This window comes from Lactuca saligna, chromosome 2 (genome assembly GCF_052625555.1).
Source record: "Lactuca saligna cultivar CGN05327 chromosome 2, ASM5262555v1, whole genome shotgun sequence".
NCBI lineage: Eukaryota > Viridiplantae > Streptophyta > Magnoliopsida > Asterales > Asteraceae > Lactuca > Lactuca saligna.
The window spans coordinates 114,252,852-114,324,940 of record NC_136418.1 but is presented as its reverse complement, the minus strand read 5'-3'; the positions used below and the strand labels follow the sequence as shown (position 1 = coordinate 114,324,940).

At 35.4% G+C, this 72,089-nt stretch overlaps 1 protein-coding gene, 2 non-coding genes and 1 pseudogene across 3 annotated transcripts; 2 read left to right on the top strand and 2 right to left on the bottom strand.

Annotated features, from left to right (window-relative positions):
- Positions 1–19,902: 19,902 nt before the first annotated feature.
- Positions 19,903–22,415, top strand: LOC145029998 (uncharacterized). Its single transcript, XM_078978439.1, has one exon. The coding sequence runs from the start codon at positions 19,903–19,905 to the stop codon at positions 21,796–21,798; it is 1,896 nt and encodes a 631-aa protein (XP_078834565.1). The 3' UTR covers positions 21,799–22,415.
- A 10,169-nt stretch (positions 22,416–32,584) lies between these two features.
- On the bottom strand, positions 32,585–32,667 carry TRNAS-UGA (transfer RNA serine (anticodon UGA)). The gene has a single exon. It is a non-coding gene; the product is annotated as a tRNA-Ser (tRNA).
- A 7,201-nt stretch (positions 32,668–39,868) lies between these two features.
- On the bottom strand, positions 39,869–39,975 carry LOC145033131 (small nucleolar RNA R71). Its single transcript, XR_013677370.1, has one exon. It is a non-coding gene; the product is annotated as a small nucleolar RNA R71 (small nucleolar RNA).
- A 4,196-nt stretch (positions 39,976–44,171) lies between these two features.
- On the top strand, positions 44,172–55,887 carry LOC145029997 (putative LRR receptor-like serine/threonine-protein kinase At3g47570; annotated as a pseudogene).
- The last annotated feature ends 16,202 nt before the right edge of the window (positions 55,888–72,089 follow it).

The following is a 72,089-nucleotide window of genomic DNA, read 5'->3' as shown; positions in this document are numbered from 1 at the left end:
GTAGGGTACTTTAAAATGTGAATTTTTTATCCTTAACAATTTTCCCATAATCACCAATCAATCTAGTATTTTATTGTGGAACTAACTTATTTTTCCCAAAAAAGAAGTCTGATACTGTTGTGGAGAAGAACAAAACAGCACAATGCAGGTTTTCCACCTAACGAATCTTCAAAAGGTTTGGTCGCATAGCTACACAACTCGTTCGGTGAATATGACATCATTTGATGAATTAGACAATACCCTAGTATTTTATTTTACATTAGAAATTTCAAACTCACAAAGTTTTAGTACTTTCACGAAAAAACAGTCGAATCGCTGCAATCGGGAATCGCTCGATAGTTCACTTCAAATAATTGTTGAAAATAGCTAAGATATTTATTAGGTGAATATCTTTGCATATTCAAAACTTTAATTACATAGATATCAAATTAGTGTTTTCGAAAAAAACATGAGATGTGGTTTTCATCGGGCTACGACACACGAATCGGGACACGGACAGTTGTCATGTTTTGGGTGGTCCACATCTCAAAAAATATCCTATTGAGGAAATAAGCGTATATCCTATCTCAAATATAATTTCTCTCTCTAAAACACTATCCCTTTCTCTTTCCTCTTCTCGGTCGATCACCACCACCGCTTATTGGCGTCGCCGCCTACGGCCACTGAGGACCCTCCTTTATGTGGTTGACTACCTACCGTCGGCCATCTAGCTCCGACACAGCCATTGACTAGGCCATATCCATTGCTAAGTGAAAGGTTTTAGTATACTACAACATCATCTGGTGCACATACAACCCTAAATGCTTTGGATCTATTTTTTCTCTATTTATACATGCAATATTGTTTCCAAAGGATTAAGCCTACAACTAGCATGCAATTGACATATACAACACAAAATACTAGTTAGGAGTTTACCTCTTTATGTAGCATGTAGAACTTGTTGTATTTGGCCTTTTAGAACTTAGTGCCCCAAGTGTGACACCTCAAATGGTTCATAACACACCTTAGACAAAGGATGACTTGTAAGAGAGTTTAAGCATGCTAAAATCGGTTATGGTCTTCCAAAGATCACTAGGGTGTTGATTTTAGTAGCTTAGGGTCTTCTTATATTGTGTGGCTAGGATTAGGGTTACATCCATGTAAACCCTAATGTAAATGACTTTTCATCTTACTTAAGGTCCATGGGTAGATACCTCCATGGACTACCATATTGGTTTAGCCCATTCTAAATAACCATAAGCACACACCATAAGAATGATTGATTTAACCAATCAATCCCCTTACATTAATTAGTCTCTTCTGATCACTAAATTAATTCCAAATTAATTCTTGATCAATACTAATTAAATAATATGATTTCATATTACTATATTAGAACTTAAATATATTAATAAATCATAAATAACCTCTTTTCAAAAGCCCGTCCAATCAAATTGTCGTGGTGATATAGAACCTAAATGGACCATGCTATTCTTGGGTTAAGTACATACCAATTATAGTCATGGGATTAGACACCTAATCCAACAGTCTCCTAGTTGGATAAGTCTAACTATTATTGCAAGTATGACTCCAAAATCCCGACTAACAATTGTAGCTCTTAAAAGCTGCTGTCGAACTCTGAACTAGTCAATGATGCGTCCATTAGATAAGGGGTCATATATTCCTCCATTCCAGATATCATATAGATTGATACATGGATTGTAATCATTCTCTCTGTCCATCTGTTGTTTCCCGATTTCCGATTTATGACAACCGACTAATTAAACAAATCAAATCAATCCAGGCTTGTCAAAGCACTTAGGGTTTGTCATCACTAAATCATCGAGGGGCCGCACATATATCTCTTTTATCCACATGGGGTAAAAGGAATGCATAAAATTTGACTCAAATTCTTGCTTTTACTTACTCATCAAATCACGCACAACAATATGTTTTATAACACCAAGTCATTGGTGCGTTTACATATGTCAATGTGCAACCGACTTGTAAATTACAACTCACATGTCTTGGTTTCAAGAATATAAGATATTATTGTCATCACAATCACTCGTGATAAAATCCATGAAGTGATTCAGATGAGCGTGAGTTGAATCCAATACTCGAATCTTATTCCAGGAGTACTCCTGAACATTACAAAAAACTTGTGCTATGTCTAAAACACCTAGACATACTACAGACCCATTCATGATAGTCTTGCCTCATTACCTCCTTCCAAAGTATGATCGACTTTGGATGGTTTGAATAACCTAGTTATTCGGGAAGTCAAAACATGTAAAGTGAAACATAAGAATAATACTAATCCTATATGGCCCCAAAACCTTTGAGTGCCATATTGATTACTCATTATTCATTGTATAATGTTTCGTATAATCAACTTAATACTTGAATTAAAACAATAGTAGTCCCATGCTCCAAGCATGCACATTGTGTCTATATATGATCCTTACTTTGTGAAATAGATCAGGTGACAACAATTCAATGATGCTCATTTCACAATTCCCAATCCTTACCGTAAATGTAAGAATATTGAATTCTTGCCATTTACTGTAATCTATTAGATTCTAAACTTATATGCAATGATCTTCTTGTAGTCACTATGCACAAAAGTCAAAAAGACTTGACAACAGACATTACAAAGTATTCCAATGGAGAGCAATTCCATGGAAATGAAGTATCAAACTCAAAGTACAATCCTTTGAACATCCTTCTTGCATTAAGTTTCCTAATCTTACATAGATTTAAAGAAAAACTTCCACTTATGGAAACATTTCCATGTTCCCATTTTGACTATCACTTCTGAGCAAGAGTTACCTCTTCTCAGAGTGTGTCAATATGGTTCATCCATTTTTATACTTCCAACTACAAGCAACCAATCCTTGGCGAACCTTAGATTGTCCTTAACAGATTTTAACCAATTTAGTCATATCCGATTATAGTCCTTTTTCCCTCTTAATGCCCTAGGCATTTGGAAAATTTAGAACTGATAAATATTATAACACATGTAATCGATACTATACCTGAAGCATATTGGACACGATTCATAAAGACATGATACTTGACCAGTATTTTGCTACAATATTTCTAATTGCCATGTTCTCATAATTCGAATTATGAAGAGGGATGCCTTAATCAGAATCAAATTTTGAGAACGCAATTACCATTTCCATATATATAATTTTCTTATGTTGAACCATTCCAACATAAAATTCATATATATTTGACTAAATATGATTAAAAACTCAATCTAAGCTTTTAGATTTTGAAATGAAGTATAATTTTCTCTCCCTTAATTATAACAAAACAACTTTTCAAACCCTACAACTTTGTGATTTGAAACCTTTTGTTTTTTTATAATTAAAATTGCTAACTTGCAACACTTTCCATAATAATTATGCTCCAACTTGCATAATAATTATTTTCTTACTAGCATAACAATTATGCTCCCACTAGCTTTGACATGTATTCATAAATCAGCTGAACTTCTAGAAATCAATACTTATTAACTTCCTTTCCAAAGTTCAGATTTATGATACGAGATGCTTCGATAAGACTTTATATAGGCTTCTCAAACTCATACACGTTTCTTTAGATAGCTCACATGTGTGTCTAAACAATTTTAGAACTTACAACAATAAGTCTCAAATGTTTAGACCTTTGTCATTTCTCACAATTTGAACTATGAAGAGGGATGCCATAGTCATAATCAAATTTGAGAATTCAAATATCACAATTGCTAACTATTAAAATCTACTTAGTGAAAGTGTTTCCTCACAATCATTTTCATGAATTGGAGAGAAACCTTATGATACTTAGATTTTATGGTGTATGTTTCCTATCCATGTGAATTCTTCATAACCATAATCACAAGACAAGGTTAGTGACAAAACCCATATGGACTGAACTGTTTAATCTTAATTTCTTGCCATCTGGCAACACAAGGGCCTACCATTGCTTCCTAGGTTGTTATGCAAACAACTAAGAACGTATAGAACTCACATGCATAGTCAACTTTAACTGGAATGGGCATAGAAACAAGAATATGTCAGCACGATAGATTATAAACCTCAAGTCGTGTGCTAGTGATAAAGAATCAGTTTACTCTTTATTAGTTCTTGAAACTCTTCAAGGTCTTTAAGACTCCCACTGACCTCTTGACATATAAGATTCACTTTGTCAAGGAGCATTACTTGACAAACAAATATTCAAGAGTTAGTACCGTTTCTTATCAAGAAGGACACCTCACACAATTGGTCTTAGTTGGTATTTGTCCTTACCAAGACATAACAATTTACCAATTTCATGTGTACAAGAGTAAGAAACATGTTACTCTACATTCGGTGAATGTAATAAACCTTCTTAATTTAGTGTCACTCAAGACAAAAGCTTAGAGAATGACTCTAAGACTTGTTTTTGGAATGAAGTATGACTCATCTTCTTGATTTAACCATTTCAACAATTCACAATTCCTCTTGTTAGCCATACAAATGCACCAAGATATCCTTAGAGGATCAATTGTGACATGGTTTTTCATATCATTCAGATGATCATAAAACACGATAATCAAGTACTCTCCCATCTTTTTAGATTGGAGAAACTTCTATCTTTTTGCCTAATTTGATTCTTCTCATTCGTTCTGCCATACATTGAACTTTTCTAATGATTCAGAATTATACTTAAACTTGTAAGCATAACCATATTCGTCTCTGAACATAGTGGTGAACCTCTCCCAGGTCACCGCTGAGATCTCCGCAGAAGTAAGATGCGCCGTCACAAATTTCCACCAATCCTTCGGTCCCAAGCGAAGCTGGTTCAGTGCAAACCGAACCCTCAGATGCTTTGGACACGAACATGTGTAGAAGCATCCCTCAATATCAGATATCCATCTCATCGCAGCAATCGGATCCTGTGTCCCATCAAACTCTGGTGGCTTCATGTTGCTGAACTCCCAATACATCAACGAGTCACCCCCCTGTGGCCTGGCAGCAGCGACGGCTGCGGTGGCCGCTGCAACAACAACGTTAGTAAGAGCGGCGTACCTCTCATCAAAAGTCTCAATCAGTATGGTGTTGATAGGCTCGAACATCTCTGGTATCTCAGCTCGGATAGTCGCAGCCACCTCATCATGAATCATCTGGCGGAGCTCCTCATCGCTCACACCCCCTCGCTAGTCCCTGGTCTGTGGCGTGTCCCAACCATGATGCCTCTGAAATACAACGTAAAAATATCAGAGACTTGCTCGAGTATAGTTGCACTTGATAACTCAACCCTACTTGCTCCCTAGTACCCTAAGGATTCTTACTTGGACTGCGTACTGATCCGGTGTCTTCGGTAGTACGAGCCCAATACTACCGTCCACACCGCATCAACATTCACCCCAAGTCCTCCTCCTAGGATCCCAGCTCACAAATATTCTACATCTCGCTAGCATAGGCTACCCTTCGGTAAGCGTCTCATAAGCTCCTCACTGCTACCTACTCGCTCTCAATCATCTCTTAGCAACATAAATCTCCTAGGCTAAGGCATCACAAAGCAGGCCATTCTAGTCCTATCATGAATATGTAGCCTACTCTAGCATGCATAACATATCATATCATATCTTGTAACGCATAATGTATGGGTATTTTGAGAAATCACCGTTCGGTGCTAGCTGATCGTACACACTGCTTCTTTTTGCTTTCCTCGATTTCTTTTACTTTTTGGAAAAATTGTTTCTTTTATGAAAATGTTTCTCAAATCCTCAGTTTGAGTTCAAATACACTCGAAGGTGAATCCGAATCCCTCAAACCAAGGCTCTGATACCAACTTGTAACACCGTGAAATTTCAAAGTAATTTTTTTTTTCATAAAAATATCCCAATCACAATTCTCAAAAACGTGTATCAATCGTTTTTACATAACATAAGTACAAATCAAAAACTCGAGAATCTCAAAACATCTCCACCATAACTATGTACTGATCATGCCAACGCCTTCCCGCAATCATCACTGGTACTTGAAACACATAACACGCAAACGGTAAGCAATAATGCTTAGTGAGTTCCCCAAAATACCACGTACAACACATAGGTGTCTCAGGGGATTTCCGTCCCATAACTTTGTTGACCTTCCAGTCCATATCATCATACTCATATCATAACATATAACATATACAACATACATCACATTTTCATCATACACAGAAGACCTTCTGGTCACACATAATCACCCCATCGGGTAAGGCATAATGAGAAGACTCACCTCGAAGATGTCGGATAATCACTCACGTTTAATCCTCCAACCTAGCTTCCTCCTATAGCATAAATACATCTCTGCTTAATACCTTCCTGACTTAATTTGACTAATGCCCTTAAGTCAACACAAGTCAACTCTGGTCAATGTTGGTCAATGGCCACCCCCTTGACCCAACTCGTCGAGTCAGGCACTAACTCGGCGAGTTCAGATGTGAACTCAAGTCCCCTAAATTCCCCATCTGATGCACTGAGTCTCTCTTCTAAATCGACGAGTCATTAGTTGAGTGATTCACGAGACAAATCGGTCCGACTCGTCGAGTGTGCTCATGGACTCTGCGAGTTCATTCCATGCTCGAACTCAAATGGGCTTCTGAGGTCAGATCTGCTTCTCTAATCTATAGATCTGACCTTTCCAAACATGATAATCACGTAAAGGTCACATCTTAGCACTCATGCAATGCCTACAAGGCTTCTTTTGGTGAAATGACCTCTAAAAGGGTAACCTAAGTCCACAACTCAAAAGGAAAGGCATAAAGCAGAGCATTTAGGACTCTCTGGACCTTCTAAAGTCCAGATCTAGGTACCAATTCCCCATGGGATCTCTTACACTCCAAATACAAGTTAATCAAGGCATGAAGAAACCCTAGATTTGACTGTATCAACAAAAACACTAGAATAAGCTTTGAATAATACCTCAAATAGCTTCCTCTGCCCAAATGAAAGTAGATCCAAGCTCTCCAACTCTCCTAGCTTGAACTTCCTCTTCTCTTCTTGCTAAAACACACAAGGATGATGAACAATGGCCTCTTTTCTCACTCAAAAGGACTCTGAAATGCTCTAGTGCTCTCAAGGACGAATGTAGTCGCAATGGAGGGTTATAAGACTCAGACCCGGGAAATTAGTGTTTTAGTCGCCAGCACGGACTCTTCGAGTCCCCTCACCGACTCGTCGAGTCCACTCATTAATCCAGTCATCACCATGCGACGCTACTCGACGATTCTATGCATCAACTCGTCGAGTCTCTCTCTCTCTCTCTCTCTCTCTCTTAGACTCCAAAAATAAATGATAAAAATAATACCTGAAATCCTGGATGTTACAGTTTAGTTACTTGGTATTTTCATTATACTTTTAATGAGAGTTAATGTCCTATCCTACCCGTTCGGTTAACGACCCTCCATCTCCATTTTATAGGTAGTAACCTTATACCCTCCCTTATATACCGACTTCGTGAATGAGGCCTATTAACAGTAAGACCGAATTTTTACTTATACATATAATATATTAACTTTTAATATTATAATAGTATAAGGGTTGAATTTTAACTTTTAAAACTCTAGGGTTTGGAGTTAAAGTATTCAAAAGTGAGACTTTACAAATTCCAAAACTTGAGGGTAAGTTCTGAAACTTTCCAAAATTCTTGGTTTCCATCACTTATGAGTTAATGTGGTTTTTATGAAAAGACTCTAGAAATTCCATAACTTGAGGACAAGTTATGGAGTTCATAAAAACATTTATGTAAAAGACTCTTCATGTTCCATAACTTGAGGACAAGTTATGGAAGACTATAACAATATTTAAGATCAATTTTTCCAAACAAAATTAACACATAATTTTTATGATCTAAATTAATTCATAAGACAAGATAATTCATATCAACAATTTACAAAAAATTTAGTTTATCATTATCAACTCACAATTCTCTTAAAATTTTGACAATTATCTTTTCATTAGATGAGAATCTTCATTACCATATCAACAAAATCAAATTTTATGAACTAAAACATTTTGTGGTAATGATTCTAATCCGAAATAGGCCAAAAAAACTCAAAAATTTGTTGAATCACATACTTGAACCACATACTTGAACCACATACTTGAATCACTATTCCATGAAGTGATACAAGTGATCGTGGGTTGAATCACATACTTGAATCACTATTCCAGGAGTACTCATGAACACTACAGCCCCTTTATCCCAGACAAACTGCATACCCTTCATGATAGTCTTGCCTCATTACCTACTTCCAAAGTATGATTGACTATGGATGATTTGAATAATATGATATACCATAACATAATTATTATGGAAGTCAAAACATGCAAAAATTGAAATGATAGTAAACGATTGACAGAAGATAGCAACACTTTACTTATAAATAAATAACAACTTTTATTTATTATCAAATTTGAATTACACTTTACAAATTTCAAAGGCTATCTAATTTCTAAAACTAATATCATCCTTTAGCCTGATGCACCTCGTATGCTAAAGATGCTTAACCCTACCCAATCCCTTCATGAGGGGATCAGCTGGGTTCTCATATGATGATACCCTCTTTGCTACGAGGAGTCCTTCTTCGATTCGATGTCTAATGAAATGGTATTTTCTGTCGATGTGTCTGGATCTCCCGTGATCCCTTGGTTCCTTGGTTAAGGCAACTGCACTTTCACTATCACAGAAAATCTCCACAGGCTCCTTTATAGCTGGTACTACTCCAAGGTCTCCAATGAATTTCTTCAGCCATATCGCCTCCTTTGCTGCCTCGCTTGCTGCTATATACTCTGATCAGCAAGTTGAATCTGCTACTGTCTCCTGCTTGGAACTTTTCCAAGTAATTGCTCCTCCATTTAAGGTAAAGACCCAGCCTGACTGAGAGCAGAAATTATCCATATAAGTTTGGAAGTTAGCATCACTATAACCTACTACTCTCAAGTCATCACTCCCACCGAGGGTAAGGACCCAATCCTTAGTCCTCCACAGGTACTTGAGAATGTTGTTTACCGCAGTCCAGTAAGCCTTGTCAGGGTTCCCCTGATATCTGCTTACCATGCTCAAAGCAAAGGCCACATCAGGACGAGTAAAAGTCATAGCATACATGATTGAGCCTACAGTGGAAGCATACGGTAATCGACTCATCTCAGCTATCTCAACCTCTGTACTCGGGCTCTGAGTCTTACTCAGTCTAGCATTACTTTGGATCGGTAACTCTCTTTTCTTGGAATCCTGCACGCTGAACTTATTCAGCACCTTATCTAAGTAGGTACTTTGACTAAGTCCAATTAGTCTCTTAATTCTCTCTCTTAAAATCCTTATCCCTAGGATATAAGCAACTTCTCCAAGGTCCTTCATAGCGAAACACTTACCAAGCCAGGACCTCACTTCCTGCATAGTTGGGATGTCATTTCCTATGAGTAGTATGTCATCCACATACAGTACCAAAAAGCTAACTATACTCCCACTAGCCTTGACATATACACAGGACTCATCTTCGCTCCTCAAAAAACCAAACTCTTTGACTTTCTTATCGAAACAAAGATTCCATTTGTGAGGTGCTTGTTTTAATCCATAAATGGATTTATCAAGATTACACACTCTATTAGGGTGCTCTATACTAACAAAACCATCTGGCTGACTCATGTAAACATCCTCAGCTAACTTTCCATTATGGAAAGCGGTTTTGACATCCATTTTCCATATTTCATAATCATGAAATGCAACAATGGCTAGCATAACCCTAATAGACTTAATCTTTGCTACTGGTGAAAAGGTCTCGTCATAGTCAAGTCCCAGAGTTTGAGAAAGGCCCTTTGCAACCAGTCGTGCCTTATAAGTGTGTACATTCCCATCCATGTCGGTCTTCTTCTTGTAGATCCATTTTCACCTTACTATCTTACAACCTGGTACATTGTCAACCAAGTTCCAAACATGATTGTCATACATGGACTGTGTCTCGCTGTCCATAGCCTCTTTCCATTTAGCAGTCTTGAGGCCTGCCATGGCTTCCGTGTAGCTGTTAGGTTCATCCAAACTTAATAGTGTACTATCACTGATAAGTGTATCACCTTCCACAGTAATATGGAAACCATAGTAGTGCTCATGTGCGTTCCTAACTCTCGTGGAATGCCTCAGAGGTACAGACTCGTCAGTTGGATCAACAAGAGTTTCCTCCTCAGGTTGATTGCATGGGTTTGAGGTTCGTTCACCACTTGAATCTTGAATTTCTTCAAGGTCAATTTTTCCTCCCACCTTTTCCTTGGCTCATGAACTCTCTCTCTCTCTCTCACACTCTCTTTCTCTCTCTCTCTCTCTCTCTCTCTCTTTCTCTCTCTTTCTCTCTCTCTCTCTCTCTCTCTCTCTCTCTCTCTCTCTCTCTCTTTCTTTCTCTTTCTCTCTCTCTGTCTCTCAAGAGTCCTCTCTTTTCCACAAAGACCACATTATCATTGGATCTATAGAAGAGGTAACCAAAGGATTTCTGTATGTAGCCGATGAAAATACACCGCTTACTTTGAGGTTCAAGCTTAACGTGAGTCTCGAGCCTCACAAAATCCTCGTAACCCCAAATATTAATGTAGTCCAAATTGGGAACTTTCCCAGTCCACATCTCATGAGGTGTTTTGGAAACCTTTGGGTCGGGAGTATATTAAGGATATGGGTGGAAGTCTCTAAGGCATACCCCCAAAATGAGATTGCTAGCGAGGCTCAACTCATCATGGAATGAACCATGTCCAATAAGGTTCGATTACGCCTTTCAGCTACACCATTAAGCTGTGGTGTTCTGGGAGGTGTCAATTGTGAGACAATCCCACATTCCTTAAGATAGTTAAGGAACTCTATACTAAGATACTCACCACCTCGATAGGATTGAATCATCTTAATGTTCTTGCCCAGCTAATTCCGCACTTCCTGTTTAAACCCCATGAACTTTTCAAAGGTTTTTGACTTATGATTGATTAAGTAGACATAGCCATATCTACTATAATCATCAGTAAAAGTCACATAGAAGCAGTTAGCATCCCTTGTGGCGGTTCTGAAGGGTCCATACACATCTTTGTGTACGAGATCCAACAAACCTTCACCCCTAGCATAAGTACCAGTGAAGGGTGACTGTCATTTTTCCAAGTAAACAAGATTCTCAACTATCATCCGACATTAGGTCAAATGACTCCAAGACTCCATCCTTTTGGAGTTGGCCTACGTGTTTCTTGCTCATATTTCCAAGATGACAATGCCATAATGATGCTTTATCCAAGCTAGTGGAAGAATCGATACACAACACATTATTTCCTAGGTTATCTACAACCAACACAGTTTCATATGCACCATCACAAGGTAATGCTTTAAAATAAAGAACATTATTATAGAAAGCATTGATATCAGCACATTCATTATCAAATGAAAAAGTAAATCCTTGTTTGTACAAACCATGAAACAAAATAATATTTCTTTCAATTTCAGACGACTAACAAAATTTATTCAAATCTAATCTTAACCCACTACTTAGCAACAAAGAATAAACTCCAATCTTGGTGACAGGTGAAGCTTTTCTATTCCCAATGATCAAGTTTATCTTCCCATGATCCACATTATCACTTCTTCTTAGTCCCTGCTTGGTTGGGTTTCACTTACCCATCCTTAACATCTTGCAAGTACTTTGCGCAGTTCCGCTTCCAGTGCGGCTTTTCATGGAAATAGAAGTATTCAACCTCTTTAGGGTTGGCAGAAGGAGTGACAGAACTACCTTTGGTTCTACTTGAAGAGGATCCATCAAGAGACTTTCCCTTGGTACCCTTCGAAGGGCTCTTCCTCTTCTTCCCTTTACTTTGACCGAAAGCCAGAACAGGGGCGGTGGTAGGAGTAGTAGTGGTAACAACCGATTTACTTTTAAGACCACTTTCGGCGGTCTTCAAAAGTCCTTGAAGTTTGCTGAGTGTGACGTCCTCCTTGTTCATGTGATAGGTTATTTGGAATTAATCATAACAAGAAGGTAAGGAGTGCAATATGATGTCAATTGCCAACTCCTCGGGGAAGTTCACATTTAACTTCATTAGACAGTCCACAACCCTTTTCATTTTTTGCATTTGGCCCGTGTTGGGTTTACCATCCTTCATTCGGGTTGTTATCATGGAGGAGATTATTTCATATCGCTCTTGTGAGCACTCTGATGGTATCTTTCCATCAGATCCTGGAGCATCTTAAAGGGATAAAATTCCTCATAGGATTTTTGGAGCTCGACTGTCATCGTGGCCAACATGATACATGCCACTTTAGTGGCATCTCTCTCATGAGTCCTAAAGTCAGCAATCTCCTCGGGAGTAGCAGAAGACTCATCAAGTTCCTTTAGCTCCTTGTCAAGGACATACTCCTTATCCTCAAAGCTAGTGACCAACCTTATGTTCCTAATCCAATCATTGAAATTAGTCCCATCAAAGATGACTCTCCCACAAAGGTTCATGAGAGAGAAGGAGCTAGTAGGGTTTGAGCTAGAAGCAACATTGTTGGAAGACATCAGAAAAAGAAGAAAGACAAGTTTTAGATTAGATATAAAGATAGTCCTTAATAAGACACCCAAATGTAATATTAAGGCTAGGACCCAACAAAATATTTTATAACTTAGAAGAGGGATGCCGTAATCCAAGCTATAAAATATTTGAAGGTAGGTGAATGACGATTCACCAATTTCCACCATAAAAAACAAAATGTATTATTAGGTTTTAATTGGTTTTGAAACTTCTAGATTCTTTTGAGATTCATTGAACTTTTCAATGGCATGTTTCAATCTCGATTGTGCCCTTTAAGTTTTGTGATTGGGATGCCGAGGATCACAAAACAAGGTGTGAATAACCATGCAAATTTACTTGGTACTCTTAATGGTTATCACCTAATCGATGTGCCGGTTAACCACACGCGCTCCACCGATCTATGATAAACCTTAAGCCACCCTTTGCCAACCTTGTTAAATCCAAGTTAGTGTGCTGGTTAACCACATGTGCTCCACTAACAACTTAAGCAAGGTGAAAAGTGTAATTTCATGGGTTAGCACCAAATTTACATTTTCCTAAAGTAACCAAGATTGGGAATTTATAAAAACATTTAGTTACTTTATAATAATCATTATACTTCTAAGGAGAATTAAAGTCATTTTACTACCCGTTCGGCTAACGACCCTCCACCAGTCAAGGAAGCGGTGGGTGAGAGTGGACACCCATTAAGCTGCCATTTTATAGGCAACAACCTTATACCCCCTTATAGATCGGCTTCGTGTATGAGGCCTACTAACGGTGAAACGACTTGATCTTATACATATATATATATATATATATATATATATATATATATATATAATTAACTTATAATACTATAAAGTATAAGGGTTGAATTTTAACTTTAAAATTGTAGGGTTGGAACTAAAGTTTTCTAAAGTGATTTTACATGTTCCAAAACTTGAGGTCAAAATTTGTAATTATTCAAATCTTTTCAACTTTATAACTTATGAATTAATGGTTTATTAAAATGAATACTCTTCATTTTATGTAACCTATGTGTTCTTTAATGGACTTTAAAAGAAAGACTTTTAGTAATCCATAACTTGAGGACAAATTATGGATTCCATTAAAAACATTTAGATCTAGAATTAAACTAACAAACAATTTTCAAATTATTCATATGATCTACCAAACTCAATTAAGTGTATGAATATTCATATCAACAATTTCACGAATCATATAAACACATATAAAACTTTAAATTTTTATAATAAACATTGAAAATGGATTAGCATAATCAATACCACATCAAAAACGGGTTTTATAAGTCGAAAATAGTTTAGGGCCAGCAGCAAAACTCAAAAAAATGCACTCTGGGCCTCCTACTCGTCGAGTGCACGAACCTACTCGACGAGTAAGATAAATATATGCATGGAATCGTCGAGTCCCCCCATGGACTCGGCAAGTTCACTCAGCAGAATGCAGAAATTTTGATTTTCTTCAATAATTTGCATCATGTATCAAGAAAACAAGCCTAGGCTCTGATACTACTGAAGGGTTTTGAGCATTCTAACACTCTTATGATATACATGCAACCCTAGAAACCTTGAATCTATGTTTTACTAAGATACATTGAAATTTTATTTTTCCAAGGTTCTTAACATAACTAGCATGGCATGGGGAACTTGAAACATAAAAGCTAGTAGAAGAACATACCTTTCTTGTTGCTTGGATTCCTTAAGAACTTTGTGAGCCTAGCACCCCAAATGTGATGCCTCTAATGTTTCACACAACACCACAACTCTTGGAATAACTTTGAGAGAAGTACACTATCACTCAAAATTAGCTAGCCCTCTTGTTCTTATCTTAGTGCTGTTTTTGGTAGCCTATGGGGTCTTTATATAGTGTGTCACTAGTAGGGTTACACCATGTAAACCCTAATTGACATGATTTTTCATTTCCTCCATGATCCATGGGTTTTAACCTCCATGGACCATCCATGGAGAACCCTATGGGTTTTATCCCAATTCAATAAACCATGGATCATTAGCCCACTATATAAGAATGGATGATTTACATAATAAACCCCATATATTTAATTAGTCTCTTTTTGATCACAAATTTATTTCCAAATTAACTCTTGATCGATAGTACTTAAATAATATTATTAATATATTAGAACTTATAATATACTAATAAACCATAAAATTCCTTTTCTCATTTTGTCTATCCAAGTGTTATGATGCCATGCAACCTAAATGGACCATGCCAACCGGGTGAAGTACCTACTAAAAATAGTTATGGACTTGACACCTTATCCAACACATAAATGGAGCTCTCAAACTTCCACACTCTGTACAAAACCTTCTGGTTGTGCCATATACACATATGTAATAAGTTTTTCATTAATGAAAACGATTTTGACATCAATTTTTAAAATTTTCTAATTATGAAATGCGACAATGGCAGTAGTATTTATACAGATTTTATCATTGATATTGGCGAGAAAGTTTCCTCATAATCAATTCTTTGAGTTGGAGTGTAACCTTTCTCAACCAACCGAGCTTTGAATGTGTGTAAATTCCCATCCATGTCAGTCTTATTTTTGATGACCCATTTACATCCAACAGTTTTAATGTCAGATGTAAGATCAACTAAATTACAAACTTAGCTATCATACATGGACCGAATCTTGATCTCCCTCACCTATTTCCATTTTGAAACCTCTGGGCTCCCCATGGCTTCCTGATAGATGTGTGCCTTATCATCATCAAACCAATTATCATTTTCCATAATTATATGCAAACCATAGAACTCTAATTGACGATACTCTCTATCAAATTGTCATTTTCCTCAGTTACATGTAAATCATAAAATGAGGAGGAGGTGGAAGTTTGTCAAATTCGTCATAGGTATATCAACCTTTGGTCGAGTGCTAGGGCCAACTTCAGGTTATTTATTGGTTGACCCTTGAATCTCATCAAGATAAATTCGGTTCCCACTATCTCCTTAAGATATCAGCTCCCACTCTTGGAGGACTGCCGTCGAGCAACAAACATTTTGTTCAAAGAAAGTTTGTAGAACAAATATCCAAATGAGTATTTAGGATAACCAGTGAAGATACACCTTTCAGATTTGGGTTCAAATTTTTTGAGTGCTTCATGATGAACGAAAGCCTCACAACCTCAGACTTGGATATATGCTAGGGAGGGACAAACCCCTTTCTACATATCAAACAGTGTCTATGATACCTTCTTAGTTGGTACAAGGTTAAGAACATATGAATCTGTCTTTAAGGCATGACCCTAAAAACTGATTGGAACTATATAAGACTCACCATAGATCAAATCATATCACTTAAGTTCCAATGCTCTTTTTAGACATACCATTGTGTTGTAGTGTTCCCAAAGGAGATAGATGTGAAAGAATTTTGTAGTCTTTAAGATGATTGTAAAATTCATGACTAAGATACTCTCCACCTCTATTAGATCAAAGAGACTTAACTTGCCCACTTAATTCTTTACTTCTCTTTGATCACCTTGAAGTTTGTTTGACTTATGTGTAATCAAATAAATATATCCATATCTACTAAAATCATCAATAAATATAACAAAGTATCTCTCACTATGTCTTGTGGTAGATCTAAACAGTCCACATACGTCAGTGTGTATGATGTGCAACAAATCATTGCGTCTTTCACAATTACGTGTGAATGGATCTTTTGTCATCTTTGAAAGAAACAAGACTCACATACATCATTTGACTCTAAGTTAAATGAATCAAAGATTCCATCCAACTGTATCTTGGTGATAAGTTTTTTGTTTGTATGACCATGCCAACAATGTTATACACATGATTTATCAAAAGTATCCTTGGGTGAATAAACACTTAATAATAAGCCCCTAATATTTATTAAACATATAATGGTTTCATAAAATCCATTGCATGGATTTTCTTTAAATTAGAGATTATCATTTTTGAAAACTAAGATACTTCTATTGTCAAACCCAAACTAAAAACCATCTCGATACAATGAATGAAAAGAAATAATGATTGTTTCCATATAAGGTGAATAATAACAATATAATCAAATGACTAAAAAACCACTAGATAAAACAAACTCATAGTCGCCAATCTCGGTAACGCCAACCTTGCTCTTCTTTCCCTTGATCAAGTCGAGCTCACTGTGCCTTATCTTCTTACTTCTCTTTAGTCACTGCACATCAGAAAATGTGAGTACCACATGTTGTGTCAAGGATCCACGAATTAGAAGTTGAAGCACAATGGTGTTTGATTATAAATATAACCGAGGTGCCAATGCCATTGGCCTTGTTCTTCTTGATGTCCTCCATGTACTTTAGGTATCTATGTTTCATTGTCCCTTTTGTTGGAGGTAGAAGTATATGGTCTCACTGGAGTCCAAGTCGGTGCTATGTCATAATTAACCTTCTTAGGCTTTGGTTTGGACAATCCAACATTAGTCTTTCATTTCCTTTGGAATGAGAGATGTTTTTCCTCTTGAAACCACCTTCCAAATTATTCATATTATAGTTCAATATGAACTTATAATACAAACTACTCTATGAGTTGAGCACAATATCATTGGCTAACTCTCAACGAAATGGAACGCCTAGATATTCAATTCTGTCAATGATCCCTTTCATTTTTAGAACATGGGTACTAACATATTCTCCTTCTTCTAGCTTGTAACCCAATAGACACTTCACAACTTCAAATCGATCATTTCTAGCTTGATCTTGGAACATTTTCTTGAGTTGCTCATTTTTTTAGTGCCTCAAGGTTCTTAAGACTCTTTTGGAGTTCTGGAACCATGGTCGCCAATTACACATGTCATAATTGGTTTTCTCTATAAGAGTAGCATCTTCTTGAGGCTCTTCAAGGACTACCTCATCTAGAACATACTTTTTTCTAGTGACTAATGGTGATCCTTAGCGAACAAATCCAATCGAGATAGTAGCTTCCAATGAGTTTTTCCTTTGAAAGGAGTTGGTGTATTGAGAAGTTTGACGAAGAGGTAGGTGGAGAGGAAAAATCACACTTGTACTAGTAGACATCGATAAACGAGGTTTCAAATTAGTTTGCTTAATTCATTTTTAAAATAATCGCCCAGCTGCAAAATTATTTAAGAAAAAGGCTAGGAACCATATTTCACTTCAAGATAAAAACTAGATTAGCCAAAATCACACCATGAAGTTATTTAGGCGGGCAAATTGTTTGCTAGTTTCAATTTCCACAAACTCCTAGATATGTCTAGATTTATTGATTTATGTCAATAGCATTTTAATCTCTTACATGCTCATCTAGCATTCATGACTAAATAAATCGAGGATCATGAATCTAAATGGTATATCAACCCAGCAAAACCTCGTGAAATTCAGCTCAAGTAGTGCTTGAGAATCGTAAGTATCACATCACCCCTACCATAATGAAACCAATGTGTTGGATCCAGGCACTACCTCACATTAGCCAATTATAAGAATGTGTGTGGGTTTCATGGGTTACATGAGATTTATGTTTTTATTAAAACTTGAAATTTGTTTTTATTTTAGTTAAAACATTTTAACCTTTTTGAAATCATTAATTTCATATTTAAATATACTTAAAATAAGAAAAATGAAATCACACACATATCAAGTACAAATAATAACACTACCAACATCGATCTTATGTGTCCCCTAATGAGAAATCAATGTAGAGACAAGTCATACTAAAGACATAAAGGGACTCTTCAAATCTTGTAAATGACCAACCACCAAATCTTGAGGCCACCTCAAATACCTTAGAACTCCAAGCTCCCAAATCCTTCACATGGTCTTGGGTATTCACATTATTACACTTTTTCTATTATAACTTATAAAATCCTAACTAAAATTTTACATTTAAAAAAATATTACAAATAAAAACTAGAAAACTAATGTGGCAACAAAGACCAAAAGTACAAACAACACATATGTCATTCAAAGCACAGTGTATCAGATATATCCAATCCAAACAAACAATTATTTGAACTTGTATTACATCTTTTAGACTAAATGAATAATCACAAAGTTTAAAGAAAGTGGACTTACAGTTTTTTTTAATGATCACATATACAAGAAATCATTAAAACAACAAATTCATAATACTTGACTTTTAATTAATAATTTCCAATTAAATAATTAAAATAATAAAAACAAGAAATTGGAATTTATCTTTTATAAACTCTCTCATTTGTATAGGTTCGCTCCTAAATCGTTTTTGTTTTGTAAAATGTTTAAAATTTTAAAAATGATTATAGTGAACATATCAGGTACAAATATAATTACAAAATGATAGAAGTCACATGTGCAAAGACGTGATGAAGATGTCTCTGATACCACTGTGGGGTTATGAGGATCTTTCACCACAAAGGTGCAAACAACGAAAACAGTATACAACAAAAAACTAGTAACACACAATACCGTAGTCGAATCTCTTAATAATCCAATCAATTCAACACAGCTAACTAAAAGAGGGTTCTAGGGTTACATATATCCGTAGCCTTTAATTTCCATATTCTATCTAGTTAGTTGGATGAAATAGAATCCAAACCAAGATTCCTGTTTTTTTATCACACCCACGGAAGTTAGGACACCGATATAGACACTTATGGATCTAGAATGCTAAAGAACCACCAAATTGTTCTTCGGGTACACCGTGTAAAGAAGGAGGGCATCGTGATCATTAGTGTTTTTTTTTTACGAAGAGAGTGCTAGGTTTTGGGAGTGCTATCTCTTAAAAGGCATCATTTAAAATTTACATGCTACCCTGTATTTGTAGGGTTGGATTGGATTTTTTTATTGGATAATTACTTGTCCACTAAGTAATTATTTATAAGACATGTGTATATCCACAAGATTTAACTTTCAAATATTTACACTTTTATCCCTATAGTTCTACATGTTTCCATTAATTAATTACACACATAATTAATTAACAAACTAGATCCCTATAATTCTATTGTCTCATTAATCGTTCAATTTTGTCGTTGGTTGAAACTTTAAAGTAGATTACCATTAATAGTAACATTACCAACCATTGTGATGGTGTGCATTATTTCCAACATAACTTATGATATGAACTTATCAACATGTTGAGTACTATGTCAGTAGCCAAATACAAAGAGAATGGAACACCTAGATGCTATCGTCTATCAATATGTGACTTATTTTTAGAATGCATGTACTAGCAAAAGCTCTCAATTAAAGCTTATATCCTAGAAGAGATTTGACAACATCAAATCGCTTTTGTCTTGCTTGCTCTTTGAACATTTCCTTGAAAGCCTTCATATCAGATGCATCAAGATTCTCGAAGCTCTTTTAGAGCACTGAAACCATGGTCACCAACATGAGGCAAGGGAATTCATTCAAATGATTATAACCATTTCTCAGTTGGGTCGCTTTGATTCAACTTATAACAATTTTAAAGGAGAAATAAATGTTGATTTTGGAAAACTCCGTCATCTTTGGTGGCTAACTCTTGGTCCAACCGAGGGTCTTGGTGGCATGAAATATTTTGATTCTTTGTTGAATTGCAGCAATTTGGAACTATTGGAACTTTCGGGGCTCCAACTAGAGAGGCGGATACCTGATTGGGTTGGGAACTTGACCAAATTAAGAACATTAAAATTTCAATATTCCTCTATTTCAGGCACCCTTCCTTCATCTATAGGAAACTTGCATAGACTAACTGTACTTTCTTTAGGCGGAAACAACCTCACAGGCATGATTCCAGAAAGCATCGGGAAGCTTAGCAACTTAGCGTACCTCAATCTTGGTTTCAACACTTTTTCTGGGATCATTCCAAGATCTATAGGAAACCTTTCTTCTCTAATCCAAGTTTCACTTAGAGAAAACAAATTGGAGGGTACAATACCCTCGAGTATTGGAGCATGCAAACAGTTGATACTTCTATCATTTGCTTTAAACAACCTCATAGGAACTATACCAAAGGAAATATTCGAATTGTCTTCACTTTCAATAGCACTCGATCTAAGTCGAAACAATCTGTCAGGTGTGATTCCACAAGGTATTCATCGCCTGAAAAACTTGGACTTACTTGATTTGTCTATGAATCATTTATCGGGTGAAATTCCTAGTAGTTTGAGCAGTTGCATCAGCCTTCGAATCCTAGACTTTTCAAGCAATTCCTTTCATGGATTGATTCGGGAAGAATGGAGTTCTTTGAAAGGCCTCATATATTTTAACCTATCAAGCAATAACTTTTCCGGACCTATTCCAAGATTTTTGGCGCAAATTCCTTTAAGTTATCTAGATCTTTCATATAATGATTTTGAGGGAGAGGTATATGTTAAGGGTGTCTTCACAAACACATCTGTAATATCAGTCCAAGGGAACCCTAGACTTTGCGGGGGAATTGCTGAGCTTCGTCTACCCAAATGCACAAGTATCGAGTCCAATAAGAAAAGCAAAAAGCTTTCTCTTGGTGGTATTCTGGGAATTTCACTATCTTCTGTTGCTGCATGTGTAGCTCTGGTGTTCTTTGTATTGGTATACTTTTGTGTAAAAAAGAAGAAAGACACACCAACAGAATCAATACAGATCATTGAATCTTTTGAAATGGTTTCATATGAAAGGATTTTCAATGCGACTGATGGGTTTTCTTCACAAAATCTTATTGGTACAGGTAGCTTTGCTTCGGTTTACAAAGGAGTTCTAGATGAAAAGAGTACGAATGTGGCAATCAAAGTACTAAACCTCCAAGAAAGAGGAGGTTCCAAGAGTTTTATAGCCGAGTGTGAAGCCTTGAGAAATATTCGTCATCGCAACCTGGTTAAGATCATAACTGCTTGCTCAAGCCTGGATTTCAAAGGTAATGATTTCAAAGCTTTAGTCTATGATTTCATGCCAAATGGAAGTCTTGAGAGTTTGTTGCATTCATGCACGAAACTAGACCATATGCCTCCTCATCATTCATGTAAACTAGATCTCATTCAAAGAATAAGCATTGCTAAAGATGTGGCTTGTGCTCTTGATTATCTACACAACCATTGTGGAAATGTAGTTGTTCACTGTGATTTGAAGCCAAGCAACATTTTATTAGATGTTGATATGGTTGCTCATATTGGAGACTTTGGGCTGGCAAAAATTCTTACACTTGAACAAATTCCTAATGCAAACATGAGCAGTTCAAGTGTTATGAGAGGAACTATTGGGTATGCAGCACCGGGTAAATTTATGATCCCTAGTCCACTTGATTTTTTTATGTTAATTAATCTTTGTTTTACTATATATGTACAAACATAATTCTACATAACATGCAGAATATGGACTTGGAAATAAAGTATCGACCGAGGGGGACATCTATAGCTATGGGATCCTATTGTTAGAGATGTTGACCGGAAAAAGACCTGTTGATCTAATATTTCAACAAGGACAGAGCCTGCATTCTTATGCAAGGAAAGCTGTGGCGGATGGTTTTGTGCTTCGTATTGTGGATCCCATGCTTCTTAATGATGATGTCAACCACACATTTTTAATTTCATTAGTACAAATCGGAGTGCAATGTTCTTCTGAGTCTCCACATGATCGAATGGATATTGGGAATGTTATTCAAGAGTTGCTTTCTATGCTCGGTAAAGCTACTTCAAACTCCACATACAAATTTGGTGCGCGTGCCACCCAAGAAACTATTGTGTGATTGTGTTATAGAATTTGTTTTATTGTGTATCAACGTTTTGGTATCTCTGTTGTTGATGTTGGTATGACTATTAATAACGTGTACGTAGATAGACAATATTTTCTCATGAACTTTCGTAGCAATATTGTTAATAGGAGGATGACAACTCTTATTATCATTGAAACTACAAAGACATGCTTGAAAATTGAGTGAATTCTTCTTTTGGAATTGTGAGAAAAAAGTCGGGAACACACGGTTTCTCTTGGGTTCTACTTGGGTAAGATTTTCTTAAAAAGCTTCAAGTTTATTATTAATTTTTAATTTAATTTGATTTAGAAAACATAATTATATATAAACATGGTAAAATAGATTGTATTTTATTAATTATTAAACATGCGTCACATAAGGAGTATATATAATAACCGTATTTACACACTAATCCCTATCTATTATTTACTGTCTAATATTCCCCCACAACAAAGACTTGGTAAGGACCTGCAGCTTGGACCATAAACCTTAAATTTTGTGTGAAGGCAGAGGCTTACTGAATACATCAACGATCTAATCATTTGTGGAAACAAACTGAGGTGAGAGCTTCTTTACAACAAACGTTTTTTTCTTACAAAGTGAAAATCAACCTCAACATGCTTAGTGCGAGTATGTAATATAAGATTGGAAGATAAAAAGGTGGCTCCAAGGTTATCACACCACAAGACTAATGTTGAAGTCATTGGAATACATAACTCTCATAATAAGGCTTCAAGCCAAGTGACCTCGGTAACAATGTCAGCAAAGGTTTTGTACTCCACCTCAGTAGATGCGCAAGACACAGTCTTTTGTTTTCTTACTGACCAAGAAACCAGATTTGAACCAAGATATACAACAAATCCCCTAGTGGATCGACGATCAAATGGACAACCAACACAATTGACATCGAAATAGGAAGTAAGCCAAATACTTTGTTGACTATGTTGAATAGTAGTGTCACTTGAAGGTGTAGGCATGAATAGTAGTGTCACTTGAAGGTGTCAGACAAAGGCCGAAATCGTTGGTGCCTTTAAGATAACCAAGGATTCGTTTAACAACAAAATAGTGATTTCATTTGGAGAAAGCATGAACTGACATACTTTGTTGATTATGTTGGATTAAGGTGTCTAAACCAATAACTAATTGGTATATTCATGAACTCGAAGCAAAGTTCTTTTCAGGTTCCCATGAAAACTAGTATTTAGATCAAATGATTTTGGATGAAGAGACTGATTTGTTAATTTATTATGTGATTAATAAATTAATTAGAAACTGAAAAAATGATTTATTAATATATTATATGATTAATATATTAATTGAAATAGTAATAATTAATTTGGAATTAATTAGAAATTAATTTGAATTAATTTTGGGATTAATTTGATTAATTAAAAGTGCAAGGATTGAAGCTGTAATTGTTTAATAGTTGAACAAGAAGGTATTTCATTATCTTGCAAGCCCTTGGACGAAATTAAGGAGGGTTTTTAGGGTTTTGGGGATATTCCTTATGGATAATTTGGGAAACTAGATAATTCCGGATTTGAAATAATATTATTTTATTTAAAATTAGGGTTTCTAGGATTTTCCTATCAGCTATACATAGGGTCCCTTAGCATTATATGCAAACACACAATGTAGACTCTCTCATGATCCGAAATTCTCCTCTGGCCTCCTTTATCCTCAAGTCTTCTTGTTACTAGGGTTTTTTGTACAAGCTATTAGAAACATTTATTCCTTTGGTGTTAGCTTTCCAATTTCTTGAAGAAGGAATATGCTTTGATTATTTGCTATAAGAATCAAAAGGTATGTAACCTTAGATCTATATGAACCTTGATTTGTATAGCCTTCCCTTATGGTTTCTTGATGTTCATAGATTATTGCTATTGATATACAAAACATACATCCTTTCTAGGTTGCATGTGAATTTAAGCTTTTAAGTGTTTTTTCCCACGTACATTTTTTTATAATCTAGAAAACACATCAGACTACATATGTGATATATGTTCTAGATAAGGTGACATATTATAAAGCACCAACCACCTAATGATATCGGACATGATTAACAAAAAGTGGACTATCCCTTAGAGCTAAAGCAACGTAAGTTGGGAGCGAAATGGTGACCGACTTGGCCTCACCAAGACTAATGTGCTATAATATGTAAAATGTATTTTTTTTCTTAGAGAGAAAAAGGCCAGTGCCACAAAACACAACCGCAACACCAAGAAAGTATGAAAGTACTTCCATTCCCTAAACAACGAATTTCTGACTAAGACTTTTAACGGTCTGATCAATAGTCAAAGGTTTGTTTCCCGTAAGGATAATATCTTCTACATAAACCAAGATATAGTCATGTGTACCCTTGGTTGAGAGTATAAATATTGATGAATCTTTATGAGAACCTTTAAGCAAAGAGAATTTAATGCTTGAGACAGATACTAGAACCAAGCATGAGGGGCTTGTTTTAATCCAAACAAGGATTTATTGAGTAAAAAGACATTCTTCGGTTTTTGACAGCCTCATTAAGATCCCCATAAAAAACAACCGTGTCATCTAGTTGCCAAAGAGTCCATTTTTGTGATACGACAATGGAGAGATCAACTCTGTCGGTAGTAAACTACACAACCAGGATAAAAGTTATTGAAAGATCTTTATGCCTAAGAGTCATTATAGAATGCTATTGCTAGATAGTATATGATCCTAAAGGGTCACACTAACAACAACTTGATGCTAATATATTATTTATAAGAATTTCATTCTTGATAAATAAATATATATCTTGTAATTAATGGGATATTATTTATTTCATGGAAATATTAATTTTCAATGATAGTATCGTAACATATCATAATATATATCATAAGGTATCATTTATTATGACATGTACATCTTTTTGGACTAGAAAGACTTTTTTCTTTTAGCTAATTGGATAAGGGTTTATATGTAATAAACGCATGAGAGATTTTTTTTATAAAAATCTCTTCATTTATATATTATAAAATCGTAAGTACATAAATAGGGTACAAGTGAAGGGCTTTTGATTATTATATTAAGGCATGCATCCTTAGAAGGGGTATCTTGACATAATGATGAATCATGGATCATAAAGTGCTAAGACTTATGGGATAAATCCTATTTTCTCCATGCTCTCTCAAGTTTCTTTCTAAATACTTAAAGAGATAAGGACTTATATGAGAAAAGTTTGATACTTGAATTCTCTCTTTTAAGCCGAACTAGTTTATTTGTCTTAAAAGCTTAAGTGATTCTTTTTATTACAAGACTATGACTAGAATCTTATCAAGTTGGCAAATTGTTGATATATATATATATATATATATATATATATATATATATATATATATATATATATATATATATATATATATATATATATACTTTGGAGATTGTTACAATCTTCATCAACTTCTTAACTACGAAAAGGGACCAGAGACTCCAAAGGTTATAATATTTACCTTTTCTATACTAGTTTTAATATCTCCTAAACTATGAAAAATGATATTTGGTGAGTAAAATGATTATAGTTTATTCAAATACAAAAAATGTTTATGTTGCTAATTACATCAATTTTCTCACTATAATTATATTCTTTTTCAATAAAAACCCAAAAAATGGTATCAAAACCATTTTTACAAACTTAGTTCGATTATTTGATAATTTGGTGTTATCTTTGTTTTCGAAAAACATTGATTGTTTTCTTTTGTACGAATATTCGTATATACATTCCATGACAACTTTAAAATTGAAATCTTTTAGTGACAAAAATTAACATGTATTTTTTGTTAGTAAAAGTTGTATTAGAAAAACAAAGTGTTGTTTTATATAATTTTGAGTGTCGCTCTCTCTCTCTCTCTCTATATATATATATATATATATATATATATATATATATATATATATATATATATATATATATATATATATATATATATATATGTGTGTGTGTGTGTGGGTATGTGGGTGTGTAATGTGCATAAACAAGCGATGAACCTCTTGTGTTCTATGTGTTGATTTGATGAAATTGTGGTAATATTTATCTATTCATATGATATGTAATAATTAAATATATTAGTTTTAATTTATTTATAAGTAATGTATTACTTTTAGAAATGGTTATATATATATATATATATATATATATATATATATATATATATATATATATATATATATATATATATATATATATATATATATATATATATAACAAGATGAATATGAAGACCATTTTGGAGAACCAAGTCTTCACATCATGATTTCATAAAATATTCGTAACTTCTATATGATTGTGTAGTTTTGGAGCTTGAAATTATCAAAGCAAGAGGGAGGACATAATAAAACAAGTTGAAGATTTTTTGGTCCCTTTACGTTGCTTAGGAAGGACTTGGCATTTTTGTAGTGGCTCACAAAAATGTCATTGGCTGGATGGTTTATGCACATATGTTTTGCATGCATGTGTTGCTTAAATTTATATTAATATTGTGTTATTATTTTTAAATTTGATTTCATATATATCTAATATTTTTAACATAAATAGCATCACAAGGAGTGTAAATTTTAACAAAATTTGTCAGTTAACATAAGATGCTAAAAGGTCTTAAAAATAGCACACACTGCATTATTTAAAACTAGCTAATGGTAGCAAACGGTAAATATCAAGATTTAAATTATATAAGTTTAAAATTAAGATTTTATAAACCTATCAAATGAAAGATTTTGTATGCCCAAAAGTCATTATAAAATGATATTGCTACTACTAATTGATTCTTTTTATAGTAACTTGATTATTAATAAAAATAATAAACACTTATATTTAATTGGAAAAACATTACTTTATGAAAATAGTATTTTACCAACATATTGAGAATTATTGTTTGTAGAAAATAATAATAAAAGAGAACAAAACTAGCTTTATCTCATGGTATGCATATTAATGTTGTGTACAACATTTTTCTCACTTTGACTAACCATTAAGTTTCCATCCAACTAGCTAGTTACGTATAAAGTAATTAGCATTTGAAACTTGTCTCCATGACATGAAGAACTGTAGGTTCTTTCTTTTATGAAGGACACTTGATTTTGATTTGTTTATTACCTTATACCATGCTTGTAAGAAAACCCCATGATCTCATTATTTTATGTCTAGCTGTTTTACCTAAGATAAGGTGTAAAAGAAAGGCGTGACACATGGGAAATGACTAGTTTTCTTTCAATCTTTCATCTCTCATTTGGGTTGCCAAATCCGAGAGCAATATGCTCTCATCTCTCCTTCTTGCTTCTTTCAAATGGTGTTAGATATGATGGGTAATAATTTGTTTTCTATTCAGACTTATTTGGATGTCTTAATAGCTTAAAAATAACTTATTTACATGTGAAGACTAGTATCTTGATGTGGTTTTATTCTTTCTCTGGTGTATACATTATAGAAGGCTCCTTCTTGGAGTTATATTGTCATCTTCATGAACTTACTAATTATTAAAAGGAACCAAAGTCTTCAAAGGTTGTGAACTTCTTCTTTCCTTTCGTTATGTTTTAATCTCTCGAAGATTTTCAAAATGATTCTTTGGTGAGTTAAAATGGTTTTAGTTTAATCAAATCTAAAAATTCTTCCATCGTTAATTATGTTTATTTAGTCACTAAAGTTAGTCTATTTTTGAATAAAAACTCAACATCAAACTCCAAACCTTATTTTATAAAATGATTTTTTATTAAAAAGTTTATGAATGTTCTGTTGTGCTCAAACGGTAAAACTTACTATTAGTTATTAAATTTTAAATTCGATTGCATCATATTTATAAAATTTGGATTTTATATAGGAACATTGTTAAAATGTGATTTTAAATAACAGTATTAAAATGTGATTTTAAATAAAAAGGTATATGATAGTTTATCGGATGCATGTTATAACCATGCTATAATATATGTTTTTAAAACTAATATTGTAGAACATAAAAGATCCCTTAATGAACTCAGATCTATGCAATCCATTTTGAAAGGACTTGCATATCTCTTGATACGCTAGTGGGATAAAGGTCACCTAACCTCTTTGTGTTATCTTTTGAAATCCGGGGTGTATTCGCGATTTCTATGAACAAGTTATAGGCCAATTTCCAATGTTTTTAAAATTGGATGGTTTGACTTGAAATCTTTTGTGATAAATGATACCTAAGAAAAATATTTAAAGGCATAGATGGGATCAAACATGTCAATTATTCCTGAACATAATACCTGGTGTCAGCACTATGATGTTGAAGATGTTTCTAACATCATAACTAGGAATAATTACTCCTGACTTCTAGGAAATGTTTGATAATTTAGATGTATATATGATATTACAACATGTTAAGCAAATATTCCAACAATACAATGATATTTATTTTGAGCCAGTTTAAACAATGGAATAATGCAAAACTGATAAGAGCCACAATGTATGATCTAAGTGGCCCATATTTTGTGGAATGGATGCCTCTAGACCTAAGAAATCCAAGAAGGTGTACATAGATGGATCATATCTCTTTTGTGGAGGAACTAGACATTGGAAGAGGAATTATCCGTCTTATATGAAATGAAAGTCTGAAAAGATTAGTATTTCAGGTACAAATAAGTTGACCAGCTCAGCACAAGCAAGTTGAACAACACTCTCAAAGTTTTGTTTATTATTTATCCTTAGAACATAAAATACCTGTATTGTACAAAACAATATTTTTTTTGGAACAATTTATGTTTAAATTTAGCATGTCTAGTATATATGTCTTAGTTAATTTATTAAATGACTGATTCTTTACTTAAATCATTTTTCATAACGGTCACCTTCATTTTTTTAAATGATTAAATTCTATTTTTGGGAGCGATATCTCTTAATAGAATTATAAAGTAAATATCATTTTTTTTCTAAACAATAAGTTCTATATAAGAACAATTTTGAATCAAACTAATATAATAAATTGTTATTTTTATTATATAAATAAAATACACATATTGTACCTTAATGAAATGGATATTTAAAGGAAAATTATATAGTTTATTTGACATATATGAATCATATTTATATATAAAAAAAACCATAATGATATTTTCTCTAAAATGTAGTGAAAATAATTATTAAGAAACTGTAATTGTGATGTATGGCTTCATTTCTAATGAATGTCTAGATTTAGTACAAGATACTTAATCATTTGCATAACAATTACTTTCATTTTCTCAAATAATTAAATTCTTTTCTTGAGAGTCATATCTCTTAATAGAATTATAACATAAATATCAATTTTTCTAAATAATATGCTATATATAAAAACACTTTCGAATCAAACTAATCTAATAAATTGTTATGTGTATTATATAAATAAAATACACATATTCCAAATTTAAGAAATTGATTTTAAAGGCAAATTATGTAGTGTATTTGACACATGTGAATTTTATTTATAAATAAAAAGTTCCTAATGATATTTTCACTAAAATGTAAGGAAAATAATTATTAAGAAACTATAAACTGTGATGTATGAATTCATTTCTAATGAATGTCTAGATTTAGTACAAAATACATAATCAAATATATTTAACAAATATATTTATTGTAATTATCTTTTACATGTTGAAGGATATTTATAAAAGCTTTGTTGAAGTTTTCAAATATAATGTTAAGATACAAATCAGTAATATCATCTAAATCCTTAGAGATAATAAATGTTGATCTAAACTTTACTAATAAATGATGATCTAAACTTTACTAGATACGGTTTACCTTCTAATCTGTAGAAACTATCTTTCTTTATGCTTTTGGGATTACGCCTTGTTCACTATCACTTATATCATAATTACAAAACACCAACTAACACTAATACAAAACCGGTCTATGACATGGATTTTTGAAAACTAAGTTGTCTCGTTTTTCATATTTCTCATCACCAAATGTCATAAGGTAATTCACATGATTTTTTTAATGATAGACTACAAAAAAGAAGTTACCATTGAAAATCAAACTTCAGGCATTAACATTGATTTTACATAAAAAATAGACAAGTCGTGCGATGACCGAAAACGGTGGCCATTTCCTCTTTTCTGACGGGTTTTGTTATTTTATATCTATATTTACCTTGTATTGGTTACTAAGTGAGACGTTGGGTGTTGAAGTTTCATTTTAATTGATTACATCTTATATTGAAATTTCTAATATGAAAAAACTAGTGACCAGTCGTGCAATAGCCAAAATCGGTGGCCAAATGTCATCATTTACAACGGGTTTTTTCAATTATATGTACCTTAATGGGCTAAATGAATTTCAACTATCAGAGTCCAATAAACTGATTAAAACTATCTAAGTACAATAAATCAGTTCAAACTTTTTCGTAACACAACTAACACACCAGTTCAACCCAATTTTTTAGAAACCGCCCGTTTCGATTTAGTCTAAAAATTAACATAAAACTAGTTGTTGTTGAACCGTTCTCGTTCCCAGTTCCCGTTTTAAACCTATTTTAAAAACATTGTACATAATATTATAATTTGTCACTACAAGTTGTAAAATATCAGCCTTGCTATAAATATTTTTTGGTCATTTTAATTATTCATCACATTCTATTTATATTGTTCTTCTCATACACCTCATGCTATAAATAAACATGATCAACTCTACATGCGTAGGAATGAAAAAAAAAGGATTGTACTAGCTAGGAAGAATTTACCAAGCTAATATTTTAATATAGGTAAATCTTAACAAAAAACCCATAATTATCAAACCAATTATTAATAAAAAAAATATTAGATATACAACAACACAACAACAGACCCTAGTATACTGGTTACATATGCTGAAAATTAATACAAAAAAAACTAACCAAAAATATTTACAAAACTTATAAATGATAAAAGAATAGTATCGTATTTTGTCCTACAGCTACTGTATCTTCACAAATTCTTTTTGTCCTATAGCTATTGTATCTTCACTCTTGAAAATAAGAGATTTTCTTATATGATAATCCAGAATCAATATATGTTGTAGAACACCATAATAAAAGGTTTTGTACTAGGATAGTTCTTCTTTTCTAGATATGTGTGTGCCAGTTGACTCTACGCAAACCCCACTATTTTGGTTAACTATACCTTCATAGGATTGTGTACGAAATAGGTAGCCATTGATGTGATATATATCATATTTCATTATGATGTGTTATGGTCCATGAGAAAATCACCTTAAGTCCTTTGAAATACTATGTCTATTGATCGCCATCTCTCGCTCTACCTAAATATCATTAAAATGATAAGCATCAGGGGGCAGATTGATAACTTACAATTTTTTTCATGCAATTGATGAATGACAACGAAGAAATGTGCAAATTTCTCAAGACAACAATTAACTTAGGTCATTATTTTACCTCCACTTTTAAAATAACCAATGATTGAAAGCTTCACTATGCTCTTTCACCAAAATTGCTTGTCTTTTCATGGAATGTTTATTTTTCAGATGCATCTAGTGTCACTTATGCATACATTGATGAACAATAAAGTTAGAAAATGTTTCTTTTTTACCTAATATGGACAAAATGAGTAAATGAGTAAAGCAAAGTTTGTGGCTTAATGTAATAAGACCCCAACATACTTTATGCATGCATATATATATATATATATATATATATATATATATATATATATATATATATATATATATATATATATATATACACATACACACACACATCATTGTGTTAATGTATTATATATAGAAATCCATATATTTTATATATGGGCTTAATGTATTATATAGTTTTCCAATCTAAGTGTTTAAATAATGAACATACTTTTACATGTACCCACATTAAGTCAGAAATTTAATACTGTATTAGTGAATTAAGCTCTTAATCTGGATTTTATAAATAAATAGATAACTAATTAATAAAAAAATTATGAATATACATTTAGTAATATACTTACTAGATACATGGGTGCACTTCAGGTGTATTTTTCAGTTTAAAGAAATGTGCTTTGATGAAGAGTTGTGGACAAACTTGAGAAGGATATGCGACTGCTAATTCTATTTCGTAGGGCATTTGTGGCACGCAGGAAGAGCTCGCGCAGCTGCAGCAGGATTTGAAAAAGGAATTGATCGTGATTTTGAACCTGTTCTTTCCATGAACCCTCTTAATTGAGACAGGAGATCAAAGACTTGAACTAGGAGTCACTTGGGTTCCTTCATACATATAGGGATCATGTCATAAAAAAATATTCTTTTTTTTTTTCAACTCATTTATATTTAATCCATTTTTCTGGCTTGGCTAGGCGGGATAGCCGAGCCACTCCCCTTTCATTATGATAATGAAACCATCCGGTCAAAACCAATCCAATAAAGAAACAAATTTATTTAACAAGCAAAAAAGGAGAGAGAGGGATTCGAACCCTCAATAGTAAACTATACCGGTTTTCAAGACCGGGGCTTTCAACCACTCAGCCATCTCTCCAAAAGATAATTTTATTTTATTCCTCCGAATAGAACATGGCCATATGAGTGGATAAATTTGAATGAAAATATACATGTATTTAATAAGTAATATAATGAATCATGGATTTCATTTAATCTAGATCAAATCTATTATGAATTTGTATATCTTGTTTGTATAGATAACTAAATATATTAAATAACATAACTATTTTTTTCTTATATTTATCTATTTTAGGCTGTTAAAACGAATCTTTCTTTTGTTTTACTCTTTATCATATTGGATTGACCCAAATTTAGCAATCCAAGAAAATAAAGTGTTCGCGGTTGCATTTCATCCGGGAAAAGCCATCTTTTTCTCAACAATGCCTTTGTCATTTGATCCAATAGTGTTCCGTTAGATAGGAACAAATTTGATAAATACTGATAACTCTCAGATAGAGTATTAGAACGGAAAGATCCATTAGATATGGTGAATCCATGGAGGGCCACCATTGACTAGTTTTCTAAATAGTCTTTTTTTAGTTTAACCTAAGGCAATGTTGTGTGGCTAAAAAAAATTGACTTAGGGAATGAAAATACCCAACTACACTATATATGATCTAGAGTAATAGAAAAAAAGATTACAATAAAGATTACAATATTGATATTAGAGTAGAGAATTAAAAAAAAAAAAGGAAAGAGATCTCAAAGATCTTTTTCCTAAAATTCCCGTTTGGAGGTCCGAGTCAAATAGCAATGATTTGAAGCACTTCTTTTTACATTATTTCGGAAACCCAAGGACTCAATCGTATGGATATGTAAAATACAGGATTTCCAATCCTAGCAGGAAAAGGAAAGAAACGGATACTAAATTTAAAGTGAGTAAACAGAATTCCATACTCGATCTCATAGATACATATAGAATTCTGCGGAAAGCCGTATTCGATGAAAGTCGTATGTAGCTGCTGCTTGTGAAGTATGGAAGGAGATTAAATTTGAGTTTCAGGCAATGGATACTTTGGATCAATAACTTTCGTTCTCTTAAACAAGGGCGTTCTAGTGCGTTGTAGATTCTTATCTGACAGCAAAAGCAATAAAAAATCCAATATAGAATATTATTTCCAAAGCCACAGGATATGATTGATTCACTGATGTTTCAAAATTTAATGTGGGTTCATTAGAACCATATAAACCGACACCCAGAACTCCCATTAAGAGAAAAATGGAACCTCCCGCCGTGTACAAAATAAATTTTGTGGCTGAGTAGAGACGTTTCTTTCCTCCCCACATGGATAGAAGTAGATAAACCGGAATTAATTCTAATTCCCACATGATGAAAAAAAGTAAAAGGTCCCGAGAAGAAAATGATCCTATTTGACCACCGATCAATTCGATCGGGCACTCGCCATCTATTTTCATTGTTCAACTCTTTAACAACACGAAAAAACCATTGTTCTACTCTTTGACAACATGAAAAACCAAAAGCTCTGCCCTCCCTCTATCTATCCAAGGGATGGAAGGGATGAAAAAAAGGGGAACATCAACGCATCCGGGAAAAAACGATTAATCTCTATCAATAAACCTGCCAAAGAACCGAACCATAGAGTACTTAATATCGGTGCTACGGAAAGATATGTTTTTAGATCTCGCATTGAAAAACCTCCTTCATTTTATGTGTATATATATATATATATACACACACACACACACACATCGTTGTGTTAATGTATTATATATAGAAATCCATATATTTTATATATGGGCTTAATGTATTATATAGTTTTCCAATCTAACTGTTTAAATAATGAACATACTTTTACATGTACCCACATTAAGTCACAAATTTAATACTGTATTAGTGAATTAAGCTCTTAATCTGGATTTTATAAATAAATAGATAACTAATTAATAAAAAAATTATGAATATACATTTAGTAATATAATTACTAGATACATGGGTGCACTTCAGGTGTATTTTTCAGTTTAAAGAAATGTGCTTTGATGAAGAGTTGTGGACAAACTTGAGAAGGATATGTGACTGCTAATTCTATTTCGTCTACATTATCAAATGTTTTATGCTTATCATGTGGATACCAAGAATCTGTATATTTTTGTGGTATTCACTTAAGAACTCAGTTGTCTCCTCTGCAACATTCTCTTCAGCAATGCATCCTTCCGTTTTATTTTTATTACAGACTTGACCATATATTAGCTTCATGTACCCTTCAAATGGATACATCCATCAGAAGCATACTGTTCAAAATATTCTTACTTCCCTAGTAAGGTGAACGACTAAGTGAACCATAATATCAAAAAAAGATGGAGGAACGTGTTTGTCTAGCAAGCAGAATGTCACACACATATCTGCTTCCAAGTCATCAAGCTCTTTCACTATTATTTTTCTACAAGAAATATAATTAAAAAAACATAATTTGATAATAGCATTTCTTGTGATTTTCCGCATTATCGGTCATATTGCAATTGGCAAAAAGCTTATCCTCCTTTTTACTCACCAAAGTAGAAAATGTTGATCAGTTGCCTTCCGGAACCCTTAAATCCTTAAGTGTTTTGCCAAAAAAACATCCCTTTCTTCTGGGTTAATGTGTAGCTTGATGTAGGCATGAGTAACTAGCCATCTTCTATTGTTTTTGGTACCAACTCTGGTTTTACCCCTAAGCTTTCAATCTCTTGGTGATCTTTCAATCCATCTTTAATCTTCTTAGGCACATTTAGCATTGTACCGGTAAGAGTCTCACCCATATTCTTTTCAACATGCATGAAATCTATACCGTTTGGTACAGAGTGAAACCGCCAATACTTAAGGCGTTTATACCAAATATTGCATTTCTTCCAGTACTCTTCCTTATTTCCCCCTAAAGTCAAGCAATCATTTTTTGAAGTTTTCTTGTTCTTTTGACACTTCCGACCTTTTTCCATTAGAAGTTAAAGTGGACTTCCCCATTTATTTTCTATAGATTGCACTTCGTTATACAGTTGTTCCCCAGTGACATGCTCAGGGGCATATTCTAACCCCTCTTTCCATTGAAACCAGTCTTTTGTATCTACTGTAGGGGCATCCACAAAGTACACCCAATGCAGGGTAACCATTTACAATCGATAAAACAGCTGCCCATAGAGTAAACTTCTCTTATACATATGCATCACATGTTGCAACCCTCTATTAGAATAATACTTGATCATCAATCAAAGATTTTAAATAAACATCAATATCATTACATGGCGAACTAGATATTAGTAGTGGCAGCATCATGAACTTCCTTTTGTACACAACCACAGTGGAAGTTTACAAATGACAGTTGAAATGGGGCAAACACTATGACGTTTGTTTCCTCTATTGATATCAAACCCATCAGCTGAAATTCCGTGTTGTAGATTTCTTGCATTGTTAGCACTTTCAGGGATCCTATCATCTGTGTTACGCCATTTTGGAGTGTCCTTCAGGTGACGTAGTACACAATCAGCTTTCCTACCACAACTAGGCTTGTGTTGTATTAGATCATTTGCAATGCTCTTTAGTTTAAAGATTCGGTGAAAGCATGGAATAATAAAGAAGTACCACAAAATTTTAGTTGGAATATTAGAGTACTCTTTTTTGACAGTTTTTCTATCTTCCATCTTTATTCCTCACAAATGGTAAATTTATTCAAATCCGAATACATATTACTTTATAAAATGCAATGGTTGATACAAACACGTATCTTTTTATATCATGAACCCATTTCCTTTAGTTTTTTCTTTGCCTCATAAGTATTTTTAACCATATATTCATCTTCATGTAACATAGCCTTTATCAAAGGTACTAATCATTAAAGAAATTATCTAATGCTCCATACTTACTCTTCGTGTTCAAAAGTTGAACCAATGTAGACAACTTTGTATACTTATCACATCCTTTGTAAAGGGGCTTCTCAACATCCTCCATAAGTAATTTGAACTTCTTTAGGTAGTCTGAGACATTCTATTATATACCTTAAACCATTTATATTATATCAAGAACATCCATTGGTATCCTCGATTCAAAATTAAAAAAATCATTATTATTGTCATCATCAACAGACCTACTATGGGTTGATTGATATTTTTCACCATGCATAGTCCATATTGTGTGGTTTGGATCAATTCCCTTAAGGTATAGATGATAATTTATCTCCTCAACTTTAAGAAATAAGTGGTTTAAATAGGAAACATATGAATATCGAATTGAAATTTGATTTTGTCCTTTTTTACTTGTTCCCTCTTGTTTACTGATATTTGCATATTTAGCTATATTTTTATGTTGGATTTTTTATCATTTATTGGCTAATTAATTGCATATTATGGACAAAAGATACTTAGTATTGTTCAATTTATATTTTCAGTCAAAAAAAGAAGCTTGGAAGCAAAAGGAAGTAGGAGATATGAACGAAAGCTCGGGGATGAAAGAAAGAAGAAAAGGGCTTAATTCCGAAGTTACTCGGCGAGTAGGGTCATCTACTCGATGAGTAGACGCGAAGGTTCGTGAAGCAATACGTGGAATCCTTGTCATACACGGGTTTTAAGTGATGAACTCACCGAGCAGGCCACCGGACTTGGTGAGTAGCCCCTATTGTGAGAAAACTATAAATAGACTTCACAAACCCGAATTGAGGACTTCTCTGGAATTTTGGTGGAACATTTGGCGATCAAGGAAACCCTTGGAGCTCTGGAAAACATTGAAGAACCCTAATCCTTCATTCTTAAGAGATTAAGGCACTTTAGGTTTAATTTTCCACTTTACCTTTAAATAGAATTTTGTTAGGTTTATTTGAATTTGTTTTTAAGCTTTCAGACACTGAAATCATAAACTAATTTCGTTCGTTTCTATTGGGGAAGATAATTTTTCTCCTATGGTTTAATTTACTATTTTTGATTAATTGTTAGTTGGTGATATTGTTAAATCAAGCTTGTTAAAGACCCTTATGCATTAACCGTAACTATTTTCTGTTAATTGCTAAGTGATTAAACTGTATGAACATCTCTTAATTTCTTATCTCATATAATTTATGCGAACACAATACTATTTGCCTATGAATAATAAACATGAAACTAGGATTAATTAGAGAATGGGTAAATTAGTGTGTGAGCTTGTGTGATACACCATCAACAAGAGGTTAATTGAATCACCAAATTTAATTAGCTAACTACAAGTCTTATTTAACCCGAATAATTAACCTAGGAAATCTATTAGTTTAATCAACTGGCCATTGCTTGAATTGGTATGTTTTCTAAGGATTAGTAATATTGAATGCGAATCTAATCACCAGAGTCGGTAACCAATAATAATTAATCTATTATATTACCATAAAAATTAACCATAGGAGTAAATGAGTTAAACCTAAACATAAACCCTTTTGATCATTGAATTTAGTTTGTTTTTATGTGTTTCAGCTTTTAGTCGAGTAGTTAAGTTTTAGTTAAGATTCTAGTCTTGCAAAACTAGAGAAACCCTATTTTCTATTACTTGTTTTTAGTTAATTCTTGTTTTTAGTTTTAATTTTTCGTTCCCTGAGTTCGATACCCTACGTATTTAGCTACACCACAATTGATAGGTCCATTGCCTTTGTGTGTAAATTTTATAATTCAAAGTAGGATTAAAAGTAGTTGAGTTTACACACATCAATATGCCTAGGAATAATGAACATGAAACTAGGATTTATTAGAGAAGGGGTAAATTAATGTGTAAGCTTGTGTGATACACCATCAAAAAGAGGTTAATTGAATCACCAAATTTAATTAGCTAACTACAAGTCTTATTTAACCCGAATAATTAACCTAGGAAATCTTTTAGTTTAATCAACTGGCCATTGCTTGAATTGGTATGTTTTCTAAGGATTAGTAATAGTGAATGCGAATCTAATCACCTGAGTCGGTAACCAATAATAATTAATCTATTATATTACCATAATAATTAACCATAGGAGTAAATGAGTTGAACCTAAACAAAAACCCTTTTTGATCATTGGAGTTAGTTTGTTTTTACATGTTTTCAGCTTTTAGTCGAGTAGTTAAGTTTTAGTTAAGTTTCTAGTCTTGCAAAACTAGAGAAACCCCTATTTTCTATTACTTGTTTTTAGTTAATTCTAGTTTTTAGTTATAGTTTTCCGTTCCCTGAGTTCGATACCCTATGTATTTAGCTACACCACAAATGATAGGTTCACTGCCTTATTGTGTCAATTTTATAATTAAAAGTAGGATTAAAACTAGTTCACTTTACACACATCAAGTTTTTGGTGCCGTTGCTGGGGAACGATTCAAAAATTAGCATTAATTTCTAGTTTTATCGATACTTTGTGTGAGATTTATCTTGCACAAAGTTATTTTTAGGTAATTTAGTTATTAGGATTAGTTTTAATAGTTTTCTGTTTTAGAAATTTAATTATATTTTTTTCTGTTTCTGCCTTGAACTCGCTGAGTGGAGTCGAAGCAACTCGGCGAGTCAATCGCTGTTTCACAATTATTAGTTTTATTTTATTTTTGTTCTTTTTACGTGTTTTTCTTATTTTGTTAGCAGGACTTTCATGACCAGACGATCCAACGCACCCTTGGTTCCTTCTTTTGAAGACCTAGAATCCGCTTTGAGGAAATACAAAGGCAAGGACGTTGAAAGCTCAAATACACCTAAGAAGTCACCTTTGACTAGCTTGAAGACGGTTTTTTGGAAGAAAAATAACAAGAAGTCAGGAGAGACCAGTAGTCGAAAGAGCAAAGAAAGCAAGTTAGAGGATATTGAAGACAATCCAAAAGAAGCCAAATACGACTACGACTACGAAATCGAACACGAAGAGGAAAGCGATCAAGAAGTTGACTTTGACAACACCATGGAGAACATCGATGAAGTTCCCATGGGCGAATGGAAGAAGAGGATACGAGATGATAGCGTCCCGAGACTTGTGCAACTCGTACTTCCCGTGACAGCCACTTTTGAGCTTAAGGGTCACATATTTGCTCAACTCAAGGAGATCTCCTTCTACAGAAAAGACCACGAAGATACCTATAAACACTTGGATGAAGTCAATGATGTAGCTAATTGTTTTAATGTTCCAAATGTGCCTCGCGAAACCCAACTGCTTCGTATGATTCTCGATACATTCAAAGGTGCAGCAAAGGATTGGCTCAAGTCACTTCCCCCCGAATCCATCACTACATGGGCTAAGATGAAGGAAGAATTTATTGACTAGTTTTTCCCACCTTCAAAGATAGCTAAGTTGAAGAAAGATATTGCCAATTTTGAACAACAAGCTGGAGATTCCCTTTATGAGGCATGGGAAAGATACAAGAGTCTACTAAGGAATTGCCCACATCATGATCTTAATAGCCAACAAGAAATCTCCATTTTTATGATGGGGTCAATGTGACTACAAGGCCGCTTCTTGACTCGCAAGGACCGCTCACCAAGAAGCCACCCCCAGTGATTAAGGAATTAATCTAGGAGTTCTCTAAACACTCTAAAGAATATCATAACCCACGAAATGAAGTAAGAAGGGGGTGGCGAACACTGTTAACGATAGCATGGCGGCAATGATAGCGAAACTAGATAGTTTAGATAGGAAGATGACTAAGATGGATCAAACAATCCACGCTATCCGGGTGGGATGTGAGAATTGTAGAGGACCGCACCTCACTAAAGATTGTGATTTGGATGAGAATGGAAACAAGAAGGCTTAAGTATTCTATTCAAGTGGCGATAGATTTGATGATAATTGGCGAAAATCGAGGAAGGAATGGCTCCCGTATGACGAGTACAAAAAGGCAAAAGAGGAGAAATACAAGCAAAAAGAACGAGGTTTCTATCAAAAGGAGGAACCGGTTATGAAAAAGAGGGTTGATTTGGAAGAGATGCTTACAAGATTCGTAGCCGCATCCGAGAAACGACACAATGATATCGATGCTACACCTAAAGATCAACAAAATATGTTGAGAGTGTTGGGTTTTGAGCATTCTAACACTCCGAAGTGTACATGCAACCCTAAATACCTTGGATCTATGTTTTCTCTATTATACATGCAAATAAGAACTTCCAAGGTATTATCCTAATCTAGCATACAAAACAATGACTATAGAAAGATAGAATACATACCTCTTTGATGTAGAAAATCTTCATGAAGCTTAAGTGCCTAGTGCCCCAAGTGTGATACCTCAAATGGTTCACACAACACCAACTACACTTGGAATAACTTGAGAGAATTCTACACTTCATGAAAATCGGCTAGCCTTTTCTTACTCCCTCTTGTGGCCGATTTTGGTCAAGAATAAGATGCTTATATAGTTAAGGTTACACCATGTAAACCCTAATTGACATGGCCTTTCATTTCCATGATCCATGGGTACAAAAAACACCATGGAGCATCATATGGGTTTTAGCCTAACTAGATAATCCATGGAGCATTAGCCCACTATATAAGTATGGATGATTTGTACAATCAACCCATATATTTAATTAGTCTTCTTTTGATCACTTAATTAATCCTAGATTAATTCTTGATCAATACTAATTAAATAATCTTATTATTCTTATTATTAATATACTAGAACTTATAATATATTAATAACCATAAGTGTCTTATTTCTCTCATTATAGTCTATCCAAGTGCATGATGCCCTGCAACCCAAATGGACCATGCCAGGTCGGGTCAAGTCTTATCAATTATAGTTATGGACTTAGACATTAATCCAACAGAGAGAACACCAACTTATGATGAAAGATCAACAAGCTTTGCTTAGGAATCAGCAAGCATCTATTCTCAACATAGAAAAACAGCTAGGGCAACTTGCACAACAAGTAAATTAGAGAAGACCGGGTGGACTTCCAACCAATAGCGAAAGTAACCCGACAGGCACACATATAAACATTGTCACAACTAGGAGTGGGAAGATTATAAACCCTCTAGCTCCTACTCAGAACGAAGATCCGAAGCTGGTACACAAGAAGGAGGCAAAAGGGGAAAACCAATATAAGACCCAACTAAACACAGACTTTACTCGCTGAGTGTAGGATATGGACTCCACGAGTCCGACACCTTATCAGAAAATTAAACCTCCTGTTAAGCCATATCAGCCTCCACTGCCATATCTAGCCCGAGTTAGACAAGAAAAGAATGAAGAAGACTACCAGAAGTTTCTAGAACACATAAAGGCTCTTCAAATTAATATACCATTCATAGAAGCGGTTGCTCCAATGCCAAAATACGGAAAATTTCTCAAGGAGCTTCTAACTAATAGAAGGAAGATGGAAGAAGTGAAGAAAGTGGTTCTGAATGAGAATTGTTTAGCTGCCATGTTGAACAAACTACCGAAGAAGAAGGGTGACCCGGGAAGCTTAACCTTACATTGTCAATTCGGAAATTTAGCTACCATCTATGCATTGGCTGGTTCTGGGGCAAGTGTAAATCTCATGCCTTACTCGTTTTTCAAAAAGTTAGATCTTCCCGAGCCAAGGCCCATTCGTATGGAAATACACCTAGCAAACAAGACGGTTACATTTCTTAGGGGAATTTGTGATGATCTTTTGGTGAAAGTGGAAAAGGTCGTGTTCCCCGTGGACTTTATAGTTTTAGACATGGAAGCAAATCCCCAAGTCCCGATCATTTTAGGAAGACCTTTTCTTAATACAGCAAGTGCTATCGTAGACATACGAGATTCTAAACGTACCCTTTGGGTAGGAGACTAATCAGTCACTTTCGGAGTTGATCAAGTTGTGAAGCATGCAAGGAGTAGTGATGACACGACATTTTCGATTGACATGTTGGAAGAATTATTAGAAGATTGGAATGAAGATAAACCAAGAAAGTCAACCGTCTCATTTGAAGAAGAGTTTGATGTTGAAGGGGACCTGCTGGAATTAGAAAGACTGCTTGAGGAAGCTGATTATAATGATCTGATCAGAAGTGCATAAAGTTCGACTCGCCAAGTAGCCTCAACTGACTCAACGAGTCCATTTGAAGAACCCCGAACAGTCGCAGATATTACATTGGACTCGACGAGTCCCTTTACTGGACTCGACGTGTTCAACATTCATCACACAAAAAAACTGAGCTCAATGCACTACCAGATCACTTGGACTACGCATTTATTGAAGATGGCCAACAAAAATTTGTAATTAGAGCTGCTGATTTTGCCAAACATGAGAAGGAGATCCTTGTGGGTGTACTAAAGAAGAGGCAAGGTGCTATAGCATGGAAGATAACAATCCAGCCTGTTGTTCCCACAAAATCAACTTAGAAGATGGATCAAAAGTTGTAGTACAACGCCAAAGAAGACTCAACCCAAACATGCAAGAAGTTGTGAAAAAGGAGGTGGTGAAATTACTAGATGTCAGAATCATTTATTCGATCTCTGATAGCCCATGGGTGAGTCCAGTCCAAGTGGTTCCTAAGAAAGGAGGTATAACGGTAGTGGCTAATGAAAACAACGAATTAATTCCAACAAGGTCGGTAATCGGGTGGAGAGTTTGTATCGACTATAGGAAGCTAAATGAGGCCACATGCAAGGATCACTTTCCTTTGCCTTTTATCAATCAAATGCTTAAGAGGTTTTCTGGTCATCTTTATTATTGTTTTCTCAATGGGTTTTCGAGGTACTTTCAAATTCCAATCGACCCACAAGACCAAGAGAATACCACTTTTACATGCCCGAGTGGAACATTTGCATATAGACGCATGCCTTTTGGGTTATGCAATCCACCCGCTACATTCCAAAGGTGCATGATGGATATCTTTCATGATATGATCGAAAATTTTATGTAGGTTTTTATGGATGACTTCTCAGTTTTTGGGTCCTCTTTTGAAGATTGCTTGTCCAACTTGGATCTAATGTTAGCAAGATGTGAGAAGACCAACCTTGTCCTTAACTGGGAGAAGTGTCATTTTATGGTGAAGGAAGGAATTGTGCTAGGACACAAGGTCTCGAGGATGGGGATAGAGGTGGATAAAGGTGGACACTATAGCCAAATTGCCACCTCCAACAAATATCAAGGGGGTAAGAAGCTTTCTAGGCCATGCGGGGTTTTATAGGCGCTTTATTAAATACTTTTGGAAGATCACAAGACCCTTGAATCAACTTCTTTTGAAGGACGCCCCATTCAAATTTTCTAAAGAATGTCTTGAAGCATTTAATTTTTTGAAGGAAAAGTTAACTACTTCACCTATTATGGTAGATCCAAATTGGAGTCTTCCTTTTAAGCTAATGTGTAATGCTAGTGACTTTGCGGTGGGAGCTGTTTTGGGAAAAAGGATTGACAAGCATTTTCAGCCAATCTATTATGGAAGTAAGACCTTGAACCTAACAAAAGAGAACTACACTACTACAGAAAAGGAGCTACTAGCAGTGGTTCTTGCATTTGATAAATTTCGCTCATATTTGGTTTTGTCAAAAACGATAGTTTTTACCGACCATTCTGCCCTTAAGTATCTTTTTGCTAAACAAGATGCTAAGCCAAAGTTGATTCGTTAGGTATTGCTACTACAAGAATTCGACATTGAAATACGAGATAAGAAGGGGATGGAAAACATGGCTGCCGATCATCTATCGAGTTTGGAAAACCTGCACTTGGAAGAGTTAGAAGAAAACAAGATTGGAGATGAATTTCCCGAAGAGCATTCATTGGTTATAGCAGGAGAGATTCCATGGTTTGCAGATATAGCTAACTATTTAGTTAGTGAATACATCCCAAAAGACTTGACCCGCCAACAAAACAAGAAGTTCTTTTCAGAAATAAAGTATTACTTTTGGGATGTGCCATACCTCTTTTGTAGTTGTGTTGATGGTATGATAAGAAGATGTGTTTACAGGAAAGAAAGTTGGGAAATCTTGGAGCATTATCATAGCAGGCCCACCGGAGGATATCATGGAGCACAATATACGACCAAGAAAGTTTTTGATTCAGGTTTTTATTGGCCTACTATCTTTAGAGATGCTACAAAATTTGTCAAAGAATGCGATTCATGCCAAAGGTTGGGAAACATTTCATCACGCAATGAGATGCCCCAACATAGCATTCAAGTTTGTGAAATATTCGATGTTTAGGGAATTGACTTCATGGGACCTTTTCCAATGTCAAAGGGAAATAAATACATTTTGGTAGCAGTCGATTATGTATCCAAATGGGCGGAGGCACAAGCATTACTCACGAATGATGCTCGAGTAGTGGTACGTTTTCTCAAGAAATTATTTTCAAGATTTGGAGTTCCAAGGGCTCTAATTAGTGATCGAGGCACCCACATCGCCAATGATCAATTAGCTAAGGTGTTGCAAAAATATGGTGTCCACCATAGATTTTCAACATCCTATCATCCTCAAACGAGTGGGCAAACTGAAGTTACAAATAGGGCATTGAAGAGAATATTAGAAAGATAGGTTAGAAGTAATAAAAAAGAGTGGTCGGATAAGCTTGGTGATGCACTATGGGCGTTTAGAACAGCTTTCAAAACACATATTGGTACTACACCATATCGGTTGGTTTATGGGAAGAGTTGTCACTTGCCAGTTGAGATTGAGCATAAGACATTTTGGGCTTTAAAAATGTGCAACTTTGATTTGGCTGAACTTAGAAACAGTTGATTGATGCAAATGAATGACCTTGAAGAACTAAGGAATTAGGCCTACACTAGTTCCTTGATTTACAAAGAAAATACCAAGAATTGGCATGACAAAAGACTCAAGGGTAATAAGGACTTCTATGAAGGACAAAAGGTGTTACTTTTTAATTCAAGGCTCAAACTATTTCCGGGCAAGCTTAAGACACGATGGGATGGCCCATTTATAGTAAAGAATTTTTTTTCCACATGGAGCTATTGGGCTATTATCAAGAGATGGAATTCCTTTCAAGGTCATTGGTCATAGGGTGAAAAGATATGAAGAAGGAATTCCGAGAAATGAAGAACTTGAAGAAGGGCTGCTGCTGGAAGGGATTACAATAACGTAAGTGGGAAGGATTCCAGCTAATGACCCTTAAAAAGGAGCGCTTCCGGGAGGCAATCCGCATTTAGAGTTTTCTTTCTTTTTCTCTTTTCATTTTTTTTTTCATTTTGCTTAGGATTTTTTTTTTATCAATCTTCTTCTGTGTTAAAATAATTTCTTGAGGGCAAGAAATGCTCAAGTGTGGGGTGGCATACATTTTATTTTGCAAACTCAAATTTTGCACAGAATGAAAAACTCGACGAGTCTCTAAGTATACTCGGCGAGTCCATTTCAGAAATCCTGAAGAATCGCTGAATCAGGCATCTACTCGCCGAGTCCATATATTACCCGAAAAAAATTAGTTATTTTACATTCTATAAAAGAGGGGTTTTTACCCTAAATTGCAAACACTTTCAGCCATTCATACGAGCTGCCACCCCCATACTCGACGTGCACTCTCTCAATCCTTCATCTTGAATCTTCTGTTCTTTTGCAAATTCAACCAACAAGGTAACAACTTTAGCTCTTAATCTTGTAGAAGTTTCGATCTTTGGTGAAATATCACCCTTAACTTCTGGAAAATCCCGATTTTAGGAAGATTTGGATTTTAGGGTTTTGATTTTTGACAAATTAGGACATTTTAGATGTAAAATTTTACAATTATATGCCCCAGGAACATACCAAAACAAACCCCTGAAAAAATTTATGCATTTTTCCGGTTAATTTCATCAAAACAGATCTGGACCCCCGTAGTTCGTCCTACTTTCCGAGTCAGTTCGTGGACTCGGTGAGTCCATGCTGCTGATGCCTATGATTCTTCCATTTTTAATACTTTCGGTATTTTGCTTTTGGCATTCTTGTTTCTTTGCTACGCAGGAGCCATGTCTAGGAGAGGTCAAAGCTCATGAGGAGGGGGTTATCGGGACATCCTATGGTTGACTTTTCCAAGCATCACCAACAAGTCTTCACTCACACGCGCAAAAAGAAAGCTGGAGGCTTTGAAGCGAAAGGAAATATATTATCCTAATGAGTTGGACTGGTCATGGATAGGGCAAGCTGGGTTGGAAGAAGCACTAAGCTATTATTTGGTCAAGTCTTGTGAAGTTAATGGGGTACAAATAATCTGTGACGGGTGGAGTCGGTTGTTCAAGCTTCTAGAACCCGTGTATCAAGAGCTTTGCTGGGAGTTCTTTGCCACCATCTCTTTCCGGGGTGGTAATGACTACTATAGCCAAAATATTATTTCATTCTGCCTTGGAGGAGAGTTTCATCAGTGCAGCATTGTTGAGCTGGCATGGAGGCTTGGTATTTATGATCAGAATGAGATCATGTCCGAGACTTTTGAGTCACTCTTGGAGTAGTGCCATAAGTACTTGCCCAAGGATGTGGTTGCCTCTACTTGGTGGACCACCATTGCAAACCGGGTTTATATTCCTTCATTCGCACAAGAGGGTAGCATCCGTTCCCCGATTCATCGCTTAATACATCGTCTAATCGTCAGCACTATAAACATGCGAAAGGATGACGATAAAGTCCCCACTCTCGACATCTTTTACATGTGGAGTATTATCACTCCTAATGTATTTTGCAATTTGCCATATTGCATGGCAAAATACTTGGCAGAGGGGGCAGTCAAAGAGCGGGTGACTTGAAAAATCAATGGTGGCATCTTTGTTACAAGGCTTGCAAGAACTTATGGTATTTTGTACCGACAAGAGGCACGGGCATTGACTATGATTCATAGTCCTCCCTTCAGCACAACATTATTTAGGAGGGCTAGGATCATTGAGGGTTATGGAGGGGGGGCATGTTAGTATTCCAAATTATGATGAACCGTTAATGTCGGAGGAACCGGGAAGGAGGGTGAGAAAAACGAGAGTGCGGGTGCCACAAGACCCACTGGTTATTCTGGTGGATTAGGAGCTACCTTTGGATTGGTATAATGTTGAGCTGTAAAGATACCAAGAAGACCTCGGGCAGGGCGTGAACTATACCAATGAATCATTTGTTTATTTATTTGAACAAATGCATTTTGCACCCAAGCCCGAGCCTGGATTCCCATATGTGTCAAGTTGGGATGAAAGGGTGCAAGCGAGAAGAAACCAAGCGGGCGGAAGTGGAGCCGCAGGAGATGAAGACGCGGAGGAAGATTGATGCTTTATTTCATTGTGTTTTTGATGATTAAGACTATTTACTTTTCTTTGTTTTAGGTGTTGAACTTGTAGGATGTTTAAGTAGGAATTTGTTTTCTTTTATCACTTGTGATTGTTTTCTTTTCAGATTGAAGGATTGGATGCATGCAAGAGTCTTAATTGTCAAGGTTAGAGTGAGGATCAGGTCTACATGAGAATGTGCATGAGTTTAGGGTCGAGTCCGTTCTCAAGGAGGGTATTAGAGTGTTATTTGTTGAAGAAAAATGAAGAAAACACACTGAGTTATCATACCCAGCCACATCAGAAACGGAACCCAAAAGCATAATATTTATATTTCTCACTCGGTGATGGACTCGCCGAGTGCACATTACCTACTCAACGAGTCCGAGTTCAGTTCCACGATTTTTCTGCTTGATACGTCGCAACTCGTCGAGTTTCCGTATAGACTCGACGAGTTTATCACTTTTTCATTCCCAAGGCTTATATTCTACTAATATTCACTATGGGTCTCGCTCATATTCCTTACAGTTTGATTTCTGAAGATATCCGAGTATCTTTCCTGCATTTCTGGAGCTTTCCCACACAAGATATGACAACCAAGGCATGCATGTCTAAAGTCATTTGAAGAGGAGTTAAAAGAGAAAGAATACCGACCTCGCCACTACTACCCCAGGGGAGTTTGTTCCAATTCTCTCTTTATTTTGTCATTATATTTATCATGCATAATATGCAATGGGGACATTGGATAAATTAAGTGTGGGGTAGGGGGTTAGTTACATTAGTTAAAAGTTTACTTAAATTTTGAAAATTTTGAAATTTTGCATAAAAATGGCTAGGATTAATCTAGAAAATTTCGGTAAACAATTAGGAATCATGCTAGTGTTATGTTTGATGATTGCATGAAGATCCAAATGTTTAATTGAGCCAATATACGTTATAATGCATTTGTGGCCTCCCTTATTCTAGTGAAATCATGGGACAAAAACACAACCTCGCTTAGTTTGAGGGATGCAATAAGTTTAGTATCGTGTACCAGAAATGTATCATGGAAAATTATTATCTTAATCAGTAAAGGTTGAAGTTGAGCGCCCTTGCTTAAGAATGTAGGTAATGAGTGAAAAAAAATGAGTTAAATGTAAAAAAGGAGAGAATTACAAGCAAAGTTGTAAGAATTTTGGTGCAGTTAAAGTGAATATCAAAAGATCAAAATTCCAAAAGTTCAAAGATACCCCAAAATCAAAGAAAATCAAAAAGGTGGCAAATATGAAGAATTCAAAGAAATCAAGGTTCAAATTATGAAGAAAATGAAGAATTCTAAAAAGCTCCATAGTGGTATCAAAGAATTGTAATTTTTAGAATATGTATGCTTGGGTTACTCAACCAAAAACACCTTGAGACTAGGAGGTTTTCTGGAGATGGATTCGGAGGGATGCATAAAATGAGCATTGTTAGGAAAAGGTGGGCGAGTGTTTATGAGGATTGTGAGTATTTAAAATCAAGGGGGGGGGGGGGTCCTTAGGAAAATTATTAGACACAAATGCATGCGTTGCGGTCTTGACGTAATCGCTGGGTTGGATTGGGATTGTCTTCGTAATATTAGTGTGCTTAATTTCAGTTTTGCTTGGGGGCAAGCAAAAGTCAAGTGTGGGGTATTTTGATATTTTCATATTTAGCTATATTTTTATATTGGATTTTTATCACTTATTGGCTAATTAATTGCATATTATGGACAAAAGATACTTAATATTGTTCAAATTATATTTTCAGTTCAGAAAAGAAGCTCGAAAGCAAAAGGAAGCACAAGATATGAACGAAAGATAGAAGAAAAAAGGCTTAATTCCGAAGTTACTCAGCGAGTAGGGTCGTTTACTCGACAAGTAGATGTGAAGGTTCGCGAAGCAATATGCGGAATCCTTGTTGTACACTGGTTTTAAGTGACGAATTCGCCGAGTAGGTCACTAGAGTCGACGAATAGCCCCTGTTGTGAGAAAACTATAAATAGACTTCGCAAACTCGAAGTGAGGACTTCTTTGGAATTTTTTGTGGAACACTTGGCGATCCAGGAAAGCCTTGGAGCTCTGGAAAACGTTGAAGAACCCTAATCCTTCATTCTTAAGAGATGAAGGCACTTTAGGTTTAATTTTCCACTTAACCTTTGAATAGAATTATGTTAGGTTTATTTGAATTCGTTTTTAAGCTTTCATACACTTAAATCATGAACTAATTTCGTTAGTTTCTGTTAGGGAAGACAATTTTGCTCCTATGGTTTAATTTACTCTTTTTGATTAATTGTTAGTTGGTGATATTGTTAATTTAAGCTTGTTAAAGACCCTTATGCATTAACCATAACTATTTTCTGTTAATTGCTATGTGATTAAACTACATGAACATCTCTTAATTGCTTATCTCATATAATTTATGTGAACACAATACTATATACCTATGAATAATGAACATGAAACTTGGATTAATTAGAGAATGGGTAAATTAGTGTGTGAGCTTGTGTGATACACCATCAACAAGAGGTTAATTGAATCACCAAATTTAATTAGCTAACTACAAGTCTTATTTAACCCGAATAATTAACCTAGGAAATCTATTAGTTTACTCTACTGTCCATTGATTGAATTGGTATGTTTTCTAAGGATTAGTAATAGTGAATGCAAATCTAATCACCAGAGTCGATAACGAATAATAATTAATCTATTATATTACCATAAAAATTAACCATAGGAGTAAATGAGTTAAACCTAAACATAAACCCTTTTGATCATTGAATTTAGTTTGTTTTTACATGTTTTCAGCTTTTAGCCGAGTAGTTAAGTTTTAGTTAAGATTCTAGTCTTGCAAAACTAGAGAAACCCTATTTTCTATTACTTGTTTTTAGGTAATTCTTGTTTTTAGTTTTAATTTTTCGTTCCCTGAGTTCGATACCCTACGTATTTAGCTACACCACAATTGATAGGTCCACTGCCTTTGTGTGTAAATTTTATAATTCAAAGTAGGATTAAAAGTAGTTGAGTTTACACACATCATTCATGTTGTCAAGAACATTCATAAAAAAAGATTAAGCTCCATCCACATATGATTGTTCGGTTCTATTTAAAGACATTCAGTACTTATCTATGTTCATGAAATTAGCCCAAATCAATTTGAAAAAATGGACAATAAAATAATATGGTGAATAACGAATGAGGTGTATTAATATAACATGTAGTATTTAAGTGCACGAACTAATTTGTATGCGTAATTGAGATGAGCTGGAGTTTATAGGTTACTCTGATGAATTAATTAAAAGCCTAAATCAATATTTTGGTACATTTATCATGGTTAGAAGGAGATTAGCAAATGACAAACCTGATTCGAATTCAACGTCGAGACCTTGTTTAGTAGATCTTAGATGATAATTTAGAACTTTTGTTGGAAAACCTCTGATGATAATTGTGTTTGGGGGTGGTTTTGAAACTCCTTATGAGAAAATCCAAGTAAAAAGTCAATAAGTTGGAGGGGTATAAAGGTAATTTTGATGTATATATGTGGAGGGAATTGAAATCTTTGGAAATTTTGAATCCCTTTTATTTTGGTATTTGGAAGGAAATAAAAAATATTATTAATTATAATTAATATTTTGTCAAGAAATCTAAGACTTTTTGAACCTCACTTTTTCCCCTTGCCAAAAAGTCATTTGAAAAGGACTTCTAAAGTACCTAAACACCTTTCTAACTTATTGGATTTAAGAAGCACTCCCAAATTCTAGTTTTAATATTTAAGACCCAAAAATTTAATATATTTCCAATATACATAAAAACAACTAATTGACAAAATATATTTCAAAATATGGTCTTGATATTCATTAAGAAAATGAAATCCTGATAAATAAACTTACATTTGATACAAAAAAATGTACACAAAATACATCTTCATTACATCAACAAACAAAAAAATCGACATGATATATCTAGCTGCATACACAAAATTTGAAACCACCAGTTTGACTAGCCACATCCATGTGCACAATAACATAATTTTTTGGGATTGGGTTAGTAAATCAAAGTTTAACCAAACTAAAATATATTCTTATATGATGGGTTTTACATGTAATAACACGGATAAATCCTTATACTCTTAAGGGTACATGCAACCTATTAAATATAATCATAAGTCTATTGAAGTAACATTCTATTGAACAACAAGAACCCTATAACCCTAGGTAATTTCGAAAACCATAGAAGAAAAACATACCTTTTGATTGTTGTAGTAAACAATCAAACAATCCTTCTTGTAGTTTCTTGGAAACTAGCACTAGAAATCTCATGCCTCTAATGGTCCACACCCAACCCTAGCAACTAGGAAACTTGAAGAGAGGAGAGGAAAAAATCAAATTTCGGCTAGCTTCTTAGCTTAAGGGTTTACCGAAATTCAGAGGGTGGAACACCCTACATATAGTTGACCAAGAAACCTTAGATAACCCTTACTTGATTAAAATAATAATATCTTAAATCAAGTAATTATTTGGTTTTCTAATTATCTCTAAGGGAGATTCTAGAACCCTAGAAACACTCTAAAACGGTCCACCCTCGTTTGGAAGGTTCTGGAACCCCTTTTATTCAACTATTGAACAATTACAGAAGGTTCTGGAACCCCTTTTGTTCAACTATTGAACAATTACAGCTTAGGTCATTGCACTATTAATTAATCTAATTAATCCAAAAACTAATTCTAATTAATTTATGATTAATTATTCATTAAATAATATAATTTCTAATTAATATATTATTTTCATAACGTATTAATAAATTCTTTTATTGTCATTTATTAATCGTATAATAAATCAATAAATTATTCTCTCTCTCTCTCTCTCTCTCTCTCTCTCTCTAAAAGTCATCCTATTCAATTATTATGTTTGAGGGTAACCCAAAAGGACTTTACTAATAATTCAAGTATATATATATATATATATATATATATATATATATATATATATATATATATATATATATATATAATAATCCAGTTATTGGCATAGACACCTAGTCCATAAGTCTCCCACTTGGATAAATCTATAAGTGTAATTACCAGTATTACTTCTAAATTAAACAACAAAGAGTGTCTCAATAGTAACTTTTGAACTCTGATCTAAACAGATATTGGTCCTAAGATAAGTGATGAAATATTCCTCCATTCTACTAGATATCATATATTCTTGAGACATGCATTAAAATCAATCCGAGTGTCCAAATTTTGTTTCCCGGTATCTTATTTTGTGATGACAACACAAGACTTCAAATTGAACACATCATTCGAGTCAAGGTTGGGCCGAACACTCTAAGTCAACACCGAATTACGAAGGGTACCAACGATATCACTTTTCCCGTTATGGAAAAGGAACAAATAAAATTTGACTCATATGCTTGTATCTTTTTCTTATCAAATCTTACATGATATTGCATTTTATAACATCATGTTACTGATGCGCTTCCGCAATACCAGTGCACAACCGACTTGTCAATTACTTGCAATCAAATTTGATATTACAGAAGATTCTGAAGGTGTTTTAAATTTTGGAATGATTCTCTTCCATTTTGCCCATGGCGAGGAGTCATATGTGGTAGTCGTCACCAAAGAGTCACAGGTTTGGATCTAGCAAACAGAGGCTTAGTAGGTACTTTATCTCCTTCTATTGGCAACCTCTACTTCCTCAGGTAAATATATCTTGATAACAACCATATTTATGGAAGTATCCCTTCTAAAATTTGCAGCTTAGTTCAATTAGAATCACTATCTATTCCTAATAATTCATTCGCTAAAGAAATTCTCAACCACATATCAGATTGTACAAAACTACTACACATTGATTTATTTGGGAATATTCCAAACATTTTTAGTTATTTGAGAATAATACAAGTGATAATTTTTTGGAAAAATAAGTTAACCAGTGGGATTCCAACATCCATTGGCAATCTCACATATCTTGAGTACATATATCTTTCTGGTTGTCGGTTAGAAGGGAGTATGCTAGATTCCTTCCATCAATTGGAAAACATGAGACGTTTAAGTCTTAGAGAAAATCGCCTCGTTGGAAACTTTCCCATGTTCATATTTAAGGTTTCCAATATAGAAGTACTAAATTTTCCAGACAATCAACTCGCTGGAAGTCTACCCTCAAACTTATGATTGAATCAACCTCATCTCAAGAGACTAGAATTTTCTAAAACTCTATTCAATGGAGTCTTGCCAACTTCACTATTAAATTGTTCTCAGTTGGGTCGCTTTGATTCTACTTATAACAATTTTAAGGGAGAAATAAATGTTGATTTTGGAAAACTCCGTCCTCGTTGGTGGTTAACTCTTGGTCCGAACGAGGGTCTTGGTGGCATGAAATATTTCGATTCGTTGTTGAATCGCAACAATTTGGAACTATTGGAACTTGCGGGACTCCATCTAAGGAGAGGGATACTTGATTGGGTTGGGAACTTGACCAAATTGAGAGCTCTAAAATTTCAATATACCTCTATTTCAGGCAGCCTTCCTTCATCTATAGGAAACTTGCATAGACTAACTATATTTTCTTTAGTCGGAAATAACCTCATGGGAATGATTCCTGAAAGCATCGTCAAGCTTAGTAACTTAGTGTACCTCAATCTTGGTTTCAACAGTTTTTCTGGGATCATTCCTAGATCTATAGGAAAACTTTTCTACTCTAATCCAAGTGTCATTTAGAGAAAACAAATTGGAGGGTACTATACCCTCGAGTATTGGATCATGCAAACAGTTGATACTTCTATCATTTGCTTTAAACAACTTCATAGGAACTATACCAAAAGAAGTATTCAAATTATCTTCACTTTCAATCGCACTAGATCTAAGTCTAAACAATTTTTCTATGAATCATTTATCTGGTGAAATTCCAAGTAGTTTGAGCTATTGCTTCAAACTTCGAGTCCTAGACTTTTCAAGCATTTCCTTTCATGGATCGATACGGGAATAATGGAGTTATTTGAAAAACCTCTTATATTTTAACCTATCAACCAATAACTTTTCTTGACATATTACAAGATATTTGGTGCAAATTCCTTTTAGTTATCTTGATCTTTCTTATAATGATTTTGAGGGAGAGGTATATGTTAAGGGTGTCTTCACCAACTCTTCTGCAATATCAGTCCTAGGAAACCATAGACTTTGCGGGGGGACAATTGAGCTTTATCTACCCAAATGCACTAGTATCGAGTCCAAGAAAAGAAAAAAGCTTTCTTTTGGTGGTATTCTTAGGATTTCACTATCTTATGTTGGTGCATGTCTAGCTCTAGTGTTATTCGTGTTGGTATGCTTTTTTGAAAGAGGAAGAAAGACACACCATCAGAATCAATAGGACAGAGTGAATCTTTTGAAAAGGTTTCATATGAAAGGCTTTTCAAAGCGACTGATGGGTTTTCTTCACAAAAAATTATTGGTGCAGGTAGCTTTGCTTTGTTTTTCAAAGGAGTTCTGGATGAAGAGGGTACAAATGTGGCAATCAAAGTACTAAATCTCCAACAAAGAGGAGGTTCCAAGAGTTTTATAGCCGAGTGTGAAGCCTTGAGAAATATTCATCATCGAAACCTGGTTAAGATCATAAGTTCTTGCTCAAGCGTCAATTTCCAAGGTAATAATTTCAAAGCTTTAGTGTATGATTTCATGCCAAATGGAAGTCTTGAGACTTTGTTGCATTCATGCAAGAAACTAGACCATATGCCTCCTCATAATTTGTGTCAACTAGATCTCATTCAAAGAATAAGCATTGCTAAAGATGAGGCTTGTGCTCTTGATTATCTACACAACCATTGTGGAAATGTAGTTGTTCACTATGATTTGAAGCCAAGCAACATTTTATTATATGTTTATATGGTTGCTCACATTGGAGACTTTGGGCTGGCAAAAATTCTTACACTTGAACAACTTCCTAATGCAAACAGGAGTAGTTGAAGTCTTATGAGAAGAACCATTATGTATACAGCACTGGTTAAATTTATGATCCCTAGTCCACTTGTTTTTTTATATTAATTAATCTTTGTTTTACTATATATATGTACAAACATAATTCTACATAACATGCAGAAAATAGACTTGGAAATGAAGTATCGACCGAGGGGGACATCTATAGCTAGGGGATCCTGTTGTTAGAGATGTTGACTTGAAAAATGCCTGTTGATCTAACATTTGAAGAAGGACTGAGCCTGCATTTTTATGCAAGGAAATCCTTGGCAGATGGTCTTGTGCTTCAGGTTCTAGATCACATGCTTATAAATGATGATGTCGACCAAATGTTTTTAATTTCATTAGCAAAAATTGGAGTGCAATGTTCTTCTAAGTCTCGACATGATCGAACGAAAATTGGGATTATTATTCAAGAGTTGCTTTCTGTGATGGGTACAACTACTTCAAAGTCCACACATAAATTTGGTGCGAGTGCTACCCAAGAAATTAGTGTGTGATTGTGTTATGGGATTTGTTTTATTGTGTATCAAAGTTTTGGTATCTCTATTGTTGATGTTGGCATGACTATTAATAACGTGTGTGTAGATAGGCAATTTTTCTATTGAATATTCGTAGTAATATAGTTAATATGAGGATAACAACTCTTAGTATCATTAAAAGTACAAGACACGAATTCTTCTTTTGATATTGTGAGAAAACAGGCGGGAATCGTGTTGAGTTTTAGTTCAAAACTAGTTTCAAAAAACTCATATCATGGCAAACGGAAGACTTTAAATTTTGAAACTAACATAAAACATTTTATACCCACCAAGGATCATCTTCCAAGTTATGGAAAGATTTAAACAACAACCAAAGAAATGGTGAAGAAATAATAATCGTTGTTGTTCTTTGGGTCCTCTTGGAAGGCTTGAAAGTTAATGAATAATGTGGAACCTTTGAGGCACCAACAATGACTCAACTTGATATAGATGCTAGTCCATAAACTCTTTACTCTTAAGCTTGAAGTTCATAACCAAAGTATGAACTTCAAGAGAGTATAAATGCAAGTAATCTTCAAGTGTTCTTAACAAAAAAAAAAGATAGAGAATGAGGGAGAGCTTAGGAATTTCAAAATTTGCATGTAAAAAAGGACACATAACACGAAAGCCACTAAGCAAGTTAAAGTGAAGAGTTAATCTAAAGGTCCTTAAGCATTAATCCCTTTAGACAAGCTTGTGACCAATGCTTTCTCCCATACCTATTACTTTTTAATAAATTAACATGAAAGTCGTACTCTTTTCTTTTGACTCTTATTTTATAAAAATAATAAAAGGAAGAAGACAAAAGATTTATATTTTATAAACCAAGTTTACAAAATATAAACTTTAACTTTTTTGTAAAAGACAAAAGAATTTATCGAGTCCAAAATATTGTACATGACTTATTAATTCATACCATATGAAATAATATGTTACTTTCTAATAAAAATTATTACTTCCTTGAAATAAATAACTTTTAATTTAATTATAAGAGTTTTATTGAATATTTATTATATTAATTTCCAATAAATAATGAGTTATATCAAGTTGTTGTTAGTGTGACCCTTAGGATCGTATGTTGAATAGCAATATCACTTTCATATGATTCTTTATCATACTAGATCTTTTAATCTCCCACTTGTGCAAGACTCATATTAGACTGATATAGACAGTGGTAAACATCTATCAATATTTCACTTCCCCCATTAACATGCGACTTTGTGCCATTCTATCAATACCCAATTCTTAAAAAGCTCAAAGTTGCTATTGGTGTATAAGGTAAGTTTATCAGTTATCCCTTTGCTACAGACATCATGTTGAACATGAGATACGGATCGCGATCAATCGCATTAGTTGTTCAAGTTTTGATAAGGCAACTTAGATGTCTAACTCTCAACACATAAGAGGAACAAATCCCCTCTTAACTACATAAGCCTCTTGCATAGTGCACACCGTACTTGAAAATGGCTTTTATAACTGCCCAGTTAAGGAACAACATTGACCATATAAAAGCATAGTACTCCACACACTTAAGTCCCACTATGTATCTTAGTTATTAAGGATACAAAGATAGTACCTTTTAATCAAGTATCATTCATGATAACAATCCATGAGATAATCTTCATGCAGGTCAGTTCAATACTAGTCCACTCACAAGTACTTATGAAGCTTGGTTACAACCACTTGCCTACTTTCATCTAGTGAGAGTCAACCAATCCAATTCATATTAGTCTTACATTACAATTGCCCACACAATTATAACCGGCTATGAACTTTTAGAATAATAACATTATTCATGGATTAAACATGTTAATATAGAACACAACAAGTATTAATGTGATGACTATATCCCAATATATCATAAAATTATCTAATAGTTGTTGTTATAATGTTCCGATATCCAAATACCAAATCCAAATAAAAAATCTCATTTCTAGAATAATAAAGTCTTAATGTTGAAGTGTGACCATTCTTACTTAGTTCAAAAGAATGACTTTATCAATGGGTTTGAAAAAATTTAATTTGTGTGAATTCTATGAATACTATTATCTCCATACTTAATTTTACTCTAAGTATACTTAAATATCTTTGAGAATTTGATTGGTGATCTTTCGTGACATAGAGTCTCATAGCTTGATTAAGTATACTCTGGAAGTCACAAAGATTTCTATGTGATCCTTGAATGGCAGAGATCAACATAGTTTTTCAATAATCTCATTCACCCAATCATATTTGAATTCAACTTCTAAAGTATTTTACTTCTATTTTGTAGTAGATTGTGTCTTTATGTTTTGCTTAAACTTCATTCTAACAAAATGTATTCTTCATTTCATAATGAAGTCAAAATCCAATTATAATTCATAATTGTTTATATATGTTTATAAATTATCATCTTTTTTAGCTTTTTCCATAAAGATCATTTCTAAACTAATTGTCTCATATACATTCTCTTAGTTCATCTAAAGTACTCTTAGAATGCTCCCTTAGTCATCCAGTGACTTAACCATGTATTCAATTAGTATCCTATGACATGCTTACATCATGATCAAATACCATGTCCTACGCATAATATGTCATAAATGATGAATTCATTTGCCAAAAAAAATGGAATATAAATCATTTCATCTAGCTCAAACCTATGAGCTCCGTACTTTTGAGGCTAGCTCAAAATGATACCATATGACAATGCCAAGAATAATCCAAGAAAATCTTGTGTCATGATCCCTTTCAAGATATTACCAATATATGTATAATGACGTGAAACTTTTAACGTTCATTTTATCTATCCCTTATAGAATTCACATTCCAAGAATGTATCTTCTCTTTCTTAAGTCTTTTATTTTAGAAACACTTTCAGAGTCAAGGTCGAAACAACATTGCTTAGTCATAATGTGATTTCAAATGACTAAGTATGTCTCATTCGTACATGATTAGGAATTTCACTATGCTCCCACTAGTTCTTAGTAAACACACATATTCTATTCATTTTGATATAAAAAAATACCTTGAGGTTTTACAAAAAATGATGACTGTAACATTGAAATGTTTGCTATATATCCACAAATGGATCTCAAGCTCTACACATTTTGTTAGGATAACATGGATTAAGTAAACCTCCAGGCTAATCTATGTAGATACCTTCAAGTAGAAGTCTATTAGAAAAATCGATCTTTCTTTAAATATATTTACTATATCTCATATTAAGAATATGAACTTATGGAAAATAATATCCTTGTTGATCTGATCATAACAACTTGTGAAAAAAGGTTTTATCACAGTCAATGTCATGAGTATGATGAGGACCATAGTCAATGACATGAGTATGAGAAAATCCTTATACTAAAAGTCTTTCCTTATATTTTATGCTTAACCATGTAATTTGTTCTTTCTAGAAGAATCATTTACTCCTTCTAGCCTTGCTATAGGGAGAAATTTTAATCAAGCCCATAGATGATTCTCATACATGGATTAAATCTCATTGTAACACCTGATACCTAGTATGCCTATTATTCAAGCATTTCTTGTGTTTTTCTCTGGGACTCGACAAGTTAGAGGCCCAACTCGTCGAGTAGTGTGAAGATCTGCGGACAATTTAAGTGACCTACTCGACGAGTCGAAAGACAGACTCGACAAGTAGGTGTTGTTTGGGTAAAATCCTAAATTGAGGGTTTGCACCCTATTTATACGCATTATCTCAGCCTCTAACGTCCCACACACTCCCATAAGACATCTTATCGAAACCCTAGCTGTTTTTGTGTGTTCTAAGGCTATTTTGGTGCTTTTTGGTGGATTGTGAAGCTTGAGAAGAGGAAAGGAGCTTGTGAGGCCAAGGGGAAACAAGAAGATCCAGAGTTTGGAGCTCATTTTCAGCTTATTGGAGGTATAAAGCAGAACCTTTATCTATATATCTTAATTTTGGGCCTTTTCCTTCATCTTTCTAAGCCCTAGAGAGGTTGTATTCGGGATTTAGTGTTGGAAGCCATTGTATGCTTTAGATCCAGGTCTATTGGGGGGTTTTATGGCACAAAGGTGCCCATTTTGTTGCTATGAACACCCCATGCACCTTGGAGGCCATCTTTTATGGCTTTTTGGGCCAAAGACCCCTTGCATGCGTACCAAGTTTGGAACTTTACGTGTAAAATGGACATTAGGAGGCCAGATTTATGGTTTTGGTGTGTTAAGTCCCACTGAAATCGACTTTATACTATGGGACAAGGAGGGACTTGGCGATTCGAGATGCTTTTTCCCCAAAAAAATGTCTTCTGGAATGGTTTTGGATGAGTGAAAGGAACGCTCAGCCTACTAGGGGGTTTGCCTTGGACCTGGAAGTCATGGGACTCGACGAGTGCTAGAACAGACTCGGCGAGTCCAAGGAAATCTCCCAATCTTTGAAGATGGGCTCAACGAGTTGTTCATATAACTTGACGAGTCGGATGAAGATGGTCCCGATGGTTTGAATGAAGGAGAACCTGTCGAATTCTTGCTAGACTCGACGAGTGAAGTCGGGGTTGGATCGGGTTAATGGAGTATGGACTCAACGAGTTGGTAGACCAACTCGGCAAGTCAGGTCAACTGGTGTTGACTTTGACTAATGTTGACTTCGCCTGGTTTTGGTATTGACTCGGGTTAGGGTTGTATGTTCTGTTTGATGACTTGGGGGTTGTCGTGTAGGGGTTGAGGAGTCGAGGAGAGCCGACCTTCACGACGAGGACAATTTAGACACTACACGACATCGAGGTGAATTACCTTCCAGTAGAAGTGGGTCTAAGGCACCAAGGTCGGCCCACTAGTAATTGTTAGTTGGGATGATTAGCTTTGTGGTAATTGTCTGGTATGTTATTGATGGATATGTGAGTATGCTAGATTGCTAGATATGTGAGTATGCTAGTTTGCTAGTTGCTATGTATGTGAGATAGTATCAGTAGAAGGGGGAATAGTCCCTGATTCGGTGGCTAGGACTAATGGGTAGGTCGGACAGCCCAGATATGCCTGACAGCATGATTATGATATGATATTATGTGTTATTAGTAGGGGTGAAATAGTCCCCGTGTACGGTTGAGATAGACCGGAGGGTAGGTCAGCACCCCAGAATGGCTTGACATGGGTAAGTCAGCACCCTATAATGGCTTGACATGGGTAAGTTAGCACCCTAGAATGGCTTGACATGGATAGGTCAGCACCCCGGAATGGCTTGACACGGGTAGGACGGGTGCCCCAGAATTTCCCGGCAATATATAAGCTATGTGATTGTATGGTATGTGGTATGATGGGGGAACTCACTAAGGTTCGTGCTTACAGTTTTAGTTTCTGGTTTCAGGTACTTCTTCGTCTAAGGGGAAGGAGTTGGCGGTATAGCAGCCCATCACACACACACACACATGATTTCCGCTTGGAGTTTTCTGGGATTGTACTATGATATTTTGTTACTTCAAGATGATTTGGTTTGAAACATGATAGTATGGTTTTATGTATTGACATGATCTTGGCAATGTTTTGATAAACAATTTATAAACTACTTAATTAAAGAAATGAAATTTTTGGCCTCAAATTTTGGGATGTTAGAAGTTGGTATCAGAGCCCTGGTTTGAGGGATTCACACCCTCGAGGGTATTTGGACTCAAACTGAGGGACTAAGAGATTTTTCACAAAGAAAACAGTTTTTAAAATTTTAAGTTAAAGAATTTTGAGAAAAGACAAGGTGTGTGATGTGTGCGACTGGCCTAGCTCAAGTAAGTCTCCCCCAAGATACCCATACTTGTTATGTTATGTGTATGATTTATGATTCTGAGAACTGCATGCTAGATTAGGGATACGGATCTAGGAGGATGCCTTATATGCCTGATATATGACTCTAAGAACTGCATGCTAGATTAGGGCTAAGGATCTAGGAGGATGCCTTGTATGCCTGATATATGATTCTGATAACTACATGCTAGATTAGTGTTGAGGATCGAGGAGGATGCCTTGAATGCTTGTTGTATGAGCTGTTTGTTAGGGCTGTTTAGCCAGTGGTAGGATAGCCTAATTAGGTTATGCCTGATATGGTTACTCACTGCATGAATGTTGCTTGCTTTATGCTAAAGGGGTCCGGCTAACTTTAACTAACTAGTGAGCGGATATGTAACAGTATTCGCGAGCTAGTTAGGGAAGGGAAGTAGGGAATCCTAGTGTAGCTGATGGCGGAGAGTAGGTCGGAGGGTGCCCTAAGAAAGCCTAGGATGAGATTAGTTGGAAAGGGATTTTGGTAAGGGGACTTGGTGAACTTGAGGCAATCCTTGAGGAAAGTACGGATAGATGTGGAAGGAAGTATGGGCCCATACTACTGAAAACAGAGGATCCATACTCGAGTCAAGGAGGGTCGAGATGGAACCAGGAAACCGGGAGAGTGTGTAAGACCTCTTAGGAGTATGTATGATCCTAACGTTTACGTGTTTATTTTTAGTATGGTGGTCACACTACATGGAGCAGGAGGCTCACGATCTGGGTCGGGATCAGGATCAGACTCGGGGGCAGGATCTGAGCAGGTGGATGATGGGCTACGCGAGTTCATCACGTCTGAGATCACGAGAGGTATCCTTGAGTTGACCCTGGTTATTTTCGGGTCAATCAAGGAGGGGATTATCGAGCTGATGGAGGATCGCTTTCGAGCATTCAGGAGTGATTTGGTGTCTGGCCAGGCGGGTACGCGCATATTGTCCTTCAAGGACTTTAGAGGGAGTGGTGCGCTAGATTTTCACGGGGTGAAGGGGCCCATTGCTGCCAGGAGATGGATCACAGACATTGAGTCTGCGCAGATGACGAGCTTCTGCTCGGAAAGGTCAAAGTTCTGCTTTGTTGCAGGATGTCTGAGGGATAAAGCTAAAGACTGGTGGGAGTCGGTTGGAGACTCGTTGGGAGCCCCAGCCATTGAGGCTATGGTGTGGTCAGATTTTCTGACCAGATTCCAGGCTGAGTTTGCGCTGGCTGTGGAGCTTCAGCAGCTGGCCAGGGAGTTTCTGGATATGAGGCAGGCGACTGAGACAGTAGTGGAGATCACCGCTAAGTTTAGGGAGAGGGCCCTGTTGGTACCCCAATATTCGGGGGATGAGGAGATGCAGAAGACCTAGTATCATGATATTTTGAGGGCTGATATTCGGGAGCATGTTGTCTATTCAGCTTGCCCGACCCTGGAGTCCATGATTGCCAGGGCGCGGGAGAGAGAGCTCGATTTGGAGCATGTCTAGAAGAGGAAAGTAGAGACTGAGTTGGTTACAGGGGTTTCGGGGAAGAAACCTAAGGGATCCGACGTTAGGTTGAAGAGCCAGCCAGGCCAGATCCGCTGTCGGAAATGCGGCAGGCTGTATGAGGGAGCTTGTAGAGTGGGATCGTCAGGCTGCTACAATTGCGGCAAGACGGGGCACTTTGGCAGGGATTGTAGCGATGTCAATCTTTGAGATCTGCTCCTGTTCGGAAGGGAGCAAAGTAAAATTTGTTGCCTGCACCTTCGTGGACCGAGCTCTGATGTGGTGGAATAGCCATGTCAAGTCACTATCTCTTATAGTAGTGAATGCTATCGGCTGGGAAGCTCTTAAAGAGCTCATGATTGAAGGATACTGCCCAAGGGGCGAAGTTCAAAAGTTGGTGCGTCAACTCTGGAGGCCTAACCATGAAGGGCTCCGACATAGTTTCCTACACTTCCAGATTCAACGATCTGGTAGCGCTATGCCCGGGAATGGTCCCTTCTGAAGCAAAGAATATGGAGAGGTATATATGGGGTTGGTGCCTCCATTTCAGGGGAATATACTAGCTTCAAACCTCGCTACCTTCGATAGTGCCAAGCGATTGGCACAACGACTCATTGACTATGGGGTCCGTACCCCGTCAGCAACAACCCTATCCATCTCAAAACCCTCCAAAGTCGTTGATAACAAGCAGAAATTATGGGATGAAAAAACGAAGAACGCTACGCAGAAAGCTACCAAAGAGCAGCAGGTCGTAGCGGTTCAAGTTGCGATAGCACCTGCCGTTGCTGCACCGGTGAAGCAGTACGTAGGGAGTTTGCTAAAGTGCAAAAAATGTAACTTCCACCACAACGGACCCTACCGGGAAATGCAGTGCTCTAACTGCAACAGGAAGAGGCAGACTACCCATTTCTGCAAAGCTCCGACAAGGCCAATCAACTAAGTCCGTGGTGTTGGTGTGGGCCAGGCTTGCTACGGTTGTGGCGAGGTGGGACACTACAAAAGGAACTTCCTAAAGGCAGGGAATACCGGTGGAGTAGGAAGGGTTTTGGATTTAGGCCATGAGGAAGCAGTTGCCGACCCCACAGTGGTCACTGGTACATTTCTCCTCGATAACTCTTATGCATGCATTCTGTTTGATAGTGGAGCGGAGAGGAGTTTTGTGAACCAAAAATCTGCTCACTAACTTAAGCAAAAATCACGAGCACTTAAAGAACCGTTCACTGTAGAAATGGCTAATGGAAAGACTGAGAGCATTAGCGATATATATACATAGGATGTACTCTAACTCTAGATAGTCATTCATTTTCAATTGACCTCGTGTCGGTCTCAATTAAAAGTTTCGATGTCATTATTGTTGGGCTTTGATCATTCTAACACTCCTAAGTGTACATGCAACCCTAAATACCTTGGATCTATGTTTTCTCTATTCTACATGTAAATATGAACTTTCCAAGGTATTCATCCTAACTAACATACTAACATTGATTCAAATGAATATATCAAGTTAGAATTACATACCTCTTTGACGTAGATTGTCTTCATGAAGCTTGAGTGCCTAGTGTGTGACATCCCCAAAATCACGGATAGAAAAGACCGGTTTTGTTTATAGTTTATTTCAAAATCAGAGTAATCATTTAATAAAAGAGTTGCGGAATTTGTCCCAAAACAATCTTATGATAAAGATTTATCAAAAGCATTTCCATAGAAATGTATTTCATTAAAAAGACTCGGGATGTCATGTTCGATACAGTACATAAGTATAAACAATACAACATAGGCCATACTACATTATTCCGTATTTACAGACCTAAAATCCATTAATCTCTTATCCCAAGACATCACATCTATGCTCATGCGCCACTACCTGTGATACAAGAAACTGAGTGGGTCAGGCTTGGGAGCCTGGTGAGCACATAGGGTTTTCAACCCACAATAAATAAGTTTACTAACTTTATCAAACCAAATAAACTCGATTACCCATTCCCGTTATCCTTACTTTACGTCCCTAAGACATCTAACACAAGGGACCTAGTCTAAGGACTCTCATCGGGATAGACACTACTGCTAAGGGGATTCCTCAGCCGTAAATGTCCTTAAGGAAACCATGTGGGGGATGTAGTACATCTGGTGAGCACACAGTTAAAATAAACACACAATTCGAATAAACACCTACAGGTTGCGAGCCTGCTAGTGTTCCACTGGACTGTCTAGAATAGTCTGTGGTCGTCATATGTACTCCGTAAGATGATTGGATCATCATTAACATCTATAACGAGGCCTCTCATTATTTTCTTTTGTCACACAGAAACTATTACATCTACCCATGTTTTACTCAACACATTTTGTAGATATAAAATACATATACAGTTTAAATCATTGAAAACATGTATAAAACGTTCATCCAGCATAGATAGCAATTATTCAGATAATATGCACACATAGCAGGTAATTTATATAAAATACTTCATAGCTATGTGTAAGCTGAAAGTAACTATGCACTCACCTGAGAAGGTGGTGACTCGGTACTCGGACAACGCTTCATTTACTTTAAAATAATTTCCTTCAACGAAACCTAGTATTATCAACACTAGATTTAGTCTAATATTACCGTGACAAATTATTAGTCTTATTATTATTATTATATAATCGTTTAAACAATACTTTCCAACCGCTATGTACAGACAGGGGCCAGACATAAAACACCGGAGGGCAGGACCATTTTGACGTGTAGCACTTCTGAAATCCAACAACCCTATGCAACCCTTTAAACCAGATTCCGCGTACCGTGAGTAGTTAAAAAGATATTATAACGACACTTATATAAGTCATAAAAATAGCTCAAATATTTATTTTAAATTTATAATGACAATACTAATTTTAAATATAAACTATATTTAAAATAGGGTAAGCATAACTTACTTACAAGGGGATTTTAGCTAGGACTCGGACTCTGCAGGGGCAGAACTTCGTCGTTGAATCTTTCTAAAAAAGATTTGTGCAGCGCTTCAGCGCTCACCTTACTATACTAAAACTACAGAAAGAGAAGTCGAATCACGAGAGACCGAAGTGCTCGGGGATAAGGAGAGAAAGACTCTTGAATCAAGAGAATGATTCAAGAAATATGAGAGCCCAAGCTTCTTGTTTATAGTAATTGAATTTACAAAAACTACCCTCCATAATTACTTAATGACCTTATAGTTATATAAACAACTAAACACTCCTTCATAATACTATTTTAAATAGATTTAACGATATTTGCACTAAACTAATGTCGAAAGAACTCAACATTAGTCTTATAATGACCGCATCATCGATATATTTCTAATTATATATACATATTATACATATGTGTACGTATATATGATTTATACTTTATTTTAATACGTAAATATGCTATTATAATTTTAACTCGTTCATACGAAATCCGTTTTTGACGTTATTTATATCCACGCGTAGGTGGAGACGTACTCTAAAACTTTCGTTTAGACTTCGTCGGCTAATTTTGACTTTATTTTTAAAGTTATATTTTTAACAGGCCGGGACACGATTGGTCCGTTAAAATCTCATAACTTCTTTATCCGATGTCCATTTTCATCTGTCTTTTTTATTGTTACGCTACTAATAACGAGATCTTCGATTCTCGTTTAGGTTGTGCCAGCTAAAAACCGCTAGATCTAATACTCGAACTTCGGGTTGTACACCGCTAAGCCGAAACTTCGAAAAATCTTAACTTCCTCATAAGAAGTCAGATTTGGGCATTCTTTTTATGGATGCTCTCAGGTTAACATATTCTATGACTTTCATTTAGATTACTAAGGCTAAAAGAAGCTCTATCATAAATTCACTATTTACGTCTCCCGGTGCCGTGTCGGTTTTACCGTAAAACATTAACGGGCCATAAGTTCTTCGTTATAACTCGAATTTCGACGCTCTTTATATGTACGGAAACCTTGTAACATATACTAAAACTTGGTTGATATTATTTATTCTTAATAATCTTTTGTTGAAAGGTCGTTTTCGACCCCTATTGCCTCTAAATTGACTAGCCCGGATTTACGGGCGTTACAATTATCTCCCCCTTAAGATGATTATGTCCCGGAATCATCAACGAAACAGGATTGTATAATGACTCCATACGTTATATCTTCATCCTAGGTAATAACTGTAACTTCTATGTCGCTTCGAACGAGTATCTAACTCTTGGACTCCTTGACTGCAGGTGGTGCTCGGTCTTGCACCTGCTCGTTGGACTTTCAATCATGACCTTCGTGTCACAACCTCATTCTTTATCAGAGACTCCTTCTTCTTCTTAAAAAACTTAGGAAAAGTTAATTTGATTACTACAATTGACCGATGTGTCATATTCTAATGACCTATCATTGTATGTAGCAATGCTTAGACTCAGGTATCTTAGAGTCAAATTCCGGAATGAAATATGCCTTCCTTCATCGTCTAATGTGATATAATCACATTTTAACATGTAGCATTTCTAGCTACCAACTTCTTTAACAACGAGCGTGATACTTCTATTGATCACTTTAATTTCAATCGTTTGGTTTAAGTCAGACGCTACATCAAACTTGGTTCTCTAAACCACGTAACCTACTCATCGTAGTCGGACTCAATGTGATATGACCACTAGGTTCGTGATAACAACAATCTTCTTAGTCATTACCGAAACAATGGTAATGACATACTTGAATAAAACAAAATCAATTACTAGTTTTTTGGTAACCTTGTGACTTTCCCTGATCCAAGTGTGAGTCTTTTGCTTCCGGTAGTATAGGCCTCTACTACCTTTCACACCTACTCATACTCGTCCCAAGTATTTTCCCGTAGTTTTCCAAGTCACCATACAAGAAAATCACATAGAAACTTAACACAATAAATATCAAAACGAAGGTTTTATATTATTCCTTGAAACGATTACATGGGTCTTCAAGTTCACCCTATATTATGCTTCTAATAGGCTACACCATATGGCACTATCTACATGGCTTCTTCATAACTTGATCTCCATGTATCCATCCTCACTCCACATTCCTTGCATCGTCAGCTGCTTCGTCTAGGATCATATGGAATGCTCTTGCCTTTGGTTTTGGCGTAATGTTTGGTCTTGCTGCCTCTTTCTTTTTCGGGCAATCCTTAGCAACATGCCCTTCTTCACGGCATTCATAACACACCCTTTTGCTGGCGGTGCACTCGTTGGTGTAATGTCCGGTCTTCCCGCACTTGTAGCAAGTCACTTCTTCGCTACATTTCCCAAAGTGATTCTTCTTGCACTTCTCGCACCATTTCACTTTGTTTCCTCCTCCGCTAAACTCCTCTTAACCAGACTTGATCTTCTTATTGGGCCTCGTAGACCCCTCAAACTTCCTCTTTTCTCCAACCTCAATCTTGTTGGCAGCTCTTCCCTTAATCATATCTTCCACAGACTTGGCAGCCCAGATAGCTGCCTCCAGAGTAGGTGCCTGACGCACCGGCACCGCGTACTCCATGGAAGTCCCTTTGCGTACTTGTCGATTTTCGTCAGCTCATCCGGAACAAGGCGCAAGGCGAACTCCATCTTCTCTGTGAAGTTGTTGGTGTATTCATCAATTGACATGCTTCCTTTCTTCAAGGTCAGGAACTGGTTCTCTAGCTCGAATAAGATTTGAGCTGAGCAGTACTTTCATTTAAATTGCACCATAAACTCTGCCCATGCCAGTTGCAGGGGCTCATTGGGGCTTAAAGTCTTTCCTAGGGTATTCCACCAGCAAACATCACCTACTCTGAATTGACGTACTGCAAACATGGTTTGTAGCTTGCCTTTGCAACCACATGTCATGAAGGCATTCCATCTCTGAGATCCAATCCATGAACCCGATCGGATCTTCCTTCCTAGTGAAAGTCGATGGTTTGCAAGTTAGAAAATCTTTGTATTTGCATCCATTCCTCTCGACTCCTTCATCATGATTGTTCCTCCTAATCATCGGGGGATCAGCTTGACCAAAGGTCCTACTATCGTTCCCTTCCTCAGACTGCCCATCGGTGACAACCCAAAATTTCCATTCTTAACAAACCATACCAAGCCAATAGAAGTTAGAACAGTTACAGTGAAATTCCAGACTTTGGGTATAAGTTTGAGTATTTCAGGCTTAGCACTTAAGGAGATATCAGGAGAGTGGATGCACTAGGGTTTTGTGTAACACTGTTATTCTAATACTCTATGACATTAGAGTTCATTCCGGGAATAAAATATTTTCTGCCAAAAATCTCAGGACTATATATAGAAATCTGAACCAAATAGTTCATTAGTTGCATTTCCAACTAGAGAAAAGCCGAATTCTCTCTCACGGATCTTCGGGTTTTTATCCCAAATCGTGAGTACCTTTCTCTAGTTGTATTATATGGCTTATAATATGCTTAATAACATCAATTTCGTAACAAAACAACTAGATTCGGGAGTTTACCGCCCAAAACACCTTGGGGAGTAAACTCCTAAAAAGCTTGTATGCTAGTGCGTATATGACTAGAAAACATCAAAATCGGATCAAGACCCAGAGATTTGGGAGTTTACCGCCAAGAACACTTGGAGAGAAACTCCATTTTAAGGGCCAAAAGTGTGCCCAATGTCCCTTAAAGCCTTGCAACTCAACATAGGGACTACCATTACATGTTTAGACCATCAAAACAATTAAAAATCAAAGCTAGAAGTGAGTTCACGGCCAAGAAGGTTCTAGGGCCGTGAACTCCATGTTTAAGTGCCAAAATGCTCTAAAAATCCTCCTTAAGCCAAGAGACTAATTTGGGCATGTACCTAAATGATTTTAGGACTAGCTAACACACTTAGAACACCAAGAGTAAGGTGTTCACGGCCCAAAAGTTTCTAGGGTCATGAACTCCATAAAATGGTGCCAAATGGTGCCATAAACTCTTCAAAAGCCAAGTACAAAAGCCTAGTTTTACTCCTAGTGAAATTAAGGACTTGAAAACACCACAACCACCCTCCCAAAGATAGAGTTTACGGCCAGGAGTTTACTCTCCGGTGCCGTGAACTCCAAATCATATGGTCATTTGACCATAAACCCCCATTAGAGGTCTTGCACTCCTTTGTTGCAACCCATTTGCCTCCTAACACTTGACCAAAAGCGTTTTCCTCGCATTAAAATGCTTATACTTGTATAATTAGTGTTTTAATCACTAATTATTTATATACATATGTCTTCATATGTTATTAGGATCATTTTGTGTGTCTAAAGTCTTCACTTGACACCAAGCACTTATCCGATCATTCCTTACGATAACCTTCCGTTCAATTCCAATCACTTACTGCAGGTGAGTTCATACCCCTTAATCAATGTTTTAACAGTTTTTAAATGTTTTATGGGGGGGATACAAGTAGAATTATGCTAATTATTATGTCAATCATATGTGATTAATAAGTAGCATTCAAATGATTGGCTATTCATTAGCCGTTTTACTAAACAGTTTCCTTCAAATGATTTTTATAAACATTTTATATGTTTAAAACTCCTTATTACACTGTACATTTTACTATGTATGTTTTATTTCAAACTTATTTACAATTGTGATTCAAACAAATGTTTCCTTATACTAAATTGTTTTATCAAACCCATGCCTTCAAACCGTTTTATAGATTGACATCAAGTCGATCTTTTCTTAAGATAATAATTATGTTCAAAGGTTTTACAAAACTTATTTATGTTTTTATATTATAACTTGCATGCCTCTATATGTATAGTTATATAAGAAATGTTTAAAAGACTTAGGAAGGCTATCCACCCTATTTCCTTTTCGCGCTTGAGATGTGGTCTGGTGGGAAATTGGGTACTCATCCGAAGGTCGTTTAAATATTAGTTATATAACATATGTACACATATAGTCATAAAGGTCCTTCCAGTTCATCCCATGCCCTTGGGTAGCAAGGGTATACATCTGTGTCCATACGTACAAGTTAGATTACTAGTAAACTACCATATAGGTAGTTTAAGAAGATACTAGAAATATTACTAGAACGCGATATCATACCATGAGTCAGTTCATTCATGAGTCAAAACATACTAGAAAGATAACATATACAACTATACTAGGAAGAGAATATATACAACGATACTAGAACGAGTAACATTACATTACATATACACGAATACGTTAACAATTGTGATCCACTGTATCGAAGCATGCCTTAAATGTCATGGCCCGAGTTGTAGCCAGAATTCTCTTGGAGGGAGAGCGTGAGTTTGCGTGTAGATCTATACTGGATTGAGTATCCTACACCTTGTTGCTAGCTACAGCCGGACCTGCAGGTCTGCGGGTGCCAAACGTCATTCCGTTTTACGACCATTCGTATGTCGTTGTTACGAGTCAATAGTATGGTGCAATTAATCACATAATACCTTAATATAAATCCGGTTTAAGCGAGTTAGTACAACAGTAGTTCTTATAGCGCTACATTTTAGTACTACATTAATTTTCCCTATACATATATTTAGTGATCTATTCACTTAAACTATATTTTGTTAATGATAGTTACACTTGGGAAAATTACACACTTTTACATAAAATGAACATTTAGATCAGTTAAGTCTTGGTAGAAGACTACATTGAGAACATCTAGGTCTTGTTAGAAGACACCCTTATATAATAATAGGAATCATA

Bases quoted from the DNA above. Each gene is read 5' to 3' on its own strand.
- LOC145029998 (XM_078978439.1), top strand. From the start codon at position 19,903: ATGATTATAACCATTTCTCAGTTGGGTCGCTTTGATTCAACTTATAAC.